The sequence below is a fragment of the Musa acuminata genome, chromosome BXJ1-7 (genome assembly GCF_036884655.1).
Source record: "Musa acuminata AAA Group cultivar baxijiao chromosome BXJ1-7, Cavendish_Baxijiao_AAA, whole genome shotgun sequence".
NCBI lineage: Eukaryota > Viridiplantae > Streptophyta > Magnoliopsida > Zingiberales > Musaceae > Musa > Musa acuminata.
The window spans coordinates 28,579,542-28,645,000 of record NC_088333.1 but is presented as its reverse complement, the minus strand read 5'-3'; the positions used below and the strand labels follow the sequence as shown (position 1 = coordinate 28,645,000).

Below are 65,459 nucleotides of genomic sequence, written 5' to 3'. Positions count from 1 at the left end.
ACCACTTGAATATTATTAGATGATATTTTCTAAAGTATTAAGCATAAAATTTTTTAAAGACCTAACTCACACTATTTTTGAGGTTCTATTCAAAATCAATATAATCCTAATCCACTTTTTATAGAAATCCTTAAATTTTCAGCAAACCATAGAAATAAATTATAAAGGCTTAATGACTGATATTTTTTTTTTAATTATAAGCCTTTGTAACTGTAACATCCATCGTTTCTAAATTTTTGTATAAATTTCTAGTTGTAATGTAAGAATCTATTTTAAATTTGATAAAAGTACCAAAGTATAAATAGAACTTATTCATAAGATTTGGGGATCTGTTCAAAGAGAAAAAAAAAAATCTGAGGACTTATATGTAAACCTTGAGGACCTAATCATAAATATAATAATGCAAGGACTAAACTATAAAATATATAACATTACAAATCCCACCGCTTAAGCCTCTCTGCCTTCATTCTGAAGGAACTAGAGAAGGCAACTGCATGGAAGAATAGAGGAAAAGAGAAAGAAGAAGAAAAAAAAAGGGAAAAAGAAGAAGAGAAATTTGGGGCTTTGGGGTTTTCTTTGCTTAAATCTTCTCATTTGGGGTCATAATTCTCAAAGGAAAGTGTTCTAATCCCATCCTACAGAAATATTAATCTCTGTTCTCATATTAATTTTGAATAATCTGAAAGATTTCTACTTAGAACCTGATATTTCTTTTGTTAGACACAAAACCATGGATCTAAAATTTTTCGGTAAACTGACCCCTATAGATTGATTCAGCCATAATTCTTAGCACCAAATATGGATTTAGACAGGACCTTGTTCAAATGAGCCTATGGATGCTGCAAAACAGGGATCAAAATTTCTGACCTTTTGATACTAAAATGCCTATAAGTCCTTGTTGAAAATTTTGATTTGTACCAAACTGACTTCATTTGAAACTAGACTTGTAGATCTTTCTTTTGATATATAGATTGAAAAATTTGAAATTCAAATGCCTATCCTGTTATCTATTGAAACCGACTCGATGAATTCTGTAAAATAGTGATTTTGTTTTTGACATTTGGTTACTAAATCAATGGTAACTCCTTGTTGGAAACCTTGATTCATATGAAACTTATTTCATCAGAAAATAGATTGATATATCTTTCGATAATAGCTTTCTTGAGGGTATTGGAGCATAATTGACAATATGAAGTATTTGTTCAATGTGCCTCTCGAACTCTGTCAAAAATCAAGCTTTGGTCGATTTTACATATTCTATTTTTATTCGTTTGGAAATAGATTTTAGTTAGTTTCCTTTACTCAATTGAGGTTTATATTAATGCTTGAATTCTAGTTTGCTCTTGTCTATAAGTTATTTACATTCTTGAAATATATTGTATAACGTTTATGCTATATCGTATTGACTCATATAGGCACATGTATATCCCATTGCTTCGCATTTGTTTTCGATATGTGCCTATTCCAGTTTCATTCCTTTGGATAATGAATTCATCTAACCTTCTTATTTGAATTGAGCTATATATGTTTGCTTGGAATCCGTGTGTACTCTTACTTTAATTTTCTGTTAAATCTGAATACATTTGTGAAAGATTATTGCTTGCATCGTATTGACTCGTAAAGGCACATGTACATTTTGTTGTTCCGCGTGTGCTTCCGATAAGTGCTATTTATTGTTCATACTATCATTTTGTACTATGGTGTTGTGGGATAATGTGAACCTTTGCTAGAAATGGTAAAGAGAGTTATGCATAGAGTCTGCGATGCTCTACCAGCCCTCTCTGACTTGACCTAGACGTGGGTCGATGGAGCTCCCAAACGTGGGAGAGTTCTATCTGGTGGTTATTTAGAAATGGATGAATCACATTCTGTCTATGGTCCCACTACACCTTCTATATGTTTGATATGATATCCAGAGCTTTGGTTATGTATTTCTGTATGTGCTTTGAATAAGAAAGATATGAATGCAACGTCAAATATTACGTTTTAGCTTTTGCTTCGTATCATTCTTTGATATGCTCTGAAATATTTGTACACCATCGATACGCTTTGAAATATTTCATATGCTATTGATATGTTCTGGAATGTCCTATTTGCCATTGATATACTCAGAAACCTTTCATACGTCATTAATAAGCTCCAAAACGTTTCATTGGTTATTAATATGCTCCAATTACTCTATGTTCCATCTGTTATGAACCAAATATGTTTGATTGAAATGACATTTGTGATTCTGCACCTAGTGAGATTACGTCTATGAATTCTTTATATTTTGCCTTATATTTTGAAACCTTATTTGTTTGAAAATTATCCTCTTTTGCTATGGATATGTTAGTCACTTGCTGAGCTTTATATGCTCACTCTATTACTATATAAAATTTTCAGGATAGCTTCTTGCTTGCTTAAATGTTAAAATTGGGCTGAGACAATGGGTAGCTATTTAGAATTATGGGCAAGTCTTGTTGGTTATTATGTTATTGTTGTATAAGCATATTTTATATGTAATGAAATATTATCGATGAATCAAAATGGATATACCGTGTAAAAGTGTTAGAAGATCTCTCTTATTTGGAATTTCAAAATGTTAACTCTAGTTTACGATGATATAAACTTATGGTAAATGATTGGAGTTCTGATTGTATAAATTACTTAGCTTATGAATTTATAAATGTTGTTCATGTTTGTTAAGTTGGCTTGGTTTGCTATAAATGTGAATTATCGAGTGACGTGATATATGATTATAAATTGCACAGGTTTTATAAATGTGAATATGATATAATGTTTTTCTGTGTCCTCAAATATTAGTTAGGATCCTGGATTAGTTTGTGATGAAAATTTTAAATATCATCGATATTTGAGGGGGGCGTGAAAGAGGTGGTATCAGAGCATGGTTTGAGAATTACTGAAATATTTGATATGTTGACATGCAAAATATATTGTGGTCTAGTGAACTATAGTGATTGGTGAAAATTTTCTTTGATGTATTTTAGGAATCTAGGATGATGAGGACATTTGGTCCTCCTATTTTATTTGTTTCTGATTAATTAAAGGGAATGAAAGGGTTGATCAAGGATACTAATTTAGAGTAGCGCAATGAAAGCATGGTGAACCTAATTTCATTGGTGGTAGAAAAATGGATGATACAAATGGAGAAGATATTTGATGTACAAAATTGTTCTGATGATCAAAAGATTTCTTTTGCCATCTTATATTGGAAGTAGAGGCTGATCATTAATGGGAACAATGAAAAGAATTTTTTAAGATTATTAGAAAGAATGATAAGGACAAGTTTACTAATAAAAAAAATATAATTGGAAATGAATTAAAAAGTGATAACAAGAGGGTCAAGACATTTGAATTTGAAATGGGAAGTCACCACACAAGACTCAATCATGTGTGAATTGTAAGTTAAATTATGAAACAAGTTTATGTTTATGGGTGACTAGAGTCTATTTTGCTTATGGAAAGTTGGATCCTAAAATAAAAGACTGCCCATTGAATAAGAAGAAAGAGTCACTGTCTCCTAAATAATCAACCCATATTAGAGTATATGCTATCACTGAATATGATTCTAAAACTTCTGAATTAGTGGTCGAAGGTATTATTCATATTTATGAAAGAATGCAAATATTTGTTTGACCATGGTCCCATCTATGATTTGATTCGTAATATTTTGCTTATCACTTGAGTATTTAACCTAGACCACTACATTATGTGCTATATATAAGTACGATCATTAGAGATTCTTTGATAACGAACTTGAATCTGGTCCTCTTGTCTAATTTTTATTGGAGAACTTGAATTTTTGGCTGATTTAGTTCTCCTAGAGATTTGGAGTTTTGATATTATACTTGGTATGGATTGACTATCTTCTTATCATACCAGTATGGATTATTATATAACATATGATTACTTTTTGTATATTAGATCAGTCTATCTTTCATTTTGAGAGTATTGGATATGATTTATCTCCTTACCTGATGTATCCTAAGATGACTCGCTTGGATTACCTCCAAAAAGAGAGGGTGAATTTGATTTTGATTTGATCCTTGGGATAATCCCAATATCTAAGCCTCTCTATAGAATGACACTATTTGAATACGTGAAATCGAAAAAGCAACTAAAAGGATAATTAGATAAAGGGTTTTATTTGGTCTAGTGTTTCACCATGGGGTACTATAGTGTTGTTAGTTAAAAAGAAGGATGAAACATTCGGGATTTATATTTTAATTATAGACAATTGAATCAGGTGACCATTAAAAACAAGTATCTCATACTTAGAATTGATGATTTGTTTAATCAACTGCAGGGTGCACAAGTATTCTCTAAGATTGACCTGAGGTCAAGTTACTATCAGTTGAAGATCAAGGAGGAGGATATTCCAAAAACAGTTTTTAGAACTCGATATTGTCACTATGAATTCTTGGTGATGCCTTTTGGTTTGACTAATGCCCCTGCAGCTTTTATGGAACTAATAAATAGGATATTTCAACCACTCTTGGATGACTGTGTAATTATATTCATTGATGACATATCAGTGTATTCAAGGAGTAATTAGGAGCATGAGGAACACTTGAGAAATGTATTATCCATACTAAGAGAAAAGAAGTTGTATGCAAAGTTTAGCACATGTGAATTTTGGTTAAATGAAGTTGCTTTCTTAGGCCATGTGATTTTAGAGAAGGGCATATCTGTTGATCCAAAGAAAATAGAAGCTATAGTTAAATGGGAAGTACCAACAAATGTAACAAAAGTTAGAAGCTTCTTGGGTATAGCAGGTTATTACAAGAGATTTATGGAGGGATTTTCTCGAATCGCTCTAGCTCTCATCGAACTCACTAAAAAGAATGTGAAATTTATATGGGATGATGATTGTGAGCAAAGTTTTCAAGAGTTAAAAAGAAGATTGACTAGTGCCCCTATTCTCACTATTCCAAGTGGTAGTGAGGGATTTGTAGTTTATACTAATGCTTCAAGAAAGGGCCTTGGATGTGTTTTGATGCAGGAAGAGAGAGTGATTGCTTATGCTTCTAGACAACTAAAAGGTTATGAATTGAATTATCCAACTCATGATTTGAAATTGGCAACAATTGTTTTTGGCTCTAAAGATTTGGAGACATTATTTGTATAGGCAACAATTTGAAATCTTCACTGATCACAAGAGTTTAAAATATATTTTCACTCAGAAAGAGTTAAACATGAGGCAACGAAGATGGATAGAACTTCTAAAGGATTATGATTGTGCCATCTATTATCACTCGGGCAAAGCCAATGTTGTAGTTGATGTACTTAGTAGAAAATCTATAAATTTTATGGCTAGTCTGGTCGTGAAGCAATGAAAGTTATTAGAAGAAAATTTTGATTTGAATGCTATGAGGAAAGAGTAAGACTCAATGATATTGATGACCTCCATTCAAGTGCAATCTGATCTTACTCAACAAATTAAGGAAGGATAATTATGAGATCTATGTTTAATCTACTTGAGGATTTGCTTAGAGCCTATGTTATGGATTGGAAAGGAGAATGGGATAAAGATATTTTACTTATTGAGTTCACTTATAATAATAGTTATCATTCAAGTATTCAGATGACTCCTTATGAAGCTTTATATGGGAGAAAGTGCATAACACCTATATGTTGGGAGGAAATTGGTGATAGAAAGTTGTTAGCACCAGACAAAGTATAAGAAACTACTGAGAAAATTCAAGTTATGAGGAAAATGTTGAAAACTGCTCAGAGTCGTTAAAAGAGTTATGCTGATAATAGAAAATGAGATATTGAGTTTGAAATAGAAGATTTTGTATTCTTAAAGGTCTCCCCTTCCAAAGGCATTGTAAGGTTTGGGAAGAAAGGAAAGTTAAGCCCAAGATTTATTGGACCTTTTGAGGTCCTTGAGAGGGTTGGTTCTGTCGCTTATAGGATTGCCTTGCCACCATCGTTGTACCATATCCATAATATATTTCATGTTTTGATGATTAGAAAGTATATACCTAATCCTTCTCATATCATTAAGTATGAGCTAATGGAGATCGATAAAGATTTATCTTATGTGGAAGAGCCTACTCAGATTGTTGATAAGAAGGAAAAGATCCTAAGGAATCGGGTTATCCCTCTTGTTAAAGTAATTTGGAGACATCATTCTAGAGAGGAAACAACTTGGGAGCTAGAGGAGGAAATAAAAAAGGTTTATCCTCGTCTTTTCATTGATAGAGGTATGATAAATTTAGAGGACTAAAATTTTCTTTTAGGGGGGGAGAGTGTAACATCCCTCATTTCTAAATTTTCATATAAATTTCTAGTTATAATATAAGAATCCATTTTAAATTTGATAAAAGAGCTAAAGTATAAATATGAGAATTTATTAATAAGATTTGGGGAATTGTTCAAAGAGAAAAAAAAAATTGAGGATCTATATGTAAACCTTGAGGATCTAATTGTAAATATAATAATACAAGGACTAAACTATAAAATACATAAAATTACAAATCCCATCGCTTAAGCCTCTCTAGCTTCATTCTAAAGGAACCAGAGAAGGTAGCTACATGGAAGAACAGAGGAAGAGAGAAAGAAGAAGAAGAAAAAAAAAGGGGGGGGAGAAGAAGAAGAAAAATTTGAGGCTTTGGGGTTTTCTTTACACAAATTTTCCCATTTGGGGTCTTAATTCTCAAAGACAAGTATTTTAATCTCATCCTATAGAAATATTAGTCTTTGTTCTCATATTAATTCTGAATAATTAGAAAGATTTATGCTTAGAATCTAATATTTCTCTTATTAGATACAAAACCATGGATTTGGAATTTTTTGATAAACTGACCCCTATAGATTGATTCCGCCGTAATTCTTAGCACCAAATGTGGATTTAGGTAGGACCTTATTCATTTGAAATTAACTCTTATACCTTTCTTTTGACACTGATATTGAAAATTTTAAACACCGAATACTTACCCAAACTTCTGTTTCAAATGAGCCTATGGATGCTGCAAAACAGAGATCGAAATTTCTAACCTTTTGATATGAAAATGCCTATAAGTCCCTATTGCCAATTATAATTTATACCAAACTAACTTCATTTGAAACTAGACTTGTAGATCTTTCTTTTGATATATATATTGAAAAATTTGGAATTCAAATGTCTATCCTATTATCTATTGAATCCGATCCTATGAATTCTGCAAAACAGTGATTTTGTTTTTGACATTCGGTTACTAAATCAATGGTAACTGCTTGTTAAAAATCTTGATTCATACAAAACTTATTTCATTAGAAAATAGATTAATATATCTTTCAATAATAGCTTTCTTGAGGGTATTGGAGTATAATTGATAATCTAAAGTATTTGTTCAATGTGCCTCTCGAACTCTGTCAGAATTCGAGCTTTGGTCGATTTCGCATATTCAGTTTTCATTTGTTTTGAAATAGATTTCATTCAGTTTCCTTTATTCAATTGAGGTTTATATTAATGCTTGAATTCTGGTTTGCTCTTATCTATAAGTTATTTACATTCTTGAAACATATTGTGTAACATTTATGCTATATCGTATTGACTCATATATGCACATGTATATCCCATTATTTTGCATTTGCTTTCGATATGTGCCTATTCTAGTTTCATTCCTTTGGATATTGAATTCATCTAACATTCTTATTTGAATTGAGCTATATATGATTGCTTGGAATCCATGTGTACTCTTGCTTTCATTTCCTATCAAATCTGAATATATTTGTGAAAGATTATTCTTGCATCGTATTGACTTGTAAAGGTACATGTACGTTTTGTTGTTCCGCGTGTGCTTCTAATATGTGCTATTTATTGTTCATACTGCCATTTTGTACTATTGTATTGTGGGATAATGTGAACCTTTGCCAAAAATGGTAAAGGGAGTTATGCATAGAGCCTGCGATGCTTTGCCGGCCCCCTCTGACTTCACCTAGACGTGGGTGGATGAAGCTCTCAAACGTGGGAGACTTTTGTCTAGTGGTTATTCAGAAATAGATGAATCACATTCTGTCTATGGTCCCACTACACCTTCTATATGTTTGATATGATATCCAGAGATTTGGTTATATATTTTTATTTTTGTATGTGCTTTGAATAAAAAAGATATGAATGTAACGTCAAATATGACGTTTCAGCTTCTGTTTCGTATCATTCTTTGATATACTCCGAAATGTTCGTACACCATCGATACACTTTGAAATATTCCATATGCTATTGATATGTTCTGGAATGTCCTATTTGCCATTGATATGCTAAAAAACCTTTTCATATGTTATTGATAAACTCCAAAATGTTTCATTGGTTATTAATATGCTCCAATTACTCTATGCTCCATCTGTTATGAACCAAATATGTTTGATTGAAATGACATTTGTGATTTTGCACCTAGTGAGATTACGTTTATGAATTCTTTATATTCTGCTTTGTATTTTGAAACCTTATTTGTTTAGAAATTATCCTCTTTTGCCATGGATATGTTTAGTCACTTGCTGAGCTTTATATGCTCACTCCATTGCTATATAAATTTTTCAGGATAGCTTGTCGCTTGTTTAAATATTAAAATTAGGCTGAGGTAGTGGATAACTATTCAGAATTGTGGGCAAGTCTTGTTGGTTATTATGTTATTGTTGTATAAGCATATTTTGTATGTAATGAAATGTTGTCGATGAATCAAAATGGATATACCGTGTAAAAGTGTTAGAAGATCTCTCTTATTTGGAACTTCGAAATGTTAAGTCTAGTTTACAATGATATGAACTTGTGGTAAATGGTTGGAGTTTTGATTGTATAAATTACTTAGCTTATGAATTTATAAATGTTGTTCATGTTTGTTAAGTTGGCTTGGGTTGCCATAAATGTGAATTATCGAGTAACGTGATATATGATTATAAATTACACAGGTTTTATAGATGTGAATATGATAGAATGTTTTTCTGTGTCCTCAAATATTAGTTAGGATCCTGGATTGGTTTGTGATGAAAATTTTAAATATCATTGAAATTGTATCATATTTTCATAATTATACTAATTTAAGGTGAATTTACAACCACTTGAGTAAAAAACTATTTGAATATTATTACAGATGGTAGTTTTGTAGGAATAAAAAGGATATCTGTGTTTTATTTATTTTTAAATGAGATTACACTATTTTTTGGTGGTATCTCAAAATAAAGTAACCCAATTTTATTTATTTTTTATTTTTTTATTTATAGGAAATATTGAAATTGACTTATAAAATCTTAACAATCAATTTTCTATTTTAAAAGCTTTAAATAGGTATTTTTTTATTATTTCAGATCTTAAAAACTTGAAATTATGCTGTTATTTTGTGAAAATTTTATTGTTTTCTCTAATATTTATATTTTATAATTTTAAGACTAATTTTATATTTATATTTATATATAATTTAATTTAGTAGCTATTACTTACTTTGGACCGATCTTAATTTTTAGTTAGTTAAATAAACTCAGTTGAATTAGTTGATCAAATTGAATGAGTTTGTTGAAAAGAATGTGTCGGTTTAATATAAGTTTGAGGAAAAAAAGAAGATAAAGAAGTGATTGAGGTTATTTTTATTATTTTAAAAATTAAGGATTCTCCGGTGGAAAATTTTAAAAGAAAAGGGTGAATGGATTACTACTAAGGGGCTTTTATTTATAGGGCATTTTGTCCTAAATTGAAGGGCCACTTGTCAATTCTCTCTTTTGTGAATGGATTTCTTGGGCCACTTATCAATTCCTTTTTCTATTTTAATGGATACGTTGGGCCGTTACAGCACATACGATAGAAAGCCCAGTATACAACCTGATGTCGCCACGTAACTGTTCTTTTCTTCACCTCATTACGATCATCCCCGTACCAACTCCTCACTTTTCTTCTCTCTCCTCGGATCCATCGATCCAACCGCACCAACCCATCCCCGCCTGCATCATCATCACCACCCCACCATCGTCTCTCTCTCTCGTCGCAGTTGAATCCCTCTCAGAAAGTGACGATCTTGCACAACCTTCTTGATCCATGGAGGCGGGATCTCCTCCGGCCGCGCCTGCCGACCCATTCGATGAGTTCTTTCCCCAGCAGCACGGCTGCGGCTCCGACGCCGACGACGCCTCGCCCTCCGTCTCCAACTATTCATCCTGCGACGGTGAGGACTCGGAGCTCGAGCGGTACTGCAGCGCCAATTCGGCGCTCGGCAGCGCCAGCCTCTGCAGCTCCGTCGGGAACTACGCCGACCTGCTCGATTTCTCTGACGTATGTGGCGCGATAGAGAATTCCCAGAGGGGTCGGCTCGGTGGGGACATCGCTGCTTCTTGGGATCGCTTCAATCGGTACTCGGAGGAGGGCGCCGTTACGTCGCCGAGAGAAAATTGTTCTTCCCCGTCCCAGCATCTGCTGGCTTTGTCGGATCGGATGGGTTCATTGCCCAGAATCAGCACCGGGTCCAGGTTGCGTCCTGCATCTGTCGACCGTCCGGGTGAAAGCACGCAGCTAAGGGTAGTTGAGGACCAGCAGGAAGCAGTGCCGTGTAATGGGAAAGAAGTAGACTTCTTGGATCGAGATGTGATCTCCATGGGACGTGATGACGGATATTCTGACCAAAGTTCTTTGCTTTGTGCGATGGCTGGTGCTGAAGAGGTTGGTTCTTTGGGGAATTTAGGCTCTTCCTCTCGTGATGTGATGATGGCATCAGATGAGGATAGACCCTCCAGATGTGAACATTCGGACGGTGAGGACTCGATGCTTGAATATGGCACAGATTGTGAGAATGCAAATGGTCTGAGTGAAAACTTGCGGTGCATCGATGAGACTAAACATGACAAACTTAACCCACTTCTAATGAACTCATCTGTAGCTTACGGTTCTGATGATTTGGATGAGCTTATGCGAGAAAATGGTGGACTTGGTTTACAATCTCTGTCACTTTACCAAGATCAACCTAATTTCCAGCAAACTGTACCTGCAAAAGGTGATGGACATCTTCCATTACTATCCAACAGTCATGTTATTGATCCTCTTCATGATGTAGAGAAAGATGAGGATGCCGTGGATGTATCAGCAGTGAACCATAAGTTCCAAGTTACCGATCAACCTAACTCTGAACTTTCACACAAGGGTAAGTTTCATCCTGGAGAATATACTTTAGAAGATCAGATCAAGTCTATGTACAAAGGTCTGAAAGGAGATTTCTATTCAATAAGTGATGGGATTGCTGCAGATGTTCATGTGGATGAAGCTCCAGAAAGACAGGTGTTTGGTGAGCCAGCTTCTGCTGACAATGATACTGTCATAAAGATTTCTTCCATTTCAGTTGGAACATCTCGACATGAAAAATGTTTTGGTCAAGACTATGATAAGCCAAGTTTGCTACTGCCAGTGGTCCACAGTGGCCAGAGTTCAAGTTTCCAGATAGAGTTGGACGGGAGTTTAAATTTTACGGATTTATCAGAAGAAAATATTGTAACTGATGAGGTCAGCAAATGCAATTTGCTTTTACTTATGATACAAATGAATCAATAGATATCTCCCATTTGCTATACTTTGTCAACATTTGAGAGGTCTAATTATGACATTGAGTTGAGTTTTGGTCGAATCCTGAACCGTTCTAAAGACATCACCATGAATGTGATCTTTTTTCTGTTTAGAGTTGTTCATAATATGACTAGAACTCATTGAATTTATTTGCAAACAATTAAGTGGATAATACATATCAAATATGTTTTTTTTTTTTTTTTTTCACTTAGGCTGCAAACATCTCTTACTAGTTTAGTTTTTATGTTTGCTAATAGCCTTAGGCATTATGTTTGACTTTCAGAGAAGACACTGGATTATGCTTTTTAATGCTTTCCATCCATTGGAAGATGTCATTGAGCTTTGGAAAATCTTTATAAATTGTCAGCTCTGCTTATGAACCTGCCAGTGAAACCTCACTTTTGAACTAAGTTATATTTCCCTGATATCTTGGATTTGATGTCTTGGTGGAGGAAAAAAAGGAGAGAGAAATGAACTCATTGAATTGAGGAACATACTGTAGCAACGGGTGAAGTTGACTGTAGCATATAGGAAGCAAGAATGTTCAATTTGTATTCTTCAACCTCTAAAGGAAGCTAAGACATTTTCTCCTGTGGGTAGAAGCTGATAGCAATGGTATGTTTTCCCATTTTCCTGATAATCCAGGAACAAAATATTGTCCATGGGCCACTGTTTGCAATTTACTTGCATATCTTCTGATACCTATTATGCAAGAGACAAAGCACCACAAGATGACTGCGAGATTCTAGCACGAATCTAGAATATTGTCCATGGAGTAAAATCTAAAATCTTGTTGGTTTTTATTAAAACAATGCTAGAATCTTGTCCAGGAATAAAATCTAAAAGCTTGTTGGTTCTTATTAAAACACTTGCTAGAATCTTGCGAGATTCTAGCATGAAATTAGGATCAGTTTCGAGGTTTTCTATGGTAGGAACTTGAAAGTACTATAGATGACCTTAATTTATGGATATATTGGCCTTTGTATATGCTTTTAAGAATCTATTTAGTTTTTGGTTGTGGATGTGGTTACTGAGTTTTTAATTCAACAATTTTGGTCCAGGTATTGCATTCTAGATTGCAAAGATAATAATAATAAGAATAAATTGGATAAGAAAACCTATCGTTCACTATTCTGGTCAGTTATCTTGGCCAAAATTGATGTTATTAAAGTTCTCTTACTTTTAGGCTAAAACTATTGGAACTACATGCTTGGAGACCCATCGTCAAGAGCTACCTGATCATATGTAACTGCAAACTATTATAAAGTTGGTAATAAAATTTCTCAGTTTGTAGAATATTAAATTATTCATAGAGCTTATATCACAATGAAGCAGAATGAAGCACATTTAGTTTTTGCATTTAGCATGTTTAACCATAGAAAGGGTATAATTTTGTTGAGTTTGCTTAAAGTCAATCTTACATAATGCATGTATCAAAACTTTTGGTGCTAAAACACTCCGGTGCTTGACAAACTGAGTGTATCCAACAATTAGCATGAACAACAATAACAACAACAACAATAACTACTATTTGGGGTTAGCTACATGGATCTTTTGCTGCAATTGAAATTTGTAAAAAGCCATATGTTTAGTTAAGTTTAGAGTCTTTTAAGTCTTTATTTATAGTTTCTATTAAAGTCTTTTTAGTTCTTCTATCTCTTCTCATACAACTAATATTAATAATTTTACCTTTCCTAACTATCGCATCTATAGGTCTCCTAAACACATGTTTATACCATTTTAAACGATTTTATCTCATCTTATCCGTTATTGAAGTGATACCTAATTGTTCACGAATAAAAATATTTCTTTTCTTATCTTTCTTAATAACTGTACACATCTATCTCAGCAACACTTAAATCTATACAGTATTATTGATTTCATAACTATATTGTAAAACTTTTCTTTTAATATCAAAGGTATTTGATGATCACATAAGACTCCTAACGCCCCTCGTCATTTTAACCTGTTTTCCTCTATGAATAATACCTTCATCGATCTCTCCATCTTGTTGAACAATTGATCCAAGATAATTGAGGTTATTACTTAAAGAAACTTCTTGTCCATCCAACTTAATTATATTTTTGTGATAATTCCCAGTATTAATAAAATTACATCTTATATAATCAGTTTTAGTCTTACTTAATCTAAAACCTTTAGTTTTTAAGGAATGCATCTACAGTTAAGCTCTCATCAATTAAGACAATACAATGAGCAAATAACATACATTAGGGGTTCTATCATGTGCATGACTAGTAAGTTCATCTATTATTAATATGAAAAGATAGAAACTTAATGCGGATGTTTAGTGTAGTTTTATGCTTATGAGAAACTCACTAGACACACTCCTTATAGTTCTAACACTAATAATTACATTATCATATATTTAATAACATTAATATAATTAGTGGATATACTTTTTTTTTTAAAAATCCACCATAACAATAAGCATGAATCCAATATAACTAGCTGTGTCTGGTAGATATAATCCAATAAATTCATCAGAATGTGTTGCCAATTTGACAAAACTTCTAACGGAAGAAACTTTATAAAACCAACCAAAACTGTTAAAGTTGGTCATTTTAACCCAAAATTGAGCAAAACTAGCTTGAGTTCAGATCATTTTTTAATTCAAATTAGCCTACAAGCCTAAGAATCATGATGGACAATCTTTGTTCTCATGTTAAATGTCCTAGGTTAAGAGCCTATTGCTTGCTTTTTTGTTCATATTGAGATGTTTGTCATAATTAGGCTCCTTGCTTTCTTTGTTTGTCTGTGGTGTTATTTGATGGATCTTGACCAAAGATACTCTAAGAGGTGATGACCAATTGAAATGACGTTTGAGGCATTTTTTTATTTGAAATTTGCATCAGTATTTATTAGACTAATGATTTCCTTCTTAGAACATGTTCTCTTGCTTATTGGTGATTGGTATGCACATGTCACAAGCCATGGTATACTGCAAGATAATAATGCCTATCATTAGAAGAAACAAAGGAAAGAAACATGAACGGAGAAAGCAATGGTTTAAATAGGTGCCTAGGAGCTCGCCTAGGTGCTCGGGTGAGGCGAGGCGAGGCGAGGCGTGAGTGCCTTAAGGGTCGACTAGGCGATGTGCTTTAATGAAGTGCCACCTAGGCACTTGCTTGAACCTAAGCACCGGGCACCTCGGGCGAGCAACCAACTAGCTACTTTCTTTTATTGTATCCGCAAAACCCACGTCCCGCACCCCCGTGTGACCTTGAACCATCAACCCTAGTGCAACTTCTGCCTTCGTTGCTGATGCACAGGATCGAGGCTTCCTTTGTCGCCGATGGACGGGTCTGACGGCCTAGCCTTCGTGCACAATTTCTTTCGTCGTCGATGCTTCTATGTGCAATTCCTTCTACCGTCGAGGGAGAGGACTACAACTTCCTCCACCACCGACGAACACCTCTGAAGCTTCCCCTGCCCACGACGTCACCGTCCGCAGCTTTCATCGCTGTCGTTACTATCGTCTGCAGCTTCCTTTGCTGCTGCTATTGTTGTTTGCAGCTTCCTTCGCTACTGCTACTGTCATTTGCAGCTTCCTCCATCGCTGTCGTTGTCGTCCGAAAGTTCTTCTATCACCGCTGCCCTCTCCTTCCTCACTTTCCACTGTCGGTGATACTTTTCTCCCCCTCTACCTACTGTTAACAGTAAATAATATATTGTTAACAATAGATTATTAACTATTGTACAAAGCAATCTCTATTTAGATTGATAATATACTATTTAGATTTTAACACTGCTAATCTCTATTTATTTAAAATTATTATTAATGGCAAGTGTATAAAGCAATTCAGAAGATTCTTTAAAAAAATTAAGAAAGGATCCTGCTTTGAAATACAATTATCTAAATGATCCTAAGGAACCTAATGCAGTTATTTGCATCTTTTATTAGAGGTGATATTCTTTGTGCAAAGCAGCATCCAGTAAGAAATTTCAAGAATGCATCAATCTACAAGAAGCGTTCACCTGATGTAAAAGAAGAGATGCTGGCTTATATGACTAAAAAAAGGATACAAAGGAATGAATCTTATGGGATTTTTACCAGAGGATATTGTTGAACATATTAGAGATGAAGAAGAAGAAAATTATTCTAAAAGTATCCATTTAAGTGGAAAATGAGTATATGAAAGAAAAGGAAAAGAAGCTATAGTTGTTAAGAAAGGTAAAAAGGAACTGATGGACTTATATATGTATCAAGGATCACAAAAGCAATAAGCGTAAGCAGGATCAAAATTAAGATAAACAAATATAAGTAAATAAGGGGAAGAATAATTTAGCATATTGCTTGCTTCTTCTATTAGGCTAGCCTTCCCCTTAGTACTTGTTGTTTAGATAGTTTTAAGAAGATTATTGAAGCTATTGAAAGATATGATGGGAGATTAAAATATCCTAAGTTATTATGAGTTGCGAGTTTCATTATTGAAAAAAGAGTTGGATTATATAAATGACTTATTAAAGGATCATAAAAAATCATGGGCAAAGCATGATTGCTCTATTATGTCAGATGCTTAGATTGATAGGAGACGTATGAGTATATTTAATTTTATGGTCAACTATTCTTTAAGAATCATGTTTGTGAAGTCAATAGATGCATCATCTTTTATGAAATTTGGAGAAAAGATATATAATTTGCTTAGGAAGAAATTGGTGAACAAAATGTTATCCATTATAACCAATAATGGAAGCAACTATGTGTTAGCTGGTAAGATTTATCTTTTAAAATTTTAATATTTTAATTACTCTGTCTCTAATTTGAATGTAATAACTATATGACTCCTAAGTTTATCAATTTTGTTATCCTTTGTCTTAGATAAACTACTTGAAGTAAAAATACAACACTTATATAGGACTCCACATACAGTATATTGTATTGATTTAATGTTGGAGAATATTGAAAAGATTCCTGAAATCAAGAAGACTTTAGAAAGGACAATCTTTGTTGTTGGATTTCTCTATAATCATATTGGGGCTTTGAATATGATGAGAGAATTCATAGACAATAAGGAATTGGTGAAATATGGTGTCACCCGATTTGCTACTTCCTTCTTGGTATTATAGAGCATGCATCGTTAAAAACATAACTTGAGAAACATGTTTATCTCAGAGAAATGAGTGATAAGCAAATGAGCAAAAGAAGCAAAAGGCAAGAGGGCTGGTGATATTATCTTAATGTCGTCATTTTGGAATCTTATAGTTTATATATTAAAGGTAATGGACCCTCTTGTTTGAGTCCTTCGGTTGACAGATAATGAAAAGAAGTCTATAATAAGATATATTTATAAGGTTATAGATAGAGCAAAGGAGACGATTCAAAAGTTTTTTTGATGGAAATAAAGAAACGTATAAAAAAATAATTGTAATTATTGACGAAAAATGGAATTGTCAACTTCATCGTCCATTACATGTAGTAGGATATTATTTGAACCTAGAATTCTTTTATAAAAATACATCCATTAAATTTAATGTAGAAGTTGTAAATGAGTTATATCAATGCATTGCAAGAATGATTCCAAGCCTTGAGGTGTAAGATAAAATCATACGTGAATTATCTTTATATAAGAATGCCAAGGTCTTTTTGGAATTCCAATAATAATTTGATCTAGGACAACTACAACCCCAAGTATTAATAAATTTATATAATTAATTTCATGTTAGTATGTTATTGTTAATAATAAAGTAAATTTTGCAGTTAAACGGTGGAGAGTCTATTTGGAAATTCTACCTCGAACTTAATCAATAACATGTATGTTATTGTTAACAATTGGCTATCAAAATTCTTAGTTTAACATGTAGTGTTGCGGGTGATGAGTAAAATTGGAATGTCTATGAGCATGTAAGGATCACAAAATATTTTTGCTTCAATTAATCTTTTTTTTTTCGAATAGATATATTAATATATTTTTAAATTATATAACATGATAGATTCACACAAAGAGAAGAAATTGGTGTAGGCATCAACGATTACATGATCTTGTTTATATAAAGTATAATCAAGCATTGAAGATAAGATATTGATCCAATTTGCAAAATAACATTGATTCAATTTCATGACAAGATATTGATGATTCAAATGAGTGGTTGGTAGGGGAAGTGGGTGCTAGTTTGCAAGATGTCGAAGATGAGCTTGTATTTGAAGATGACAAATATGAGGAGGTGTGGCATGAGTCTTAAGTGTTGGAGAAATACAGATATATACAAGACAAATGACGAAGGAAAAAATGAGTGCAAAAGTCTCAAGCTCATCTCTTGTCATCGACGAAGAGGAGGAAATATATTTTGTTGAAGACGGACAAGAGAAAGAGAAAGATGATGAAATGTTTGAAAATGATGATATTGATTACGATGATGATTGAATTTGATGTAAAACTTTATTGTTTTGAGTCTTTTAACATTTTTGTTATTAGAAGATGGATAATGTGACTTGGTACCTTAGATCTTTTTAATTTAATATTATATTTTAATTTATATAATCATATTTATCATATTTATTATATATTTATTATATTTTAATATTTCAGAGCACCTAATTTTACTCAAATGAGCGCTTAGGTAAGCGCTTAGCGCCTTGAGCATTTTGGGATCTTAGCGCCTTTTGACGCTTAACGTTTTTTAAATCACTAGGAGAAAGACATAAAGGAGTGGATAAGGGAAAATACTGAAATGTTATCAGATTTTTAGGTGCTATTTTAGTCTATCCTCTGGCAAGACTTGAGGATGGAGACAAGATAGTGATGGCCCTTTGTTTGTTGAGTCTAATCTTAAAAGCTTTTGAGACAAAGAAAACAAGGGGCTTATTGACTCCATCAAATTGTTACACAACTGAGCTGACTAATGCAGAATATATAAAGAATAGGAAACTCATGTGAAGTACTGGGACTATTCGTAGGTTCCCCCTACCGGTTCCATGTCCAAACAGTGCATGCCCCTCAACCGACTAATACAGATGTGAGATCCTTTAACCGAACACTCCAAAATAAAATTATTAATGATGCAAAATATATAAAATAAAGAAATCTCATGCAAAGTAGCAAGACAAAGTTCTTCCCACCTTGTACCAGTTCTCTGTCAAAACAGTGGACACCCCTCAGTTTAATCAGACAATTGAAATATTCATCAATTAGTCATAAGACACCATCAATCGTAAATCAGATATGGACCAAAATAATTTGTCAAAGTATGTTGAATGTATTTAGCAAGTTTTGGTCTCAAGATTCACCATGTGGGCCATACTTTAGCCTCCAACCTACCACAAACCAAGTACGCCATTGATAACTGCCCCCTCCTTTACTCCCCTTTCTTTCATGTTTGTTTTGGGTCATAATAAATTAGCTTGTATATCCAGAGCTAAGTTAGCCCTGAAACTCTTTTCTTTTCATGGTTGCTTACCTCATTAACCACTCGAATGGTCTTCATTGACATGGTAGAGTAGAGGGCTTTCTTAACCCTCCACTCTCAATGTGTAGTTTTATCATTCATCTGATAGTTTTGACTCGGTCAGAATAACATATAAAGTTTGGCTGGTTAAGCTTGAGGCCATTAGTTAACCCCGTCTTAACCTCCAAGCCAACACTGAAGTTTTGCTGAAATTTGTACAAGCAGTAGCTTCACATAATTATGTTAGGTGATAATTATTTTTGTATATTCTTCTTGTTGAGCATTAAACTGTATTGTTTACTATGTAGATTCAGAAACAGGATTCTGGTGATGTATATGATGAAATGGTTCTAGAGATGGAGGAAATTTTGTTAGATACAGGAAGTGGAACCAGGCCTGTGGCCAACCATCAGTACTTAAATCATCAGTCTCATCATTTCAGAGATGGGAGCTCTACCGCTTCTACTTCTGTCACAGATGATATTAATCCACCTCCTCAATTCCCTTCCAGTATTGATTGGGTTGAGGTCATTGGAGCAAAACAGAAAATAGGAGATGTTTCTTTTGGGGAAAGATTGGTTGGTGTCAAGCAATATACTGTGTACATATTAAGAGTGTGGAGCGCTAAGGATCAATGGGAGGTTGAACGACGCTATCGCAATTTCTTTGCACTTTACCAGCAGCTAAAAACTCTGTTTTCTGACCATGATTTAAGTCTTCCTTCTCAATGGTCCTTTGTTGAGAGAGAATCCATGAAAATATTTGGAAATGCTTCACCAATTGTTGTCAGCAATAGAAGTGCTCTTATTCAAGAGTGTTTACGCTCAGTTCTTAATTCCAGATATCCTTTTGGATTTCCTAGCCCTCTACTTTGTTTTTTATCCCCAGGCAAGGTGGCTATTAACTCTAATTTGTTGAAAGCTCTAGTTCCTCAATCGTTCATAAAGTTTGGGGAGGGTTGGAATTCAAAATTTTCAACTTATAAGGAGTCTCCAGAAAATATTTCTGAATTAGGGAAGACAATACCACTAATCGTTAGCATAAAGCCTCAAAAGTCTATGCAAAAGTTGTTGGAATTACAACACTATACTTGTGCAGGATGCCACAAACATTTGGATGCTGGAAAGACATTGTTGAGGGATCTTGTTCAGACATTAGGTTGGAAAAGGCCACGGTTTTGTGAGTACAGTGGCCAGTTATTTTGTGCAACATGCCATACAAATGATACTTCGGTTCTGCCAGCAAAAATCTTGCATCTTTGGGATTTTTCTCTTTATCCAGTTTCTCAGCTAGCAAAAGCATATTTGGATTCCATTTATGACCAGGTAATCTGGAAATAACATTGTTTGCACTATGTATATCATCCTTAAAAAATTTTGATGTTGGCAAGATGCTCATCTATTATTTTAAAATTTTCTAGATTCTTTTGAAGGTTAGGCATAATATAGTCTAGCCTTCTTAAACTTGTAACATCAAGAGCATTAAGTATTTTGTTGCCAATATGATGCTAAATGCTAATATACATGTCACATTTTTTTCCCAGCCAATGCTATGTGTGAGTGCAATCAACCCCTTTCTGTTCTCCAAAGTGCCAGCTTTGCTTCATGTTATGGGAATCAGGAAGAACATAGGTGCCATGTTCCCTTATATTCGCTGCCCTTTTCGAATCTCAATTCAGAGAGGCTTTAGATCTCGTTGTCATCTTCTTGAAAGCAATGATTTTTTTGCACTTCGAGATCTTGTTGATCTATCAAAAGGGGCATTTGCAGGTACATTATTATTTGCATTCGTCCAATATTTGATTTATTATGCATACATCTGGAAAGCAATATATGAAGGCATATTTGCAGCGGGTGGGACATTATATAACATATACCAATATAGAAGGATGGCATCAGGGGGCCTAATTTGTGAGATTATAAACCATCTAGCAAGAGCATTTGCATGTAATTCACATTCTTAATTTGTCAACTTCCATTTCAGTTTCTATTGACATTGTTGCCATACATAATTTCCATCAAACACTGAACCCATGTTCCAATTTTAAAAGAAGAATGAGGACTTTGTGACAACTATTTGATTATCCTCAATATTTTACTCTTTCAATTCAAGATATCCTTCTATCCTTTCTCTGGATGACTCGTGCAAGAAGAAATTGAAGGGGGAAAACAAGGTGGCTGACCATTTTATTTTTTGAGCCAAAATTTCATGGCAAGTAGTCTCGAACTATTTCTTTTCTGTTAAGTTCCTTGCTTATTCTATTTTCCTTCTTATCTTCAATCCTTTTTCTTTTTGTTTGGTTCCTGTTAACTTCTTTTCTGTTAAGTTCCTTTCTTATTTTATTTTCCTTCTTATCTTCAATCCTTTTTCTTTTTGTTTGGTTCCTGCATTCTTTGTCACTTTTATCCTACTCCACTATCATTAGATTCTTTGGTAGCTGTAATATATTATCTAACTAACTAGAGAAGAACAAGTTGTGAGTTTTTATTTTCTTCTTAAATGATATCTTAGACCTCTTTTTGTCCGGATCAGACATTTCTATGTCAACAATGTCAAGTTAGAATCTATGTTCTTCTCATCATATACATCAATTGCATTCGATAGATGGGACCTTTAGAAAATCAATTGAGTCATATCTAACCCTGAGTGATTGTCATCCTCTCCCTGCTGTCTTTTGACTGGTTCTTCAAGATCGCAACTAATCAGGAAATATTTTATCACTAGGTCCAATTTCGATCCAAATCTCTCGCTGTGGATTTGAGTCAGCCAAGTTCCATTTCTGTTTCTTCCTCTCACATATCTCATTATTGCATTAACTGAATATTGTAGGGCATTAATCCCTATGATGCTTTAAATGGTTGTGCTACTCTATTTGGTTACCACAAATAACTGATGTGAGTGAAAGATACAAGATGAGGAGAAAAAGAGGATTGTAGTTGCTAAACTTGTCTGTAACTGTTCTTGTGTGTTTTTCACTGCACAAAGTCAAACATATGAAACATCAAATTAGTCTAGGATTTTATTTAATAATCTGTAATAAATTGTTTGACTATTTGGTGACGATGTGCATAATTGAGGAAAGTTGTCCCCATTCAGAAAATCCTGATATGTCGCATATGGAGCCTGTCAGCACTGTGTAACACACACTGAAGTTTCAAAGGAAAAATGCAAGATTAAATACTCTTTTAATTGCTTATCATGATAATGTTGTAGCATTTGTTTGCTACTGAACATGTACATGCATATGTGCAAGTGTTTCATATTCAATCTCTGTGCATATAACTGCAAGTTTAGGTATCTGAGTTCTACAACAATCTGAGACACTGCTTGCTTGTGTTCATCAATATGCTCTTGTGAGTGCCTCTATCAGTATCTGATTCTTCTGTTCTTTACAATGGCAGCACTCCCTGTCATGTTAGAAACTGTTTCGAATAAGATCCTGGAGCACATAACGCAACAGTGCCTTGTGTGCTATGACACTGGTGTTCCTTGTGCCGCCCGTCAAATCTGTGATGAGCCATTGTCTCTTATATTTCCCTTTCAGGTTAGTCTCTCACTTTGATGCCTTATTTACTAGTGCAATCTTGACAAAAGCTAGTTGGATCATCCTGTCCACTGAACTCATTATCGCACCCACTCAACTGGTGTTGACTATGGTCAACTTATTTGCTTTCTGTTGAATTAATCTTGACTTGATCACTGTCTTTAACACTAAAGGTTACCTGATCACAACTTAATCTAGTCATAAGTCTGGCTTAAATCCAAGCTCTGTGAGACCTTGTAATGTTGTGCCTTGTTGGTTATACAAACAAGTCTTGTTGCTTATAGAAACCAGTCAGGTTCAGGTTAGGTTATCTTGACTGGCAAGTGGATTATGTCCAGCTAGGATTAGACATTGGTCAATTATACTGCCAAACTTGACTGGCCTGGATTGAAGTCTAATGTCCACAAAGAATATATCCTGTCAAGTGAATGGTGGAATTTTACTTTCATTACAGGAAGCTGAAGCTGCAAGATGTAATTCGTGTGGGTCCATCTTCCACCAGCCTTGTTTCGTGAAGATGATCAGCTGCACTTGTGGCAAATCAACCAATGCAGTCGAGAATTTGGATATCCGAGGTCATGTAGAAAGTGAGAAGCCATTGGCTGTGCTCGCCCAACCTTCAAAGTCTAGTCCAACTTTGAGTTTGTTTTCTAATATTCTGTTGAAGGCAAGTCCAGACTTAATATGGAGGCCTAAAGACAGAAGCCCTGCAATTTTCATGGGCTCTTTATCTTTATCAAACACTTCATTGTATTGACAGCAGTGTATTCTTTTTACTGCTCGAGTAGTCGAGTGTTCAAGATGTAAATAGGCTTAATGTATTCTTTGTAAAGTGTAACTAAATAACAACATGAAGCCATGTAAAAGTTTTTGTTGCATCTATTGGATTCTTGGGAATACTCCTGTTTAAAAGCCATCCTTTCTGGACTCTCTAATGTTATTTTACTTGGATGAAGCCCAAATGATTCCCCATTAGCTTTTGATCTGTGGCTTAAGTTCAGATACATTTGCATTTAAATTTGTCCAAGATGGGTCATATCATACAGTTCTTCGTGAAATGTCTGCATTTATTGATTTGTAATAATAGTCTTGTATTTTGATTTATAATAATTTTAGGCAAGGATTCTGGTGTGAAGTTTGATGGCGCATGTCCTGCAGATCCATTTTGAGATCAGCAAATGCATTATGCTAGAAAGGTATCTGCACTATCTACCTTTTTGTGCTCCTCCCGCTTCCCAGCTATCCATGTCTCCGCGGCAATGAACTGACTAGCACGCTGAAGCATTTCGGGGACCGCGGTGGGGGGCTGCTCCACGAGAGACCAGAAGAACTTGGAAGGCCGCAAGCCTGTAATGAATGCCTGCATCAACAGAGAGGGGTGAGCATCCGACAGCCCGCGAATTTGCGTCGTAAAGCGGTTCACAAAATGGGAGAGGGGCTCGTCCTCCCTTTGGTTGAGTCCGAGGAGCAACGCCACGGACGGCTTTGGTCGAGCGTAAGCCAGGAAGTTAAGCTCGAAATCTCTGGCGAGTTGGTCGAAGGAGGCGACGGTCCCGGCCTTCAGGCTGTTGTACCACGCGCGGGCCGGCTCCCGCAGGGTTGTTGGGAATGCCCTGCACATCAAGGCGTTGGAAGTCCCCTATAGTGCCATCTGGGCGCGAAAAGCGGCCACGTGGTCCGCTGGGTCAGCGGCGCCGTCATACGCGTCCAGCGAGGGGAGGCGGAAGTGTGACGGGATCGCCTGATCTTGTATCTCGGGGGTGAACGGGGATCCTTGCTGTCCGTCTACCCCGAGCTCTCCCTTTGACTTACGAACTTCCTGTTGTACTTCGTCGAGTCTTTGACTGACGAGGCGCAACTGAGCTCGTAGGGCATTTGTTGAGTCGGCAGATGGAGCCTCGGGCTCGGGGCGGCTCGCCGTGTCTTCTGCTTCCCGGCTCTCGGGCCGAGTTAGCGGGTTTCGAGGCGAGCCAGGGAGCTTGGGAAGTGGTACGTGAGTCCGGACGAGGGTCTCCTATTGTTGCGAAGGCCGGGTCGCATGCGGAGGGGTCCGCTGGGAGACGATCGGGATGATAGTTTGCACCACACTCGTCAGAGCTCGGACTTGATGAGCGAGGTCGTGAAAGGCCTCGGGGGATACTGGCGATGGGCCGGCGGGTGTGCCGTCAGGAGGTGACAAGCCCGGGTCATTGAACAATTGCTAGTAACGTTCTGACGCCGCTGCGGGGCGTTCGTCACGGAATTCATCATGCAGGGGGGGGGTTCCCCCGGGGTGGGGAGCCCGACGATTGAGGGTTCACCAAAGCAGATTCGTTGATCGCTTGACATTCGGATAGGCCCTCCTTCTAGCGCTAATCTGTTATGGTAAGTAACTTTTTTAGCCGTGACCTCGGGGCCAACGTGGTTGGTTCAGGGGTCCGAATGGCGGGGATCTGGCGTGGCTTCCTTCGGGATCCTGTGGCGGCCGATTGCGGGGGGTTCGGCTGGAGAGTTCCGTGACGCCGGGTAGAGTTGGCTTCGGTCGGGCACCTGCACATAGGTCGGGTCGGCAACTCGGCCCGACCCCTCCGACGATCAAGTCAATGATGGGGAGTGGAGTTTTGGGTGAAGTAGTGCTTCTCTCCCCCCCCTTCGTTTGGGGCCCGGGAGTATTTATAGGTGAGTTTGATGTTACCTGATGTGCCATCCTGCCGGGGCAGGGCCGTACCTCTGATGGCGCTTGTCGTCATCGTGGGCGTTGCGTGGAAGGCCGAGCTGCCGCAGGGTATGGCGAGCCTCGGTCGACGCCTTCCCCTGCCTCAACCGGTCGTGTGGGGTCAGACGATGAGGTCGTCTGGGTACGGTGAGTGAGGGTGCACATTATGTTGGTGTTAATGCTTGCTGGGCCAGTGTGCCGTCCAGGGGTGGCTGACGTCGTGGTGTGTTACGTCAAATCCGGTGTGTTACGTCAAATCTGTTTTTACCCCTATCATATTCCCCCCCCGAAAGGAACTATGCGTCGGTTTTTGCATGTAGGGGGTTCGATGCATGGCTTCTGACTTCTGGTGGGCTGGCCACGCGGATCCGAGGGGCAGGACGCAGGTGGGCCGGCCGAGCAGAGTTGGACTCGGGGGTTATGGAGCCGATGAGGGCCGAGGAGCACCGTGCAGGCGGGCTGGCCGCGCAGGTGTGGTCTCGGGTGGCGTGCAGCCGAGGGCCGAGGAGCACAATGCAGGCTGGCTACCGCGCAGATGTGGTCTCGGGTGGCGTGCAGCCGAGGGCCGAGGAGCACAACGCAGGCGGGCTATCGCGCAGGTGTGGTCTTAGGTGGCGTGCAGCCGAGGGCCGAGGAGCACAACGCAGGCGGGCTACCGCGCAGGTGTGGTCTCGGGTGGCGTGCAATCGAGGGCCGAGGAGGACAACGCAGGCGGGCTACCGCGCAGATGTGGTCTCGGGTGGCGTGCAGTCGAGGGCCGAGGAGCACAACGCAGGCGGGCTATCACGCAGGTGTGGTCTCGGGTGGCGTGCAACCGAGGGTCGAGGAGCACAACGCAGGCGGGCTACCGCGCAGGTGTGGTCTCGAGTGGCGTGCAACCGAGGGCCGAGGAGCACAACGTAGGCGGGCTGCCGTGTAGGTGTGGTCTCGGGTGGCGTGCAACCGAGGGCCGAGGAGCACAACGCAGGCGGGCTATCGCGCAGATGTGGTCTCGCTCCCTTTAGATCGACGGCGGCGGGGATCAAAAAGCTGTCGCAATTAATTTCTCCCTTGAGGGGGAGTTGATTGCTTCCGCCGCACGTCTTTGGGGCGCCGGGATCGAGGCGTCCGGATGCTGCCGTTTTGGCGGGGTTGCCATGTCAGGCCTTCATTAAGGCGGAGCGCCTTTGGGTATTTTCCGATGCGACACGACGGTTACGCGCGTGCGCGAGTGGGCTGCTGCCCACTCTCGGGAGACGAAGGGGCGCTGGTTCTGGCAGGACATCTCCTTTAAATAGCGGACGCCTGACTTCACCTCCATCTTTCGCTGCTGAGTTTTTTCCCTTCCGATCTCGCCGTCTTTCTTCTGGTCGTCCTCCTCGCCTCCAGCGTCACTCTCCTTTCCCGTAGCACCCCCCCACCCCCCCCCCCCAGTTAAGGTCAGTGAGGATGGTATCCTCTCCCTCCTCCTCTTCTATCCATTCCCCCGGAGTTAGGGAGGGAAGTCCTCCTCTGCCCCTTGTTGAGTCATCTGATGGGGAGGCGGCGCGGGCCCTTGAGGCCTTGATGTGGCCACATGATCAGGACTCCTCTGTGAGTGAGTCGTTACTGGTCGGACTCCGGGAGCGCTATGGTATCCCGGGGGACTACGTTCTTGGCGCGCCTGAACTGGGACAATGGGCGTACGACCCGGTCCCGAAGGGTTTTGCCTTAACCCTAGACGCCCTGGAGGCGGGTTTGCGCCTCCCCCTGCACCCCCTCATTGTGTCCTGCTTGTCTTTCTGGCGGATTTCGCCATCTCAAGTGGCGTTGAACTCTTGGCGCTACTTGGTGGTATTCTTGGGGGAATGCCACTACGCCCATATCGCCCCCACCCTCAACCTTTTTCTTTCCTGTTATCGCCTCTCCAAGGGTTCGAGAGGCTATTTCTTATCCGCCCGGAAGGGCTTCCGAGTCGGGGGGGCCACTTCCAATAATAAAGGGTGGAATGGGAGGTTTTTTTACGTTAGCCGCGCATAGGACTGGGGTTTCGGAGTTCGGTGGTCCGCGAGGGCGATCGATAACACCACCCCAAGTTTGGGCGAAGTGGAGCGCCTCGACCTGGGGAGGCTCAGGGAGATTCTCCCCGGGTCCCAGGCCCTTCGGAACATGACCGAGGAGTGGCTGGTCGAGGCGGGTCTCAGCTCGATGCCTCTGGGTATGCTGGTCGACGTTTTGTTCAGGTATTTGCGTGGTGCATCCTTACTAACACTTTTTTTGTCTTTTGTAGAAATGGTGAATCTTCGATCATTTTTCGGGGGCAACGCATCGCAGGCCTCTCCCCCAGCACCGCAAGCCGACTCGCTACCCGGCACGAAGGACGCCCCACTAGAGATCGAGGTCGGGCGCCCTCGGAAGAAAGCGAAGGCGGCGCCTTCGAAGGGGGCCGAGGAGGGCCCTCATCGGGGGGATGCCGGGCCTAGCCGGCGGGCGGCTGGGAAGGGTCCGCGCCCTACCTCCGTTCGCGACCTGTGCTGACTGCCAGCCAGGGACGGGGAGTCGTACATGACGCGACTTGTGAGCGAGGCCCCACTCGGGGAATCCAGCGACCCCCTGGTCGCCCGCTGGGGGGGGGCTTGTCCTGGGGGGACAGAGTGTGGGTCGGAGGGGATCCCTCTACGGCGTACCTCCGAGGCGCGCTTCATCCCGACATGGCTCGGGATTTGTACGTCTTGCCCTCGGAGGTGCTGCTCAACAAGTCCGCTCAGTCGCTGACCTGGGTAAGTACACTTCCTCCTTTCCAGTTTTGCTTCGTCTGTTCGACGCGGACCTTTTTGACCCGCTTCTACCTTTGTAGGGCCTCCATTATGCGACGGCCCTGATGGACAGGGTGCGTGACGTCGGTCGGGTCATCGGGGGCCTGGTCAACCGTAATGCCGAGCTCCACCGCCAAGTCGAGGAGGTCCGCGCCGGGGCCGGACCGGAGGCTGTGGCGGTTGCCGAAAAGCACGCAGCGGAGTCCGAGGCGGAGGCGGCTCGCCTCCGGTTGGAGCTCGAGGCTTCCAAGAAGGCGGACGAGGAGCTTCAGAAAATAATGAGAGTGGAGCAGACCGAGCTCCGCCTGTTGAAAACAGAGGTGAGCGCCCTTGGCAAGGCGCTGGAGGAGGCGAAGGCCGAGGCGAGAGCGGCCTCGGAGGCGTTGGCGGAGGAGGCCCGTCTTCGACCCGCCAAAGATAAGGAGCTCCTCGAGGCGTATAAAAAGTCTGAGGGATTCGAACTCGGGCTAACGCGGACGGGGCGGGTATCCTTCGAGTATGGATACCGTATCGCCACGTCCCGTTTCCACACTCGTCACCCCGGTCTCGAGGTGGAGGAGGATCCCTTCATCCCTCACCCTGAGGATCAGGGGGTAGACATTCCCGAGGAGGTCCCTTTTGACGACCGCCTGGACACCCCGTAAAAAGGGGGTTTTGTATTTTTGTTTTCTAAGGCGTTTCAGCCGATTTTGTAAGTGGGGTCAAGTCCTGTAAGCTTGTTTTTTGAAATGAATGAAAAGGCTTTTTTTTCACGCATTTGACTCCTTACTTCTCTAGTCGACAAACTCCCTAAACAAATTCCTTACGGCTGTATGACTTCCTTTGCTTTAAACAAAAAATTTCTTAAGGTTCTGGACGTTCCAGGTTCTTAGCAGGGAAGAACCATCCAATCTCGCGAGTCGGTATGTGCCCGGTCATATTATCTCGACGACCCGATAAGGTCCTTCCCATTTGGGGGCTAGCTTCCCCCTTGCTCGGGTCGGGTCGCTGACCTCGGTCTTTCGTAGGACCAGGTCGGCTAACTTAATCGGTCGGGGTCGTCCCTTTCTGTTGTAGACCCTTGCAACGGCTCTCTTGTAAGAGAGGGCCTTCAGGTGTGCGTCGGCACGTCGCTCCTCGAGCACGTCGAGGCTGGCGCGAAGTCCCTCGTTCGAGACTTCCTCGTCATAGCTCCTTGTCTGAAGGGTGGCAATAGCCACCTCGGGTGGCAAGACAGCTTCGGTTCCGAACGTCAAACTGTACGGGGACTCTCCAATCACGGTCTTGGGAGTGGTGTGCAGTGACCATAGGACGCTAGGGAGTTCGTCGGTCCAGGCCGATCGGGCTGCGGACACTCTTCTTTTGAGTCCATCCAAGATGGACCGATTGGTTACCTCCGCTAGCCGTTCGTCTGAGGGTGGGCCACCGAGCTGAACCTTAGCTGGATGCCATGACTGGCACAGAACTCCCGGAACCTCCTACCGGCGAACTGAGGTCCGTTATCCGTAATAATGGTTTTGGGTAACCCAAATCGAGTCACTAAGTTTCTCCACATGAACTTCTCCATTTGATGTTCCGTGATTGTCGCCAATGGCTCGGCCTCGACCCACTTTGTGAAATAATCCACTCCCACGATGATGTACTTCCGCTGCCCTGAAGCCGGTGGGAAAGGTCCGAGTAGGTCCAACCCCCACTGTGCGAACGGCCACGCGCACGCGATGGGGCTGAGCGGGACCGCGGGCTGTCGGGGTGCACGGGCGTGTTCTTGGCACGAACCGCACCGCTACGTGTAAACTTTCACGTCTCGACACATGGTCGGCCAGTAGTAACCTTGGCGGAGTATTTTATGTGCCAAGGTTCGCCCGCCGATGTGTTCTCCGTAGACTCCCTCGTGGATCTCGGCCAGGACTGTCTGGGCTTCGTCGGGCTCCAAGCATCGTAGGAGGGGGTAGGTGAAGGACCGCCTATAAATCCACCCACTCTCCTCAGTGTACCACGCGTGTGTACAACGCAGGCGCCGAGCCGCAACTTCGTCGTGGGGAAGGGTCCCATCCTGCTTGAAGCGTAGCAGCTCTTGTACCCATGTGATTGGCGCACTGCCAAGGGCCGTAGCCGCTACTTCGATGGCATGGGCAGGAAGCTCCTCGACCTCCAGCCATGCTTCGGGGGTCGGCTTCGACACCAGCTTAGCTAGGGCGTCGGCTTGCTCGTTCTCCTCCCTCGGAACATTAGACAACGTAAAATAAGGGAACTTGGCAGTCAGGTCCCTTACCCGTGCCAGGTATTTCGCCATGGTTGGGTCCCGAGCCTCGTATCCACCGCTGAGCTGCTCGGCCACAAGCTGCGAGTCGGTGAGGACGTGTATAGCAGCCACCTGCATCTCGAGGGCCAACCTGAGTCCTGCTAGGAGCGCCTCGTATTCCGCTTCGTTGTTAGTGGCTTTAAACCCGAAGCAGAGGGAGCGCTCAAACGAGCGTCCGTCGGGGGCGAGTAGAACCAGCCCCGTGCCGGCACCCTTTGAGCTGGCCAAGCCATCCACGTGTAGAATCCAAGCTTCGGGAGGTTGCTCGAGATCCCCGTCTGCCCTCTGCGTTAACTCCACGATGAAGTCGGCAATCGCCTGGGCCTTGATGGCGGTCCTGGGCACGTATCTTATCTCATGTTCGTCGTGCTCCACCGCCCATTTGAGGAGCCGCCCTGCAACATCAAATTTAGATAAGACCTGCCGAAGAGGTTGGTCGGTGATGACCTCCACCGGGTGGGCCTGGAAGTAGGGGCGCAACTTCCGAGCTGACAGCACCAGGGCGAGTGCGAGTTTTTCTATTGGCGGGTAGTGCTCCTCAGGTCCGCTCAGGACATGGCTGACGTAGTAGATCAGAAGTTGTTCGCTGGAGCTTTCTTTGACCAGGACGGAACTGACTGCATGTGGGGAGGTCGCTAGGTAGAGGCCCAGCTTCTCCCCGGGAGAAACAGAGGCGAGTCGGGGGAGGCTGGCCAGGTGCTGCTTTGTTTTTTTGAAAGCTTCCTCGCACTCCGTCGTCCACTGAAAGTTTTTCGGGTTTTTGAGCACCCTGAAGAAGGGGAGGCAGCGATCGCCCGACCGGGCGAGGAAGCGAGACATGGCGACAAGCCTTCCATTAAGTCACTGCAGGTCTTTGATCTGTTAGGATCGAGAGCACTAAGAGGGGGGGGGGTGAATTAGTGCAGCGGAAATCTTACAACGATTTAAAAACCAAAAGCTGCGTTCGTTCAAAAACTGTTATGATGCAAAAGCAAATTCTCAGTTTGTATCTAAGTGCAGTTTGCGTCTAAGCGCAGATTGCGTCTAAGCGCAGTTTTGCGTCTAAGCGCAGTTTACGTCTAAACTCAGATTTACGTCTAAACGCTGTTTTACGTCTAAACGCAGATTTACGTCTAAACGCAGATTTACGTTTAAACGCAGACTTACGTCTAAACGCAATTTTACGTCTAAACGCAGATTTACGTCTAAACTCAGATTTACGTCTTAAACTCAGATTTACGTCTAAACGCAGATTTACGTCTAAACGCAGTTTTACGTCTAGACGCAGATTTACGTCTAAACTTTGAAACTTGTTTGTATACTCGCAGAAGGCAGTATGCAGTTGGAATCAAGACGTAAACGTGAACTGAGATCTGATGATTGAGCAAGGAAAGCCGATTTACGTCTGAATGCAGTTTTACGTCTAAATGCTGAAACTCGTTCGTAAAATCGTAGAGGAAAGTTTGCAGTTATCAATAGGATCAAAATGTAAGTATAAACTTCAAAGAAGCTCGTTCGTAAAAGCACGGAAGACAGTTCTGCAGAATCAAATGTAAACGTAAACAGCAACGTATGAAAATACGAATTTACGTCTGAATGCAGATTCGGAAGAACAGCACTTAGAACTTGTTCGTGAAAGCGCAGAGAGCAGTAGTAATGAGGGAGGTTTGCAGTAATGATAAAGTGCTCAAAAATAAACGCAAACCAGAGATTTAGAGTGGTTCGGTCAGCCTTGACCTACTCCACTTTTGGCTTCCTCCACCGACGAGGTTGCCGACGTCAACTAGGTGCCTTCCTTCAATGGGCGAAGGCCAAACTGCCCTTTTACAATTTCTCTCCTTTTGACAGGCTCAGGAGACAACCTTTACAGACCTTTCTCTCCTCACTTTACAACTGAAAACTTGAAGAACAGAAGGAGGAGACTTAAAGGCTTTACAACACTTTTGAGCTCTTAGAATCACAGAAAAGATCAAGATTTCGGTGTAGGTCTGTTTCTTTTCAGTGCTGAATGGGTGGGGTATTTATAGGCCCCAACCCAATTCAAAATTCGAGCTCAAAACGATCAAATCGATCAAATCCCAGAATTCTGGGATCAGGCGGTTGCACCTCTTGACTGGAGAGGTGGCACCGCTTGGCAGAGCTCGAAGACTGAGCTCAGGCGATTGCTTCTCTCTGCCAGAGCTCGAAGACTGAGCTCGATGGTTCCATCACCTGGCAGAGCTCGAAGACTGAGCTTGGTGGTTGCATCACCTGGCAGAGCTCGAAACTGAGCTCGGTGGTTGCATCACCTGGCAGAGCTCGAAACTGAGCTCAGGCTGATGCACCTCTCTGCCAGAGCTCGAAGACTGAGCTTGGTGATTGCATCACCTGGCAGAGCTCGAGACTGAGCTCAGGCTGATGCACCTCTCTGCCAGAGCTCGAAGACTGAGCTCGATGGTTGCATCGCCTGGCAGAGCTCGAAACTTGAGCTCTGGCGGTGCTACCTCTTGGCAGAGGAGGTTGCACCGCCCAGTCTAGCTCGAAGACTGAGCTCTGGGCGGTTGCACCTCTCGGCTGGGGCGGTTGCACCTCCCAGCCTCGCAGCCCTGGCGGTTGCACCTCCCAGCCTCGCAGCCCTGGCGGTTGCACCTCCTGGCTGGGGCGGTTGCACCTCCCAACCCCACAGCCCAGGCGGTTGCACCTCCTGGCTGGGGCGGTTGCACCTCCTGGTGCAATCAGGGTCCGAATGGTTCACTCCATTCGGCCCAATTTGAATCTTTTCAGGGGCCCAATTGCCCCAAGATTAAGCTAATGGGATCACCTCCCATTTTCATGCTTAATCATCATGCTAACTACGATTAACTCTAAGACAACTTCTGCAGCTTTGCTCCGATGCGTCAATCGCTTCTTCCGGCGAGTTTCCGGCCAACTTCCGTCGATCATCCGATAGCCCTCGGTGATCCTTCTGCGGACATCCGGCATACTCCTGGACTTTGCGACGATCCACTTGGCGAGTTCCGACGAGCTTCGCTTGGCAAGCTTCTGGACTTCTCGGATCTGTTCTCGCTGAACCTCCGACGACCGTCCGAACTTCCGTCGAACTCTCGAACTCCCAACGTGATCATGATCTTGACTCCGGCGCAACACCTGCTGCTTGTCTTACTCTCATCGTAGTTAATCCTGCACACTTATCTCAACACATAGATTAGATAACAAATGACAATTGACTTCATCATCAAAATCCGAGATTCAACAATCTCCCCCTTTTTGATGATGACAATCAATTGATAAAGGAGTTGTCCTTAACTCCCCCTATCTATATGCCATAGTTGAGATAAGTCAACCTTGAATTCAGGACCTAAGAATTCAAGTGACGTATTGATAAGTTAGATCAGTTAAACTTATCAATGCTCCCATCATGATGCCCATCATGATGTATCTCTTCAAGAACGATGTCAAGGCATGACATACATTATCAAGTTTGTATGATAGTGTTTGTAACTATTCATCATGTAATAATATAAAGCTACGAAGGACTTTTTACATGATGCACACATTTGAGATTTTCTAGCAAGTTTGCATTTTCTATAGAATATCAAATCAAGATATGATGCAAACTATAGCATATGTTCACATATCTCTTGGTGATGCAAGGATGGCATAACATTGTTTATAGCATCACTCAAGTATTTGCAACTATGACATAGACATGATTATGGCAGTTCAGCTATGACATAGTGTTTATCAATTCATATATATCAAATCAAGATATGATGCAAACTATAGCACATGTTCACATATCTCTTGGTGATGCAAGGATGGCATAACATTGTTTATAGCATCACTCAAGTATTTGCAACTATGACATAGACATGATTATGGCAGTTCAGCTATGACATAGTGTTTATCAATTCATATATTTCTCCCCCTTTGTCATCAACAAAAAGCATGATAGCATTATTAAGCATATAAAGGAAGTTATGACACATATAACTCTTTATTGTTTGTTGCTTGACGGAGGAAAGTCATTTTTCAAAGAGTTTTCATAAGAGTGTACAGGAACATCCCATTTTAGCATACAAACCGAAAAATGAACTTCTTACATGCATTTGGTTAAAAATATTTGTCACATAATTTGCAACATGTTATTTGATCAAGCGTTGTCAAGGCATGTAATAGTAATAACATCCGAAAAATAATTTTAACTAGTTTAAGTATTCGGACACATCAACATTCCTAATTCTCTTCTTATGTAATCAAATTGTTCTTCACATAGGGGTTTTGTGAAGATATCAGCCAGTTGATGTTTGGTATCACTAAACTCTATGGTTACATCATGATTAGTGACATGATTTCGTATAAAGTGATGTCTAATATCAATGTGTTTGATTCTTGAGTGTTAAGCTTTTGATGTAGTAACACAATTATTTCAAGTGCAGTATTCTATCATATTGCATAACAAGATTTTTATTTCAGCAAGTGTAGCATTGTATCATATTGCATAGCAAGATTTTTATTTCAGCAAGTGTAGCATTGTATCATATTGCATAGCAAGATTTTTATTTCAGCAAGTGTAGCATTGTATCATATTGCATAGCAAGATTTTTATTTCAGCAAGTGTAGCATTGTATCATATTGCATAGCAAGATTTTTATCTCAGCAAGTGTAGCATTGCATCACATGGTAAGATATCAGCTCGTACGATGCAAATTTTTGTTTGATATCTTGATACATAGCAATCATATTAGTAATAGCAACCATATCAATGTCATACTGCTGACTTATCAACTTACATTGGTATGTTGCTTCATATTTTTCAAGGCATAGGCTTTTAAACCTTTTTAGTTTCAGTGCAAAAACCGAGATAAACAACAAGAGATGTTTGCAAATATGCTTACACAAACAAAGATAACCCTATCAGGGTAACATATGTACAGCATATCAGGTAACCATAAAGACAAAGTCCTTCATGAATAACATAAGGAGTTTACAACATGTCATATCAGATGTTTATACAAGCTTATTCATGAGGTGGAAGATTAAAGTGCCTAAGTAAAGAGTCAAATTGTCGATGGATTTGCTGCAGCTCGGTTAGGATTTGATCTTGTCGAAGTTCAAGCCGTTCTTGTCTTTGTTCAAATCGGTCCATCCGAATCCCGATATCTTCGATGGATGATGTGTGAGTTTGCTCAACCGGATGTGTTTCCTCAAAGGGACAGATCGGAGGAGAGTGGGTACTCCTAAAGACTGGGGTTTCCGGCTCTGGTTCAGGTTCAGGTTCAGGCTGAGGGGGATCAGTTCTTCTAGGCATTCTAACCCAGTTACCGTTTCTATAGTGACATCTTAGTCGGTGAAGTAGATTTTTGTTTATTATGCTGAATCTATCTGATTTCATTACTTCTTCTTCTAGTGGTATTTGAATGTCATAAGCTTTCATTATTCTAGTAATTATTCCACCATATGGGAGCATCATATCTTTCGTAGATAATTCTAACATGTTTTGTTGGATCAGATAGCCAAGACAAATGTCACGTCCTTTCATGATTAGGTACATAATTCCTAATTCCAATTGACTCACTTCATCATGATGGTATTGTTTAGGAAGAATTATACTAGTCATGATATGATGAAGTATCTTAGTGTTAAAGGGCAATAGATGTTCACAACTTTTAGGAATAGATTCTATGTTAGGATTGGCAAGGATTGTTCCTAAGGCTTCAACGTAGGATGTTTCAATAGTTTTTTCATCCCATGATCCTTTAAAGTAAAGTCCTATGCTTTTTATGGGAATACCTATCATATCACAAATGAATCTATCAGTGATTGAGATGTGTTGTCCTAAGAGATAGGTTGATATCCTTTCTTCATCATCTATTTGCATGTTGTTGTAAAACAATCTAACCAGTCTAGGATAAATGGGTTCGTTGATCTGCAAAATGGGAAGTAGATTTAGGTTTGCAAACCAATGGATAGTCTCTACATCTCTTAGTTCAGATCTACGTATTTTCCCTTATTGATGCTTCTTAGTTCGAAGGAGAGAAATTTTTCAGCATGGTTTTTGGAATCAAAAAGAGTGAGATCAAACTCTTCTACTACTCTCCTCTTTCCCTTGTCCCTTGAGGATCTTCTAGATCCCATTACTACTGCTGTTTAGAGGGATGATGATGAGCTAAAGTAAATGAAGAACAAAACAGAATTTAAGAGCTTCTTAGAGAGTACCTTTGTGAAATCTTCAAGAGAAGGAAGGATTCTTGATGTTTTGCTCCGAAATGGGAGGAATTTGGAAGGCTTAGAGGAGTGAAATGGGAATGGAGGAGACTTGGAAGAGTAGAGGAGGAAATGGGGGTGAGTTGGGGTCGGTTCCTTAGCCGGCCCTAGTGTGGTTTTAAAGGGCAGAGCTGTTGGCGGTTGCACCTCTGGCTGGAGCGGTGCAACCTCTGGCAACCCGTGATAGCTGGAGGTGCCACCGCCAGCTGGAGAGGTGCCACCGCCTGCAGCAGGTGAGCACCTAAGATGATTTGATTAGGGAGCCTTTGCCTTGAGGAGAGTTTCAGAGCAATTAATGGTTGTTACATGATTTCGTATGAGTTTTTATTTAAGGAAGAAGCTCTTTGTACGATCAAGATAGATCTTTTAACGTGCATACGTATGTTTGTTTGGTATCCCTTTTAAGATCATGACATATTTAGTTTCTACAAGAATTAATTCATAGATGAACGGGTTTTGAAGATCAGGGAGGTATGTGAATTTGGATATCGTATGTTTCTAATAAGGTTGTATCGTTTTTGTGATTTCACAACTTCCACTTGTTACTTAAGCGTTGCGAGTTCCTTTTTGATTCTTGGTTTATGACCATTGAGAGTCAAGGAGCAGAATATTATTTCTTGCTCCGGCCTAGACTTTTAATGTTTTTATAGGAACGGATGATCTTTAGGAACCCATTTGCTTTTGGGTGCCTCATAAATAGATCTACATTTTCTATCATGTTGCATAGAGTTTATCATTGTTCCTTTAGGAACCCAAATTAATTTGTTTGGACTTATTTTCTTGAATGGACAATAATGTGTCTTGTGTCCAGATTTGCAACAAAAGTTGCACTTGGTTTGGTGTTGAACATGTAAGATGGGGCCTTTTACAAAGGTAGTTGGATTTCGGTGAGGACTCCTCACAAATCCAATCCCACTTCTTTTGGGAGCATGACCCTTGTTTGTAAGGATCATGTTTAATGACTTGCTACCAACCTCGAATTTCTTCAAGGTGTCCTTAAGTAGCAAGTTTTCTTTTTGTATAGTTTCTAAATCATGACATTTGATACATGAATTTAAACTATCATGATGTTCGACTTTTAACTTATCAAACTCACAAGTAAGATTATCATGTACCTTTTTTAGCAACTTGTATTTTCTATTTATAACTTTGCATTCATCAAATAAATCATGGAAGGCATTTAATAATTCATCGAAAGATAAATCAGCATCTAATAAATCCGTTACCTCCTCTTCGATGGCCATAAAGGCGTAATGAGCAACTTGCTCGGTGTTGGACTCCTCTTCCTCAGATGCGCTCGAATCATCCCATGTTGCTTGGAGCGCCTTCTTCTTTGTTGTTCTTTTCTTGACTTGGGGACAATCACTTTTGTAGTGCCCCGGCTTTTTACATTCATAGCAGATCACTTGGTCCTTCTTGGGTTCAAGTTTATTTTTCACATCGTTTTTAAACTTGTTTCTTTTGAAGAATTTCTTAAACTTTCTTGTCAAAAGTGCCAAGTCATCATCACAGTCCTCATCACTTGAGTTTTCTCTCAAGTGGCATTCAGAAGTTTTAAGTGTCATATCCTTCCTGTTCTTTGGAAGGATGTCTTCTTGCTCTTCATGAGCTTTGCAAGTCATTTCGTAGGTCATTAATGACCCGATTAGTTCTTCAAGAGGGAAGTTGCGCAGATCCTTTGCCTCTTGAATGGCAGTGACTTTAGGATCCCAACTTTTAGGAAGGGATCTTAGTATTTTATTTACGAGTTCAAAATCCGAAAAACTTTTTCCGAGTCCTTTTAGACCGTTGACGACATCCGTGAAACGGGTAAACATGTCGCCAATGGTTTCACTCGGTTTCATTCGGAAAAGTTCAAAAGAATGCAGCAACAGATTGATTTTTGACTCTTTCACTCTACTTGTGCCCTCGGGGGTCACTTCAAGTGTGTGCCAAATATCAAAAGCAGTTTCGCAAGTTGAAACACGATTAAACTCGTTTTTATCAAGTGCGCAAAATAAGGCATTCATAGCCTTTGCATTAAGAGCGAAAGCCTTCTTCTCCAAATCGTTCCAATCGATCATTGGAAGAGAAGATTTTGAAAATCCATTTTCAACAAGGTTCCACAGTTCAAAATCCATAGAAATAAGAAAGATCCTCATTCGGGTCTTCCAGTAAGTGTAGTCCGTTCCACTGAACATGGGTGGACGTGTAATTGAATGCCCCTCTTGGTTTCCGGCGTAAGCCATCTCTCTTGGGTTTTAATCCTTTAGAGAGTTAACCTTGCTCTGATACCAATTGTTAGGATCGAGAGCACTAAGAGGGGGGGGGTGAATTAGTGCAGCGGAAATCTTACAACGATTTAAAAACCAAAAGCTGCGTTCGTTCAAAAACTGTTATGATGCAAAAGCAAATTCTCAGTTTGTATCTAAGTGCAGTTTGCGTCTAAGCGCAGATTGCGTCTAAGCGCAGTTTTGCGTCTAAGCGCAGTTTACGTCTAAACTCAGATTTACGTCTAAACGCTGTTTTACGTCTAAACGCAGATTTACGTCTAAACGCAGATTTACGTTTAAACGCAGACTTACGTCTAAACGCAGATTTACGTCTAAACTCAGATTTACGTCTTAAACTCAGATTTACGTCTAAACGCAGATTTACGTCTAAACGCAGTTTTACGTCTAGACGCAGATTTACGTCTAAACTTTGAAACTTGTTTGTATACTCGCAGAAGGCAGTATGCAGTTGGAATCAAGACGTAAACGTGAACTGAGATCTGATGATTGAGCAAGGAAAGCCGATTTACGTCTGAATGCAGTTTTACGTCTAAATGCTGAAACTCGTTCGTAAAATCGTAGAGGAAAGTTTGCAGTTATCAATAGGATCAAAATGTAAGTATAAACTTCAAAGAAGCTCGTTCGTAAAAGCACGGAAGACAGTTCTGCAGAATCAAATGTAAACGTAAACAGCAACGTATGAAAATACGAATTTACGTCTGAATGCAGATTCGGAAGAACAGCACTTAGAACTTGTTCGTGAAAGCGCAGAGAGCAGTAGTAATGAGGGAGGTTTGCAGTAATGATAAAGTGCTCAAAAATAAACGCAAACCAGAGATTTAGAGTGGTTCGGTCAGCCTTGACCTACTCCACTTTTGGCTTCCTCCACCGACGAGGTTGCCGACGTCAACTAGGTGCCTTCCTTCAATGGGCGAAGGCCAAACTGCCCTTTTACAATTTCTCTCCTTTTGACAGGCTCAGGAGACAACCTTTACAGACCTTTCTCTCCTCACTTTACAACTGAAAACTTGAAGAACAGAAGGAGGAGACTTAAAGGCTTTACAACACTTTTGAGCTCTTAGAATCACAGAAAAGATCAAGATTTCGGTGTAGGTCTGTTTCTTTTCAGTGCTGAATGGGTGGGGTATTTATAGGCCCCAACCCAATTCAAAATTCGAGCTCAAAACGATCAAATCGATCAAATCCCAGAATTCTGGGATCAGGCGGTTGCACCTCTTGACTGGAGAGGTGGCACCGCCTGGCAGAGCTCGAAGACTGAGCTCAGGCGATTGCTTCTCTCTGCCAGAGCTCGAAGACTGAGCTCGATGGTTCCATCACCTGGCAGAGCTCGAAGACTGAGCTTGGTGGTTGCATCACCTGGCAGAGCTCGAAACTGAGCTCGGTGGTTGCATCACCTGGCAGAGCTCGAAACTGAGCTCAGGCTGATGCACCTCTCTACCAGAGCTCGAAGACTGAGCTTGGTGATTGCATCACCTGGCAGAGCTCGAGACTGAGCTCAGGCTGATGCACCTCTCTGCCAGAGCTCGAAGACTGAGCTCGATGGTTGCATCGCCTGGCAGAGCTCGAAACTTGAGCTCTGGCGGTGCTACCTCTTGGCAGAGGAGGTTGCACCGCCCAGTCTAGCTCGAAGACTGAGCTCTGGGCGGTTGCACCTCTCGGCTGGGGCGGTTGCACCTCCCAGCCTCGCAGCCCTGGCGGTTGCACCTCCTGGCTGGGGCGGTTGCACCTCCCAACCCCACAGCCCAGGCGGTTGCACCTCCTGGCTGGGGCGGTTGCACCTCCTGGTGCAATCAGGGTCCGAATGGTTCACTCCATTCGGCCCAATTTGAATCTTTTTAGGGGCCCAATTGCCCCAAGATTAAGCTAATGGGATCACCACCCATTTTCATGCTTAATCATCATGCTAACTACGATTAACTCTAAGACAACTTCTGCAGCTTTGCTCCGATGCGTCAATCGCTTCTTCCGGCGAGTTTCCGGCCAACTTCCGTCGATCATCCGATAGCCCTCGGTGATCCTTCTGCGGACATCCGGCATACTCCTGGACTTTGCGACGATCCACTTGGCGAGTTCCGACGAGCTTCGCTTGGCAAGCTTCTGGACTTCTCGGATCTGTTCTCGCTGAACCTCCGACGACCGTCCGAACTTCCGTCGAACTCTCGAACTCCCAACGTGATCATGATCTTGACTCCGGCGCAACACCTGCTGCTTGTCTTACTCTCATCGTAGTTAATCCTGCACACTTATCTCAACACATAGATTAGATAACAAATGACAATTGACTTCATCATCAAAATCCGAGATTCAACATGATCGTCCGGGGTGACTGCATGTCGATGATTGCCTGAACCTTCTCTGGGTTGGCGTCAATACCTCTTTCATGTATGATGAACCCGAGGAATTTTCCGGAGGTGACGCCGAAGGCGCATTTTGTGGGGTTAAGTCGCATACCGAACTTGCGCAGCGTGGCGAACACCTCGGTCAGGTCGGCAAGGTGCGCTCCGGCCTCTTGGCTTTTCACAATCATGTCATCCACGTAAACTTCCATGTTCCTCCCGATCTGATGGGCGAACATCTTATTCACTGTTGTATGATATGTGGCCCCGGCGTTCTTCAACCTGAACGACATGACCTTATAGAAGTACACCCCTTGATCGGTGAGGAAGGTCGTATGCTCTCTGTCTTCGGGCGCCATCCTAATCTGGTTGTATCCCGAATAGGCGTCCATAAAAGAGAGGCGTGCGTGTCCGACTGTTGTGTCGACTAGCTGGTCGATCTTCGGGAGGGGGTAGTAGTCTTTCGGGCATGCATTGTTGAGACTGGTGTAATCAACGCACATCCTTCAACTTCCATTGTGTTTTTTCACGAGGACTACATTGGATAGCCATTGAGGATATCTAGCTTCTTCTATGAAGCCTGTCGCTAAAAGTCGGCCCACCTCTTCTCGTATGGCGCTTTGCCGGTCAGGGGCCTACCGCTTGGGTGAGGATCCTTGAGTAGCCCCTTCCCCTTCTCATGGAGAAATATTTCTGTTCGGGACGAACTCAAGAGAGGGAGAGGAGGCCTTGGGTCGGACCTGTCCAACTTACGTCGGGATGCGACGGGTTGTTGCTGTCGGGGCGGCTCCGACTTGACCTTTTTGTGCTCCTCCCGCTTCCCAGCCATCCATGTCTCCGCGGCGATGAACTGACTAGCACGCTGAAGCATTTTGGGGACCGCGGCGGGGGGCCGCTCCACGAGAGACCAGAAGAACCTGGAAGGCCGCAAGCTTGTCATGAATGCCTGCATCAACAGAGAGGGGTGAGCATCCGACAGCCCGCGAATTTGCGTCGTAAAGCGGTTCACAAAATGGGAGAGGGGCTCGTCCTCCCTTTGGTTGAGTCCGAGGAGCAACGCCACAGACGACTTTGGTCGAGCGTAAGCCAGGAAGTTAAGCTCGAAATCTCTGGTGAGTTGGTCGAAGGAGGCGACGGTCCCGGCCTTCAGGCTGTTGTACCACGCACGAGCCGGCCCCCGCAGGGTTGTTGGGAATGCCCTGCACATCAAGGCGTCGGAAGTCCTGTATAGCGCCATCTGGGCGCGAAAAGCGGTCACGTGGTCCGCTGGGTCAGCGGAGCCGTCATACACGTCCAGTGAGGGGAGGCGGAAGTGTGATGGGATCGCTTGATCTTATATCTCGGGGGTGAACGGGGATCCTTGCTGTCCGTCTACCCCGAGCTCTCCCTTTGACTTACGAACTTCCTGTTGTACTTCGTCGAGTCTTTGACTGACGAGGCGCAACTGAGCTCGTAGGGCATTTGTTGAGTCGGCAGATGGAGCCTCGGGCTCGGGGCGGCTCGCCGTGTCTTCTGCTTCCCGGCTCCCAGGCCGAGTTAGCGGGTTTCGAGGCGAGCCAGGGAGCTCGGGAAGTGGTACGTGAGTCCGGACGAGGGTCTCTTGTTGCTGCGAAGGCCGGGTCGCATGCGGAGGGGTCCGCCGGGAGATGATCGGGATGATAGTTTGCACCATGCTCGTCAGAGCTCGGACTTGATGAGCGAGGTCGTGAAAGGCCTTGGGGGATACTAGCGATGGGCCGACGGGTGCGCCGTCGGGAGGTGACAAGCCCGGGTCATTGAACAATTGCCAGTAACATTCTGACGCCGTTGCGGGGCGTTCGTCACGGAATTCATCATACGGGGGGGTGTTCCCCCGGGGTGGGGAGCCCGACGGCTGAGGGTTCGCCAAAGCAGATTCGCTGATCGCTTGACATTCGGATAGACCCTCCTTCTAGTGCCAATATGTTATGGTAAGTAACTTTTTTAGCCGTGACCTCGGGGCCAACGCGGCTGGTTCAGGGGTCCGAATGGCGGGGATCTGGCGTGGCTCCCTTCGGGATCTTGTGGCGGCCGATTGCGGGGGGTTTGGCTGGAGAGTTCCGCGATGCCAAGTAGAGTTGGCTTCGGTCGGGCACCTGCACACAGGTCGGATCGGCAACTCGGCCCGACCCCTCCGACGATCATGTCAGCGATGGGGAGTGGAGTTTTGGGTGAAGTAGTGCTTCTCTCCCCTCCCCTTCATTTGGGGCCCGGGAGTATTTATAGGTGAGTTTAATGTTACCTGATGTGCCATCCTGCCGGGGCAGAGCTGTACCTCTGATGGCGGTTGTCGTCGTCGTGGGCATTGCGTGGAAGGCCGAGCTGCCGCAGGGTATAGCGAGCCTCGGTCGACGCCTTCCCCTGCCTCGGCCGGTCGTGCGGGGTCAGACGATGAGGTCGTCTGGGTACGATGAGTAAGGGTGCACATTATGTTGGTGTTAATGCTCGCCCCCTGGGGCAGTGTGCTGCCCAGGGGTGACTGACGTCGTGGTATGTTACGTCAAATCTGTTTTTACCGCTATCGGTTAGTGTTTTGCCAGCTTAATTAGAGCTTAATTGTCAGATAGCTGAGTGCTCGTAATTGGAAAGTATCATAAATAATATTATAATAGAGAATCATGAGAGTCAAATTCTCAGAAAATCCCATAAAATTAATTTTATGGTTTTCATTTTGATAAATCTCCCCTACTGTATCATAAATAACGTGTGCTAGTTCCAGTTGTTCTTTTAAAGTCTTCAACAAATTAATATTTTTTTTCCTCGATACTTTTCATTATAGATATGTTTTTAATTGCTATAACCGCGACCATCTGTCTCTCCTTGAAATCAGTTTTCTAGAAATATTTTTTCTCAAAATATTGTGATTCACTGATATGGCTTCTGTGTGTACATGACATTTTCTTTTCTTTTTTTCCTAATCCCTTTAAAAGAAAAGAAAAGTAAAAGGACAAAAAGAAGCCAAGTTGTTTGATTTGCTGGCCACAACAAACAAATGCGGCTTCTTTTCTCCTTTATCTATCTATTTAGAATAATAAAAATAACAGAAATGGCAAAAATCAAAGGGCTGCGGAAAGATCATGTGGTGAGTTGAAGGCCGTTCGATGCTTGTCTTCTTTAATACCTCTCTCTCTCTCTCTCTCTCTCTCTCTCTCTCTCTCTCTCTAAGGGAGAGAAGCTTCCAGGCCATTCGAGGCGCCTTTTCATCCCCCTCTCCATCCTATTAATACCTCTCTCTCTCTCTCTAAGTGAGAGAAGCTTCCAGGCCATTCGAGGCGCGTTTTCATCCCCCTCTCCATCCTATTTATCGAGGAGGACGAGAAGAGGACGTTTCGTCGAGAAGATGTCGGACAGCGGCGTTGTGACAGTCTACGGCAATGGCGCGGCCCTGACGGAGCCGAAGAAGTCGTCCACCTTCTCGGTGAAGGTGGGGCTAGCGCAGATGCTGCGCGGCGGCGTGATCATGGACGTGGTCACCCCCGAGCAGGCCCGCGTCGCCGAGGAGGCCGGCGCCTGCGCCGTCATGGCCCTCGAGCGCGTCCCCGCTGACATCCGCGCCCAGGGCGGCGTGGCGCGCATGTCAGACCCCGGCCTCATCAAAGAGATCAAGCGCGCCGTCACCATCCCCGTCATGGCCAAGGCCCGGATTGGACACTTCGTCGAGGCCCAGATCCTTGAGGCCATCGGGGTCGACTACGTCGACGAGAGCGAGGTCCTCACTCCCGCCGACGATCAGCACCACATCAACAAGCACAACTTCCGGGTGCCCTTCGTCTGCGGCTGCCGCAATCTCGGCGAGGCGCTCCGCCGCATCCGTGAAGGCGCCGCCATGATCCGCACCAAGGGCGAGGCCGGCACCGGAAACATCGTCGAGGCCGTCCGCCACGTTCGCTCCGTCATGGGCGACATCCGCGCTCTCCGCAACATGGACGACGACGAGGTCTTCGCCTTCGCCAAGCGCATCGCGGCCCCCTATGACCTCGTCATGCAGACCAAGCAGCTCGGCAGGCTCCCGGTCGTCCACTTCGCCGCCGGCGGTGTCGCCACCCCTGCCGATGCTGCCCTCATGATGCAGCTCGCCTGCGATGGCGTGTTTGTTGGCTCCGGCATCTTCAAGAGCGGAGACCCCGCGCGCAGGGCCAGAGCCATCGTGCAGGCAGTCACACATTACACCGACCCGGAGATCCTGGCGGAGGTGAGCTGCGGCCTGGGGGAGGCCATGGTGGGGAGCAATCTCAACGACGCCAACGTCGAGAGGTTCGCTAGCCGCTCGGAATAACAGAGAAGCATAAACAAATCGGTCCTTTCCCTTCAGTTCCGTAGTTGGGTCGTTTCTTAACTGAACCAAAATTGTTGCTTTGAAGTTACTTGCTTTATAGCGACTGAAATATTCTGCTTTTAAACCCTAGCTTTTTGTGTGTCACAAAACTACAAGTGTGCTTGATTCATCAGATGCCTGTTTGATTTCTATGGCTTAATAATACATTTCATGGATCATACATGATATGTGTCTCTGATGTTTCTTCTTCCGTTTACCTCGACGCATGGTACTTTTCTTTCTTTACATGTATTAACATGTTTTGATGATACTGACAATTATTGTGTTCAATGCTGAAGGATTTGCGATTGACTCAAACGGATGATATTATTCCAGCGAATTGTTCTACATAGTTACTTATCAATGGAAAGGAACATTCCAAAAGAAGGATGATACACTGTTGACTGATGTGGTATGCTTCTTCCTTTTTAGTTTTCAGGGGAGGCATGTTATGCTTCTTTGAAGTTCTCTGATATGAGGTCTGTTTCTTTTATAAGGATAACTTCAACTTAAGTAATAACGGCATTACAAAAGAACATCAAACCTGAGGTTCATTTGATGAATGATTGCGACTCATTGCTGATGAACTTGACATGCATGAACACCAAGCCTGTGGTTCATTTGATGAATGATTGCGACTCATTGCTGATGAACTTGACATGCTTGATGTTAAGTGCAGACACTATTTTAGGTGAACTAGTACTTGTGGAAAATTATAATGATGCACACTAGCCAATTGCATTTAACCAGTACTTTGTGGACTTTTGTGATCCTAGGAACTCACAAAACTATATTCTTCTTGGAACTGAGAACTGTAAACATTCTTGCAGTTGAACCATCTGATGTGATTGGAAATAATGGATTAAAATAAATTACCACTCAACCCAACTTGAGGCAGGATCCGGAGCTCATGGTAAGATGACTAAATCAATAGGAGGTTAACCATTCGATGGTTATGGTGGCAGCAGTTGATTGGTGGCTATGATGAATGAATTAAAGAGGAAATTATGTTGAATAAGTCATGTGCTAATGCACATGTCCTTTTGTCTTTGATTCTTATGCAAGTACTTTTACAGGTTTGTTAGTAATAGCTTGCTTGATAGCTGCTCATATTTGGATATTCCCATTCATCTCTTTCCTAAAAGCAAAAAAAGAAGTTATTCTACTGTCTTGTTATGCATATAACTGAAGCCTAAGCATTGATTCCATAGCCACAAGAACAATATTCATCCTACAGGTCTGATCTGTTCAGAAATGTTTGCTGTGCAGAAGTAGAAGGGTATTCAGCTATATTGAATCTGGATGTCATGATGATGTTCTTCAGGTAAGAGGCCCTTGGTTAGTTAGGGTTTGATTTGAGTTAAATTCTAGTTAGTTTATTAGAAAAAAGTGGTTTAAAATTTTGATTCGATCTGCATTTTGTGCTTCCTAATTAATAGCTTCTCCTGTTCTCCTTTATCCCTGCCTGTCTCCCATTTGTCATCTCTTTTCTCCCAAGCTCTCTTCCTATTCCTTCCTGAACTATCTGTCAGACTATATTTCCTGTTCATCTGCTGTAGATTATTGTCTGAGCAGCTAACTGAGATCGAACTCTTGCTGGAAATTGCTGCAGTGGCATTATTATCACGGACTGGATTCCACACCTGCGATGCATGATTGCAATGAGAGAACAAATGCTCGACAATCTCCGGAGAGCTATTACAAAATGGACACAGAGAGGTTGATGCTCATTCCAATGGCAGCAAGCCTAGTGGATGTTGAGAGGCTGTGATGGAGGAGTTTCCAGCAAAAAAATTAATCTTCATTCGAGGTAAGACTAGAAGACCATAAACACGTCGCCACAAATCCCAACAATCCACTGGTTCTCTACGAATGGATTGAAAAAAAACATCTAAGATAAAAGTGGCATAACTGTGGTTGTCAAATCTTCATGACTAGACATCATCCTACGATCAAGGGGAAGATTGATTCTTGAGATTTCCTCCACTATCGAGAATCCAAAGCGATCATATAAAAGTTTCAAATTTCAACACCCATCGGAGATCAAAGGTCTAACATGTGTATCCGAAGAATCCAATATAAGATCAACAAAAGTAGGTTTATGAGAAAGTGGAATATAAAAAATCCTCGAATAACACATTAAATCCATAGAAGAATCATTGTTAACAAACTTAAAAAAGAAAGCCTCTAACTCTTATTAATGTTGGTACAAATCTTATCATTTTAGGAAGATATCCAACCGTATTTAGCAGAAACAATATTAACTCAGATTGAATATTAGCAGAAACAATATTAACTCAGAGCGAGGCTTCGCCCTTGCTTTCGGCCAGCGACAACACCGTCGTAATCACATTCCTGAGCGAGGCTTAGCCCACCTCCCACCTTCCACCGTTGCCAGCGTCTCGTCCCGCCGCAGAAAACCTTCGTTCATTAATGTCAAAGCTATCTCCGGAACCATCAGCATCCTCTGCTCCCTTGAAGCTTTTCCTTGTCTCCGTCGGCGATACTCACCACCCGAGGGCCCCTGATCTTTTCCAGTGCTAGCTTCAGAAGTGCCACCGTTAGCACACTGTCCTCTAGCTTGGTGCTCACGGAGTCAAGATCGGCGTTGTCCGGCAACCGAAACTGACGCTAGAACTTGCCGTAGGAGTGCTCCACTAGTGATTCGCTGCTGGCCGCCCCTTCTCGATACATTGCAACTCCATTCAACCAGAGAACCATTCAAACAAAGCCCACACTCGCAGAGCACAGTCGCAACCTCTGTTTCTACCGCCGACTGTTGCTCCCTCGCCAACCGAAGTCTTCCACTAAAGGTTCCACCAAAGCTTCACGGCATCTCGAACTTCGACCGGGGCTCCAGTTTCGGCAAGAACGTCCCTGACGCCACCAACTTCCCACTTCCGGTCACGCCCCATCTCGCTCGAGCGAGAAAGGGGCACCTCATCCCCGATTTCACCCTTGATCTGGCGTACGCGCTCGTTTGAGGAGCCGCTGCCCACACTCCGGTGGTGAACAGAACCTCTTCCCCACGTTCTCTTCTTCATGCTCATTGCTGCAGATTCCTATCACTGCCATGCTGCCATGGGCAGCCTCTACACCGCAATAGCATCACTGCCATGCTGCTAGGGGCAGCCTCTGCACCGCAACAGCACACGAGGCGAGTGCAGCTCTGCTGCATCCCACTCTACCTTCTCCGGTGTACCCGACTTCTTCGCCTCGACGAGTAGCATCCGGAACCATTTCTACTCCACTTGCTACCCATCACTGCATCGCTACTAAGCAAAGTACAGTAGTGATCTTCGACGACGAAGCACGCAGCAATACTCTTCACGTTCTTCACTGCCCAGATCCCCAACCGCAGAACTGCTACACAGAGATAGATCTGCAACTTTACTTAATATACGCCTCCGACGAAAAAAAAAAAAACTCATTTGCCAGCAACCCACCTCAGGCGACGCTGATATGTACCTACACTTCTCCCTCTTACATCACTGTCATCCCTGTAGATTTCTATTTTGCTCTCTCGTATTGGTACAAATTTTCCATATGTTATCATCGTACCTTCGACGCTCCGGTTATTATTCTCGTAGGGAACCATAGTACTTTTTCACATACAGGCCTTATCTTCATAAATACAGCAATCCTCGTCCCTTTCAAGTTATCCAAAGATAGCAACTATGCATCCTAGCGTGTTCAATTCTCTAATCTCCTATTTGGCTATGATCTACTAAGTTATGTCGATGGCTCTCTTCGTTGTCCACTAGCGACACTCAACATCCCAGGAGCACCCAATCTAGTACCAAATTCAGACCATAAATTATGGTTATGCTATGATCGTCTCATCCTCCAAACAATTCAAGCTTCGGTCGCTAGATCCCTCGCCCCACTCATCTCTTCATGTGACACTATTGTTAAAGCCTGGTGCAAGTTGCAAACTACCTTGGCAAATTGTTCATACACTCATATGCTTAGTCTCTTATCCAGTCTAATGAAAACAAAACAAGAGGGAGTACTATTATTGATTATCTATAAAAATATAAAAAATATCATCGATAACTTGGCCTTGATAGGTCATTCCCTTAGTGATGAAGAAATCATTGTCCATATCCTCAACGGCCTAGGGGACGAGTACAAGGAACTAATAGCAGCAATACGGGCACGTGACTCATCAGTGTCATTCGAATAACTCTACGACAAGATGACTGACTTTGAGATATATCTAAAGTATGAGGATAAATTTTCAGGACCATCAATCATAGCTCAAGTCAGTCAAAACTCTATAAGAAGGGGCAATCAATATAACAAGACTGTCAACAAATGTTTGACCAAGATGCCTCCTGATCCTGAACCTATAAGCTCCAAACAAACTATCCCTCCACATCCTCAATATTTCAATTACAACTACAAAGGTGGCTACTTCAATCATCAGCAGTCCTAGCACCCTAACCATATAAACCAATAAAAAGGTGTCTGCTAACTGTGTGATAAAGTTGCCACTCTGCAAAGGTTTGTCGATCTCGAACCTAGACTTCCTGCTCAATCACATTGGCCTCAAGTAAATCTCATGATTACTCTAAACTTTAGTTATCATAATTGGATTGTGGACTATGGCGTATCTCACCATATCATCTCTAATTTACAGAACTTGTCTATCCACAACAACTATAGCAGAAATAATGATATTATCATCGGTGATGGTAAAGGAATCCCTATTATTCATACTGGTTTCGCAATGCTTAATTCACTTACCATAATTTTTACACTCGATGATGTTTTGTGTGCATCTCACATTAAACAAAATTTTATTTTCGTTTCTCAATTTTACAAACAAAATAATACCTCAATTAAATTCTTTTCTAACTCTTTTCTTGTCAAGGATTTAAACACGGGGGTATCCTTGATACGAGGCCAGAGTAAGGATAATATTTATGAATGGCCGTTAGTTCCACAAATAAAACAATCCACTGTTTACTTTTCAGTTGCAGCTCCAATTGATATGTGGCATCGTCATCTTGGTCATCCCTCCTCTCTATCCAACATAAATTATTTTCTCGTTATTCTCTTCCTACTCTTAAAAATAATAGCATTATAACTCATTGTGATGCTTGTCTCAGTAATAAAAGTCATAGACTCCCTTTTGGCATATCCTCCATATCATGTTCTAAACCATTTGAAATTATTTATATTGATGTTTGGGACCCTGCCCCAATCACTTCTTTTGACAAGTTTAGATTTTATGTCATCTTCGTAGACTATTTCACTAAGTACACATAGATATACCCTTTCCATCATAAATTTGAAGTTTCAATAATCTTCACTAACTTTAAAAAGTTGGTCGAAAATTTCTTTCAGTCTACAAGTAAAATAATTTACTCTGATAGCAGAGGTGAATATCAAGCCCTCACATCCTACATTTCAACCTGTGACATCCAACACATAAATCTCTCCCACATACTCCTCAACTAGTTGGCTCTATTGAACACAAATATCGACATATAAAAGAAACTGGTCTCACACTTCTACATCAAGCCTCCATGCCAGCAACCTTTTGGTCTGCAGCCTATCAAACTGCCGTTTACCTTATTAATTATATGCAGACTCCAGTCCTCCAATACCAATCACCATTTGAAAAATTATTTTTTAAAATTTTAAACCTTCAAAAACTCAAAGTATTTGGTTGTTTATGTTATCCATGGCTACGTCCCTATGCCTCACATAAGATAACACCTAGATCTAAGCCTTGCATTTTCATAGGATACTCTCTTGAACATAATGCCTTTCGATGCTACAAACCAAAAACTCAAAAAGTCTTTATATCAAATCATGTTATTTTTGTGTCGTCTACCTTTCCATTTTAAAACCATGAGTCTCCTACCATGCAAGCTACTCCAACAAATATACATAACTAGAGTATATCGTCGATCCCCTTAAATGAGCCTCTCACCACACCATCCAGTCCTTTTCCTAAGGATCCACACTCTTTTGTTCTCCCGATTTAATAGCTCATCACCCCCTCCATTGCTTCTCCCCTTCCTTCTTCACAAGCTTCACCTTCTACTGAAATAATGTTCTCAGAAACTCAACTACCTTCTTTACCCTCTGTTGGACCTAGTGACACTGATGTACCTCGGCCTACTCCGACCCATGTCAATGCCTCTCCACCACCCATATCAATAACATAACATACAACTCCTGGACATCCAATGACAATACACTCGAAAAGTGGTATCTTTAAACCACATATGGTTCTCGACCTACATACTATCATAAAATCCTCTCCTAAGACCAGTGAACCTACCACAATTACTCATTTTGGGAAATCTTGGGGGGCGACATCACATGCGCAGCGGAAGAACAAGAAAACAAAATCCCCGATTCCCAAAGAGATGTTTGTCGTCGTGCGAAGATTGGTGCGCAAAATCCGCGAAACTTAAAACTGCGTATAGAGTAGATTGTGTTACATAGGGAGATCGTATATCCCTGTTTCCTTGCAGATCATTAGGAGAGGGTGAAGGAGGTCAAGCGTCCTCCTCTCTAACGGTGATCCACACAGCAGGGTTGCGACAACGCTCCTCAAAACTCCAGGCCTGCTCTGAGGTGGAGAGGGGGAGGAGAATAAGAAAGGCAAGCAAAGACTCTTGCCTATGAGGCTCGGAATCCCTCCTATTTATAGAGGTCCCCTATCAAACCCTAATGGGTCCTCCCCTAGTGGGTATTGGATCTGCATCCAATAAGACAAGGGCTCCGTCGGATATCTCATATCTGAACCTCTACTCATCGCAAAACCTACCATATGTGTGTGACCCTCTAGGCCCAATATCGAGCTGGCCGTGAGTCATACCTGTCAGAACTCCTTCTAACTTAGTGAATTATTATCTCTGTAATAATTCACTCGACTCATCGACTACGGACGTACTAGGCCACTACGTCGTAGTCCCTAGACGATACAGGGGAATCCAATCCATTGGACTTGTCTATCCTCAGTTACCGTGTACCTATAGTCCCTCATCCCTCTAATATCCCAGAGACCGTATATCGAGCATGGTGTTGTCAGACCCATACGATTTCTACTCGAGTCTCACTCTAATCGGATTCTCCCGGAGAACTCTTTCTCTCTCAACCCGAATGACCCTGGCCAGGGATTTGTCTGAGCGAGAACACATGAGAGATTTCTCTCATGACGCCGAGAGTGGATGATCCTCTATCGACACTCAATAGCCCTCGTAAGGTTGACTACCACTCCCAATGACCAACTGTACTAGATCTGGGACAGCCAAACCTATAAGTCTGGTATCAAAGAGTGGAGCACTCATACAGGACATCCTTGGTGTCTCAAGTCTAAGGACCAGATATACCACTAGGACTACGGAATCGCTGTCTAACAATAAGGCATCATCAACCATCCAGCATTCCGTAAGCAGATCAATCGGTGAACTCATTCTCCAATGAGCACCTGTACTGTATCCCTAGTATCCCTACACGAGCAACTATGAGACCAGCTGCATCCATCATATGGACGGGTATATAGCACACCAGTCTATCCGGTTATCACGATGTCCCTCTCGAGTAACCTATGATCGGGATTATTTAGGATATGTGTTTAAGGGTGAATCGATCTCATTATCGTGATCTCATCACGATCCGATTCCCATTGCACAAATCCAAGGACATCACAATATATATGCACATATGCAATAGTTATAAAGTGATATACGCCAAAATATAATAAGCAAAAAGATTCTGTATCAAGTCACACATGCCATTACTCACGTGATTGGCTTGCTGGGCACCTATGACTAGCAACTCACACCCAAAAATCTCCACACTAGCGCAAAGTTATGTGTGAAGAATATGATGCTATACTCCATAACTCTACATGGACCATTGTATCCTTTCATCCTACACAAAATATCATCGAGTGTAAATGAGTCTTTCGAATTAAGCGGAACCCATATGGATCCGTTGCTAGATATAAAGCATGTCTAGTAACCAAAGGGTTTCATCAATGACTTGGAATAGACTTCACAAAGACTTTCAGTCCCGTTGTTAAACCCATAACAATTCAGCTTATCCTAAGTTTAGCTATCTCCAAAGGCTGGCACTTATGACAACTAGACGTTAATAATGCACTTCTATAGGGGACTCCAACTAAAGATGTCTTTATACGGCAACCCCTTAGCTTCATTCATCATTAGTATTCGAGACATATCTGTAAACTACAAAAAGTCATTTATGGACTCCGTTAAGTTCCAAGAGCTTGGTATACTGAACTTGGATCATTTTTGACATCAACTAGCATCATCAACTCCAAGTCTGATACCTTATTATTCATACGACAATAAAATGACAATATAATATATCTTATAGTATATGTGGATGATATTATTGTCACAAGCAATGATCCCTTGAAGATTCAGGCATTTCTAAAGCAATTGGCTGATCGATTCTCTCTCAAAGATTTAGGATTCTTAAGTTACTTTTTAGGAGTGGAAGCAACATTTACACCCTCAGGTCTTCTCATATTATAAAGAAAGTATATTTAAGACTTATTATCTAAGACAAATATATAGGATGCAAAAGAGGTTGCAACTCCCCTCTCTACTAGTGAATTGCTCAAATTATGTGATGGTAGCCCTCATACGGAATCAACTCAATACCGACAAGTACTTGCCTTCTTATAGTACTTGGCTCTCACCCATCTAGATATCTCATTTGCATTCAATAAATTATCTCAATACATGCACTAGCCTTCTACTATGCATTGGTCTACGGTTAAACAAATTTTACGGTATCATAAAGGGACCCTCAATCATGGCCTCTTTCTCCACAAATATACCCCACTTCATTTCCATGCCTTTGCTGATGCTGATTGGGTGGGAAACTTTGATGATAGAACATCCACGTTAAGGTATATTATCTTTCTTGGATCTAATATATTGATTAATAAGATTAAGGGTGGAGTTAGGCATCCAAGAGATACTCAAAGAATGTAAAAGTAAGGCACCGAGCATAAAATTGATAAAAACTATCCTTCCAAGGGAGAGGAGCCATGCTAAGACCTAAGGCTATAGAAGGAACACGACTAGGGGCAATGAGGGCGCCTAGATATTTGAAAGAAAATCAACTCTCTTGGATTTGAAATTGATTGTAAATTTCTTTCTGAATACCATTACGATTGTTATGAAAAAAAATAGATAATAGATTTGAGGTATTTACCTTAAGATTAGTCAAGGATTCATAGAACCTAAGTATTTGGATGATGGTATCACATGATTTCTTATTAGCATAAAAACATAGTAGGATATCATCAACATAAAGAAGATGACACAACTTATAGGTACATTTGAAGCAAAATAATGCAACTAAATTCCTATCATAGGCTTGATTCAAGAGAAAGGATAACAATTGAGAAACAATGTCAAATAGGTAAGGTGATAACGAATCTCCCTGCTTGATACCCCAACCACTCTAAAAAAAAAGAAAAGGTTTCCCCTCGAGTAAGCACCCAATGAAAGGGATGAAATGCAAGAGTAGATTCACCTATTGAAGTGTTCAGGGAAGTTAGCTTCGCGTAACATACTAATGACAATATCCTAGAAGAGTTTATCATAGGTCTTCTCGAAGTCAATTTTAACAAGAATAAAAGGTTTCTCATTCCTAGAGTAATGCATAGAGTAAATAATTTTTTGGACCACAAGTATGTCATTATGTATGCTACGATTAACAATGAAGTTCAATTATTCCTTAGATATGAGGCTACTTAGGGGAGGCTTAATACGATTGGCTAAAAGCTTTAGTCATAATTCTGTAGTTCATGTTACACAAGGAATATTGAATCTTGTATTTTGATAATGAAATCAATTGATGAGTTATGATCTAATATGCATTTAAGTGACGCAGGACTAGCTTCAATCAGGGAAAGACAAATTGATTAAAGTAGTGGAATCAGAAGTTAGGTCAGAATGGAACATGTCAGAATATTGGACGTCAGGTCGGAGGACTAGTTGACATGTCGGTAGAAGGTTTCGTACCATGAGTTTGGGCATCGAGCCAAAAGGATCGAAAATTATGCCAAGAAAATTAGATGTTGTAGAGGCCAACATGACGATTGAGCAATACGCCAAAGGAAAGGACGATGCGCCAAAAGGTTGGATGAAATGCCGAAGGGTTAGACGAAGTACCAGATGAACCAATGACATGCTGGACAATATGTGATTCATGGTTGTAATCAATTGTGTCTTGATTGAAGTAGTCTAGGTTGTAATTAAGTTAGTTTTGAATGTAATTAACCTAACTCAATTAGAGGTCCATTGAGCATGATTTGGGGGTGATTTGGGCCCATTTAGAGGCTCATTCAGTGATCCAAAAGTTGGGTCAAGTAGTGGCACTACTAGACCAGGTGATGGAACAGCCGAAGGCTCATTCTCCAAGAGCCCAGTCTCCGAGGCTGTTAGGTGGTGGTACCACCAGACTAGGCAGTGGTACCACCTACTGTTAGACTGGCAGGCAATGGTATCGTCCAATACTGGTGGTGGTACTACTAGTACCCCGAAAACCTAGGGATTTGAATTTTGACTTCAATTTTTGAAGTTATTTGGGGTTTATAAATACCCTACAAATTCTTGCTTAGAAAATGCACGAAAGTATAACAAAAACTATGTGATTCCAAGGTTGTAATATCTTAAAGTGTAGTCCCTCCTCCTAGAGCTTAGTGATAGTCCTAAGGGAGGTGTGTGAGGGAACACTTGTAAAAGAGGGGTATAAATGTTCTCTCCCGAGCCTATGAAAAGGAGAAAGAGTTATAAGGGTAGTTGATCTTCGCTTGTTGGAAAAAAGATCGGTAGTGGAAGCCGACGACCTCGACGGAAGAGGAATCGGGAGTGGCGTAGATCGTGACGATCGAACCACTATAGATCTGATTTGCATTTACTTTATGCTTTTTATTTGCATTGCAAATTGATGTCTTACTCTCACTATGCTTACGAATGTGTTTTCAAGTTAACTTCTTTCCGATACGGGCTTTATCGAATAAAGTTTTCAAATCATCGTAATTTTTATGAAAGCACTAATTCACCCCCCCTCTTAGTGTCGATTTTAGTCCTAATCGTTGGTATCAGAGTTATGTTTGTCTCTCCCTGTTCGGTTTAACACCCAAGAGAGATGGCTTTTTCAGGCTTTCAAGATGGTCATTCTATCATCCATCCTCGTATATTCAATGGGACGGAGTACACGTATTGAAAAACTCAAATGAGAGTTTTCTTGCTTTCTATGGATTTCAATTTATGGAATATCATTAAAAATAATTTTCAAAAGTCTTCTAAACCAATGAACAAATGGAATCATTTGGAGAAGAAGATTTTTTCTTTGAATGCTAAAGCTATGAATACTTTATTTTGCACTTTAGATAAAAATATGTTTAATCATATTTCGATTTATGAAACTGCACATAAGATTTGCCATACACTCAAAGTTACACACGAAGGCACAAGTAGGGTTAAAGTATCGAAAATTAATCTTTTGGTTCATATCTATGAGTTGTTTCGTATAAAATCAAGCGAGACCATTAAAGACATGTACACCTGTTTTACGAATGTTGTCAATGGTTTAAAAGTACTTGATAAATATTTTTCTAATTTTAAACTTATTAATAAGATATTAAGAACCTTAAAGTAATGACAATACAAGAGGCGAAGGACTTAAATAATTTTCTATTTAAAAAACTTATCGGGTCTTTAATGACTTATGAAATAACTTGTTTGGAATATGATGAACATGAGAACAACCTTCCAAAGAACAAGAAAGATTTGACACTTAGAACAAAAGAAGACCACTCGAACGAAAGCTCAAGTGATGATGACTTTGAACTCCTCATAAGTAAATTTAAAAGGTTCATAAACCAAGAATAAAAAAATAAAAATGAACTTAAATAGGACAAAACAATTTGCTATGAATACAATCGGTCGAGGCATTTCAAAAACGAATATCCGCAAGTGAAGAAGAAGCTCCAAAAGAAGAAGAAAGCACTTAAGATGACTTGGGATAATTCGAATGCATTCAAAGACAAGGAGCAAACTGACAAAGAAGAGGTGGTGAACTACGCTTTGGTAGCTTTCGACAACGTGATAAGTGACTTAACCAAAACTCCTTTACTTTACTATGAAATTACTTAATACATTTCATGAGTTATTTTTAAATTAGTATATAAAATAAAAAAAAAGAGATCATACTTCTCTTTCTAGTGATTTTGAAATTGTGCATGATGATTTTTTTATGATTTATGGCTTATTGATCTTGATGATTTTTGTGATGATTTTTTATTTTTGGTTTTAAATGATAATGCATGTTTTTATTTGGAATAAAAGACAAAGACATGTTTGTATGAAATAAATAACATAAATTAGAATATATAAAAAGGGGATGCATTTTTCTTAAAAATTTCTCTATCTCTATCTTATCGATTTTTCAATAAGAGATTGATAAATCTATTTATGTCATTTTGAATCTTATAAAAGTAATTTTGATGATTTAAATTAGAATGACTTTTATCCAAATCTTTCACATGATACTTGATATTTATTCTAAATGAATCAAGATATCTTATTATGTGTTCTCATATAATTCCTTCTTATTATTTAAGAGGAGATTTTTGTTTATATGAATTATGATTTTTCTTGTAAATTCTAGGAATTATAACTTGAAATTTTTTTTTCATGATCTTAAATTCTTGGAATTATGACTTGATATTTTCTTTATATGAATCAAGATCTCATACTCTATATTCTCGTATGATTCTTTTATTTTATTAAATAGAATATTTATCCAAATGAATTATGTTTTTTCTCTCAACTTCTCGAAATTCATGACTTCAAATTTCTTTTGAAGATCTTTTACTATTTGATCTCCTAAGATTTTTTTATGTTATTTAAGAGGAGATTTATCAAAATAAATCATATCTTTTGGTATTCATATGATCTTTGACATTATATCTTTAATGACATAATTTTCATTATGTACAAATCCTTTATATTTATGATTGTATACCTTATGTGATGCTTAGATCATTGATGTAAAAAAGAAAAATTTGTATCATTGTATTCTTCCTTTCTTTTTGACAATGACAAAAGGGGGAGAATAATTTGTTAGTTTGCACAATTTAAGAAGAAGCAAAAACTTATTAACTTACAAAAATTCCTAGCTTGCAAAGAAAGAAAAACTTGCTAGCTTGCTCATCTCAAAAGAGAAGCAAAGTTTGCTAACTTCCACATTTCAAGAAGATACAAAAACATGCTATCTTGCACATATCAAGAGAAGCAAAAATTTTGCTAATTTTTATATCTCAAAAACTTACTAGCTTGCATATTCAAAACTTACTATCTTACTAGCTTACATATTTCAAAAACTTGCTAGTTGCACTTCTCCTTTTTTTTTTATGACAAAGGGAGAGAAGGTGTGATAATGATCATACATGGTATAATGAAATTTTACTATGTATGATGGTTTGGATGTAATACTTAAACTTATGATATAAGTATGATATGATGTATTACATATAATTCATGATTGAAATTATAGCATGTTGATAGGGGGAGTTTAGTTTAAACTCCATCATCAATTGGTTGTCATTATAAAAAAGGGTGAGATCATTGAATCTCATATTTTGATAATGAAATCAATTAATGAGTTATAATCTAATGTGCATTTAAGTGATGCAGGATTAGCTTCAATCAGGAAAAGAGAAATCGATTAAAGCAGTGGATTTAGAGGTTGGGCCGAAATAAAATATGTCAGAAGATTGGACGTTAGGCTAGAGGACTAGTCGATGTGTCGATAGAAGGATTTGTGTCATGAATTCGGGCATCGGGCCAAAATGATAAAAAATTATACTAAGGAGATCAAATGTTGTGGAGGTCGACATGACGATTCATGCTTGTAATTAATTGTGTCTTGATTGAAGTAGTCTAGGTTGTAATTGAGTTGGTTTTAAACATAATTAGACCAACTCAATTAGGGCCCATTGGGCCTAATTTTGGGCTGATTTAGGCCCATTGGGAGGCCCATTTAGTGACTCAAAAGTTGGATCAGGTGGTGGCACCACCAAACTAGGCAATGGAACTGCCAAAGACTTAATCTCTAAGAGCCCAGTCTTTGAGGGTGCTAGGCGGTGGTATCATCAGACTGGGCGGTGGTATCGCCCAGTGTCAAGCGATGGTACCATTAGATTGGGCGGTGGCACCATCCAATCATAGTCTCCCAGACTGTGTCGGCGATGGTATCACTAGACTAGGTGGTGGTATCTTCCAGTGTCAGACTGGCAGGCAATGGTATCGCCTAGTACTAGCAGTGGTACTGCTAGTATCTCGAAAACCCAAGGATTTGAATTTTGGCTTCAATTTTTAAAGCCATTTGGGGTCTATAAATACCCCATAAATTCTTGCTTGGAAAACACATGAAAGTAGTACAAAAACTCTATGATCCCAAAGTTGTAATATCTTAAAGTGCAGAGTCTCTCCTCCTAGAGTTTAATGATAGTCCTAAGGGAGGATTGTGAGGGAACACTTGTAAAAGAGGGGTGTAAAGGTTCTCTCTTGAGCTCGTGAAAAGAGGAAACACTTGTTATATGAATATATATTGTGATGTCCATATATCTGTGCAATGAGAATCAGATCATGATGAGATCACGATAATGAGACCGATTCGCCTTTAAACATTGACCCTAAATAATCCCAATCATAGGTTACTCGAGAGAGACATCGAGATAACCAAACAGATTAGTGTACTATATACCCATCCATATGATGGAGGTAGTTGATCTCATAGCTGCTCGTGTTGGGACATTAGGGATATAGTGTAAGTGCTTATTGGAGAATGAGTTCACTGATTGATCCACTCACGGAATGCTAGATGGTTGATGATGTCTCATTATCATACAATGATTTTATCGTCCCAATGGTGTATCTAGTCTTTAGACTTGAAACACCAAGGATATCACGTATGAGTACTCCACTCTTTGATAGTAGACTTATAGGTTTAGAAGTTCCAAATCTAACACAACCGATTATCGGGAGTGTCACCTAAGTTTACGAGAGCTATTGAGTGTCGATAGAGAATCATCCACTCTTAGTGTCATGAGAGGAATATCTCATGTGTTCTTGCTCAAGCAAATCCCTAGCTAAGGTCATTTAGATTGAGAGAGAAAGAGTTCTTCGGGAGAATTCGATTAGAGCAAAACTCAAGTAGAAATTATATGGGTATGATAGCACCATGCTCGGTATATGATCTTTGAGATATTAGATAGATGATGGACTATAGATATATGGTAATTAAGGACAGACAGGTCCAATGGATTAGATTCCATTGTATCATTTGGGGACTGCAATATAATGACCTAGTACGTCCGTAGTCGATGAGTCGAGTGAATTATTATGAAGATAATAATTCACTGAACCAGAAGAAGTTATGATAGGTATGACTCATGGCTAACTCGATATTGGGCTTAGAGGGTCACACACATATAGTAGGTGTTACAACGAGTAGAGGTTTGGATATTAGATATTTGCTGGAGCCCCTATCTTATTGGATATCTAATTGTTGAATCTCAGATTTTGATGATGAAACCAATTGATAAAGTTATGATTTAATATGTGTTTAAGTGATGCAAGATTAGCTTTGATCATGAAGAGACAATTAAAGTAGGAAGAATCAATGTTGGGCCGGAGTGGAACATGTCAGAAGATTGGACGTCGAGCCTGAGGATCGGTTGACGTGTTAGCATAAGGCTTCATGCCATGAGTTCGGGCATCAGGCCTAGAAGAGTAGACATTGCGCCAAGAAGATCGGAGTTATAGAGGTCAACATGTCGATTGGGAAAAAGGCCACAAAAGAGGACGATGCGCCAAAGGATTGGACGAAGAGCCGATGAACTAATGACATGTCGGACAACATATGATTAATGCTTTATAATAGTTGTCTAGATTGAAGTAGTTTTAAATTGTAATTGGGTTGAAATTAGGCCAACTCAATTAGGGGCTAATTGGGCCTATGTTGGGGCTGTTTTGGGCTAAGAGAAAGGCCCATTCAATGACCCAAAAGTTAGGTTCAAGCGGTGGCACCATCGGCCCAGGTAGTGGCACCGCTAAAGGCTCAGTCTCCAAGACACAATCTCCAAGATTGTGTTAGGCAATAGTACTATGAGAGGTAGTGGTATTGCCTAGTGTCAGGTAGTGATACCACCAGTTTGGGCAGTAGTACCACCCAGTGTTAGTTCTATAGGTGGTAGTACCGCCCAACATAAGTGGTGGTACTGCCAAGACCCGAGAAACTCAGGATGAGACATTTTTTAGCTCCAATTTTGAAGCCATTTGCGGTCTATAAATACTCAAACTATTCCTACATGGAGAAGCAAGAATTGGGCAGAAAGGGGAAAGAATTCTAAGTTGAAAAAGTATTGTAATCTCTCTAAGTTTAGTGAGTCTCTTCATCCTAGAGTTAGAAGGTTTCTAAGGGAGGAGTGAGGTCTAAAAGAAAGAGAGGTGTAAATAATCTCTCTTGAGCCTATGAAAAGGAGAAAGAGTGTAAAAGGGTAGTTGATCTTCATCCGTTGAAAGAAGATCAGTAGTGGAAGCCGGTGGTCTCGAGTGAAGAGGAATCGGGAGTGGACCTAAATCAGGAGTGGATGTAGGTCACGACGACCGAACAACTATAAAACTTGGTTTGCATTTCTTTTATGCTTTTCATTTATATTGCAAACTGATATACTTGCTTATTGCTTTCACTATCTTATGAACATGCTTTCAAGTCAAGCATCTTTTCGATACGATTTCATCGAATGAGAATTTTTGAATCGTTGAGGTTTTTGCGAAATCACTAATTCACCCCCCTCTTAGTGCCGACTTGGTCATAATAATTGGTATCAGAGCCATGTTTCTCTCTATTTGGATTAACACCCAAGAAAGATGATTTTTTTCGGCTTTTAAGAGGGTCACTCTATCATTCGTCCTCCTATGTTCAATGGGACGGAATATATGTTGGGAAAATATTTGGGGGTGATATCACATGCATAGTGGAAGAACAAGAAAAATAAAATCCTCGATTCCCAAAGAGATGTTCGTCGTCGTGCGAAGATTGGTGCGCAAAATTCGCGAAACTGAAAAACTGCGTATAGAATATATTGTGTTACCTAGGGAGATCGTATATCCCTATTTCCTTGTAGATCCTTAGGAGAGGGTGAAGGAGGTCAAGCGTCCTCCTCTCTAATGGTGATCCACACAGTAGGGTTGTGACGACACTCCTTAAAACTCCAGGCCTGCTCTGAGGTGGAGAGGGGAAGGAGAATAGGAGAGGCAAGCAAAGGCTCTAGCCTATGAGGCTTTGAATCCCTCCTATTTATAGAGGTCCCCTGTCAAACCCTAATGGATCCTTGCCTAGTGGGTATTGGATCTGCATCCAATAACCCAAGCCTTTTAGATTAGTGGATCTCTATCTAATAATCTCTCATGGGTTCTTATTGGATCTCGTCCATGGGATCCAATAATTCAGGGGCTTATTGGATATCCAATAAGACAAGGGCTCTGTCGGATATCTCATATTCGAACCTCTACTCATCGCAATGCCTACCATATGTGTGTGACTCTATAGGCTCAATATCGAGCTGGCCGTGAGTCATACCTATCAGAACTCCTTCTAACTCAATGAATTATTCTTTGTAATAATTCACTTGACTCATCGACTACGGACGTACTAGGCCACTACGCCGTAGTCCCTAGACGATACAGGGGAATCCAATCATGGTGCTTTCAGACCCACTCAGTTACCGTGTACCTATAGTCCCTTATGGTGCTTTCAGACCCATACGGTTTCTACTCGAGTCTCGCTCTAATCGGATTCTCTTGGAGAACTCTTTCTCTCTCAACCTGAATGACCCTGACCAGGGATTTGTTTGAGTAAGAACACATGGGATATTCCTCTTATGACGCCGAGAGTGGATGATCCTCTATCGATACTCAATAGCCATCGTAAGGTCGACAACCACTCCCAATGACTAGTTGTACTAGATCTGGGATAGCCAAACATATAAGTCTGGTATCAAAGAGTGGAGCACTCATACATGACATCCTTGGTGTCTCAAGTCTAAGGACCAGATATACCACTAGGACTACAGAATCGCTGTATGACAATAAGGCATCATCAACCATCCAGCATTCCGTAAGCGGATCAATTAGTGAACTCATTCTCTAATGAGCACCTATACTGTATCCCTAGTGTCCCTACATGAGCAACTATGAGACCCGCTGCATCCATCATATGAACGGGTATACAGCACACTAGTCTATCCGGTTATCACGATGTCCCTCTCGAGTAACCTATGATTGGGATTATTTAGGATATGTGTATAAAGGTGAATCGATCTCATTTTCGTGATCTCATCACGATCTTATTCCCATTGCACAAATCCAAAGACATCATAATATATATATATATATACAATAGTTATAAAGTGATATATGCCAAAATATAATAAGCAAAAGATTCTGTATCAAGTCACACGTGCCATCACTCACGTGATTGGCTTGCTGGGCACCTATGACTAGCAATTTCCCACTTGACTTAAAACCAATCACCTATGTGTCTGATCCCCATCAGACCCCTATGACGCTCAAAGACAATCTGAGACAACGACTTTGTTAGTGGATCTGCAATGTTATTTTCGGATGTAACTCTTTCCACTGCTACATCTCATTGGCTTACGATCTCTCTAATCGTGCTTCTCTTTCTAATGATTTTGAAAATAAAAAATAAAAAAAATTGAGCATGACAATTGCATGTTTAACTTCTAGCATTAAGCATGAAGAGTTAGATTCACTTAAAAAGAAAAATGCATTACTACAACTAACAAAATAATTTTGATTAAAAATGCTTTATGTATTATGAAATTAGGTTTGATGATTTAATGATGCATAATGATGTAATGATGTAATGAAAATGTTAAAAGTTTTGTTACAATGCTCGATATTTTATACTATACATGAGGATACGAAGTAATGATGATTTGAAATCATATGTTTTGGAATTATGTAGTACACTTTTGATCTTGATGATTTTTATGATAAATCTTATTTTTTGATTTTAAACATAATGTATGTTTTGATTTGACATAAAAGATAAAGGCATACTTGTATGAAATAAATCACATAAATTAAAACAACTAAAAAGAAATGCATTTTAAAAATTTCTCTATCTCTATCTTATCGATTTTTCAATAAGAATTTGAGGAATCAATTTGTATCATTTTATGAATCTCTTAGACTATGAAAATAATTTTGACGATTTGAATCTAAATGAGATATTTTCAATCGAATCATGAACCTTCTCTTGATTTCTTAACTTGAGATATCTTATGCGAATCAAGATCCTTGATCTCCCAAGATTTCTTTTTGTTATTTACTAAAGAAGAGTATTATCTAAATAAATGATTATTTTTCTCTTGATTCCTCGGAGTTATAACTTGAAATTTTTTTGTGAATCAAGATCTCGTATTTGATTTTTTAAGATTTCTTTTTGATTAATTAGGAGGAGATTTGTCAAAATGAATCATATCTTTTGGTATTCACATGATCATTAATATTATCTTCCAGAACATGATTTTTATTATGTATAATTCCTTTATATTCATAAATTATATATCTCATCACCAAGTTAATTTTTTTTATATATTTCATGTGATGATTTGATAATTGATGTAAAGAGAAATGAATTATACCATTATATTATTCCCCTCTTCTTCTTTCTCTTTGACAGTAACAAAGGGGAGAAAGATTTGCTAGCTTGCACAATTTAAGAAGAAGCAAAACTTGTAAACTTACAAGAATTTGTAGCCTGCAAAAAAAGATAAAACTTGTTAGCTTGCTCATCTAAAAAGAAAAGCAGGAAGTGCTATCTTGCACATCTTAAGAGAGGAAAAACTTGCACATCTCAAGAGAGGCAATACTCATGATATATGTTCTAACTTACATATCTCAAAAAACTTGCTGGCTTGCATATTCTAAAATGATGTAAAACTTGCTATTTACT

The 65,459-nt window shown here is 40.9% G+C and overlaps 4 protein-coding genes across 6 annotated transcripts; 2 read left to right on the top strand and 2 right to left on the bottom strand.

Moving 5' to 3' along the window:
• The first annotated feature begins 9,838 nt into the window (after positions 1-9,838).
• Positions 9,839-23,391, top strand: LOC135679007 (uncharacterized). 3 transcript variants are annotated; one of them, XM_065192338.1, is made up of 6 exons: positions 9,840-11,111; positions 11,214-11,467; positions 19,240-20,256; positions 20,475-20,700; positions 22,333-22,475; positions 22,930-23,391. In XM_065192338.1, exons 1-6 carry the CDS (start codon positions 10,016-10,018, stop codon positions 23,230-23,232), a joined length of 3,039 nt encoding a protein of 1,012 aa, XP_065048410.1. In that variant the 5' UTR covers positions 9,840-10,015; the 3' UTR covers positions 23,233-23,391. The 3 variants fall into 3 exon arrangements, with proteins under 3 accessions (XP_065048409.1, XP_065048410.1, XP_065048408.1); XM_065192337.1 differs by having other exon boundaries at positions 9,839-11,467; positions 19,246-20,256; XM_065192336.1 differs by having other exon boundaries at positions 9,840-11,467.
• A 267-nt stretch (positions 23,392-23,658) lies between these two features.
• On the bottom strand, positions 23,659-24,096 carry LOC135679689 (uncharacterized). Its single transcript, XM_065193671.1, has one exon. The coding sequence runs from the start codon at positions 24,094-24,096 to the stop codon at positions 23,659-23,661; it is 438 nt and encodes a 145-aa protein (XP_065049743.1).
• A 17,549-nt stretch (positions 24,097-41,645) lies between these two features.
• LOC135679688 (uncharacterized) lies at positions 41,646-42,296 on the bottom strand. The gene has a single exon (XM_065193669.1). The coding sequence runs from the start codon at positions 42,294-42,296 to the stop codon at positions 41,646-41,648; it is 651 nt and encodes a 216-aa protein (XP_065049741.1).
• A 2,032-nt stretch (positions 42,297-44,328) lies between these two features.
• Positions 44,329-45,573, top strand: LOC103974794 (probable pyridoxal 5'-phosphate synthase subunit PDX1.1). Its single transcript, XM_009389682.3, has one exon. The coding sequence runs from the start codon at positions 44,418-44,420 to the stop codon at positions 45,351-45,353; it is 936 nt and encodes a 311-aa protein (XP_009387957.2). The 5' UTR covers positions 44,329-44,417; the 3' UTR covers positions 45,354-45,573.
• The last annotated feature ends 19,886 nt before the right edge of the window (positions 45,574-65,459 follow it).

Excerpts from the sequence above, each read along its gene's own strand:
- LOC103974794 (XM_009389682.3), top strand. The coding sequence starts at position 44,418 with ATGTCGGACAGCGGCGTTGTGACAGTCTACGGCAATGGCGCGGCCCTG.
- LOC135679689 (XM_065193671.1), bottom strand. The coding sequence starts at position 24,096 with ATGTGCAGGGCATTCCCAACAACCCTGCGGGAGCCGGCCCGCGCGTGG.
- LOC135679007 (XM_065192336.1), top strand. The coding sequence starts at position 10,016 with ATGGAGGCGGGATCTCCTCCGGCCGCGCCTGCCGACCCATTCGATGAG. Across the intron at positions 20,257-20,474 it reads TGGATTCCATTTATGACCAG|CCAATGCTATGTGTGAGTGC; the intron begins GTAATCTGGAAA and ends TTTTTTTCCCAG. Across the intron at positions 22,476-22,929 it reads CTCTTATATTTCCCTTTCAG|GAAGCTGAAGCTGCAAGATG; the intron begins GTTAGTCTCTCA and ends CTTTCATTACAG.
- LOC135679688 (XM_065193669.1), bottom strand. The coding sequence starts at position 42,296 with ATGGCGCTATACAGGACTTCCGACGCCTTGATGTGCAGGGCATTCCCA.